Source organism: Podarcis gaigeae, assembly GCF_964106915.1.
Source record: "Podarcis gaigeae genome assembly, chromosome: 17".
In the NCBI taxonomy this organism is placed as follows: domain Eukaryota; kingdom Metazoa; phylum Chordata; class Lepidosauria; order Squamata; family Lacertidae; genus Podarcis; species Podarcis gaigeae.
In genome coordinates this window covers 13,781,350-13,853,438 of record NC_139694.1, presented here as the reverse complement: position 1 = coordinate 13,853,438, position 72,089 = coordinate 13,781,350, and the positions used below count along the sequence as shown (strand labels likewise).

Here is a 72,089-nt window from a genome sequence, read left to right as displayed (position 1 = left end):
AAAAAAGGGACTAAAAACAGTTTTAAGATAAAAACCATAATCTTTTCATTTGCAGAACTCTGTTTTTCAGTAGAACAACATGGGGAAATTTTGGGGGGGTTGTGGAAAGCATTATGAGCTAGGCAAAATCATATTCCAAATGAGGCCATTGTGAGTCTTGATAACAGCACTGCTTCCGAGACCTTGTCCCAGTGTGGTGTAGTAGTTAAGAGGAGTAGTCTCGTAATCTGGTGAACCGGGTTTGCGTCTCCTCTCCTCCACATGCAGCTGCTGGGTGACCTTGGGCCAGTCACACTTCTTTGAAGTCTCTCAGCCCCACTCACCTCACAGAGTGTTTGTTGTGGAGAAGGAAGGGAAAGGAGAATGTTAGCCGCTTTGAGTCTCCTTCAGGTAGTGATAAAGTGGGCTATCAAATCCAAACTACTCCTCCTCCTCCTCCTCCTCCTCCTCCTCCTCCTCCTCCTCCTCCTCCTCCTCTTCTTCTTCTTCTTCTTCTTCTTCTTCTTCTTCTTCTAAGATTTCCAGTATCCAGCACAACAATCTTTCCCTCCCAGCTCCTCCTGACTCAATGCTTGCGCAATTTCCTCCCCCCTGAGAAAACAAACTAGTTGTTTCAGCAAAATGCTGTAATGTCAAGAACATCCATTCCCCCAGCAGATTCAGTTCTGCAATGTTTCATCAATTAATCAAACTGACCACAAATTCTGCCAGACAATTTGGTCTCTGTCGTTGGTATTTCAACCATTCTTCTCCCTTCTCAACTGATTTCTGCCACTTCGCTTCCCGCACACCCACTTGGGGAGTGGGACAGAGAGAAAGATGCAGCTGCAATCAGGGGCGTAGGAAGGGGGGCGGTGGGAGCAGTCCGCCCCGGGTGCCCTCACTGAGGGGGGTGACATTCGGTGCGCCACCTGCCCACAACTCCCAAGCCTAACCTGAGCCATCAGGGTAAGGGAGGAGCTGTGCCACTTTGCCGGCGGCATTACCCATTTCCCCCTTCATTTTGACAATTTGGGGGAGGCTTGGAACAGGGTGTGCACGCTGCTCCAGACACCTAAGAGGCTATCCCACACCTGGGAGGGCACCCTCTGTGCCATGTGTCCCTCGGGAGTGCACCACATCCCCTTTGGGAGCGTGCCCACCCTAGTCAGAACCGGCATATGCTCCACCGCTGGCTGCAATGCCTTGGAATTCTCTCCTGTGCTGAAATCATTGCTGGTCCTTGTCTTGCTTCTTGGAGAGCAGTTGGTTCAGCAAGGGTGGATATGACCTTCAGCCTGTCTGAGCCTCCATACAAATGAGCTGTAATGGCTACTTCTCCGGCCGTATCTTTGGAACCCCATCCAGGCTCTTCTCCGATGGTTATTAACGTCCTAAGCCTTTGAATGAGACTTCAGGCACGCTCTTCATTGCACAGAATACTCAGACAGCAGCAAAGGAGCCAGAAATATGTGCTACATTGCTACTTTATTTCTAACTACACAAGACAGAAAAGAATATGTGTCTGCTCTCTGTGAGAGACAGAAAACAACAGGACACAGAAACAGGAAACCAGTAACTTCAACATCTGTCTCCCATGAGACTTCCAACAGTCTGGAATGTCAACAGAGTCTTGTAACTCCAAGAACTGCACAGAGGCATAACAGAAACCTAACACAGCCACTATACCACGTAGGCAAGACATCAAACCAAGTGCATCTGAGCAGGCTGTAAAGGCTGCAGTTGTGCAGATTTGGGAGAAATCTCATGGGAGTCAGTGGAGCGTACTTCATTGAAGCCAGTGAAATCTGAAGCCAGTCCAACTGGGAAAATTTCTTTCTTCAGAGCAATTAACTTTATGTATATGCAGATTTAATCAACTAAAACCCATACAGTTCAAGCAGCTAAACATCTTATCAGATGACACCCCCCATCTCATCAACATTATACAGAATTGCAACTCAGCCAAGGGATAACAGGGACTTCCTCCACCACCCGCATCCTCTTGATCTCCAATATGTTTACGTGACCGATGCCAAAGAACATCCAGTGAAGAAAGCCTAAATGAAAAAATTAACAGCTTGAGCCTCACCCTGTTGGACTCCTATTGCAATTTTGCAAAGTGGGGTTGTGTTATTCCTGCTTTGGCTGAAGTAGCCTCAACAAAAATGGCATATATGGCTGCTCTTGAATTGCACATTCTCAAGTATCCCAAGCCCGATAATGAATCTGGGAGTCTCTCTGTAGACTAATGGGGTTTTAGAATAAGAGTATAGCTGTTTCAGTGGGAAATGGTTCATGAATTGCAAATCAATTAGAGGAAGTAGCAACGCAGCTCTTCTGCCTCTTAGCCTATGGCTGTGTATGTTATTATTTCAGTGATGCGGTGAGGAAATCAGGGTTACAATGCCCAGTAGTCAACTCCTCCACAAGCGAAACCTGCGTCCCATTATAGGCCATGAACAGGATTTGCAAACTCTTTCCTCATGATGCTAATAAAAACCAGGCTCCCGATTTCAATCTATTGCTTTTAAGATCAAATTGTCTCCCTGAGACATTTCCCGTTTGGGGTTTTGACTGCAAGGGTGTCCAAAGCTATATCAGCAGATGCATGTTATGGTTGACTCTCGCTGCGGTTTGAGAAACCCCTCTAGTGGAAATCTTTAAGCTTCAGAAGTTTTCATCTCTACCCTATCATATTCGCTTATTAGCAGGGCCCCAGTTCATCACCTCCACAAATTCTGATAGCTGAGGAGGCAAACTTATTTTCTGAATTAAAAGTAAAGGTACACTTCACTCATACACTCCGGAAAGGTTGTTTTGTTTTGTTTTGTTTTAACTTTAAAAAGTTAGAGTGGTCAGTTTCAGCAACATCTCAACTGGATTAATACCAACCAGAGGACTCTACTGTATTGTTATTTTCTGTTAATAAAGAGCTAATTGCATTCTGTGCCTCCCGTGTGTGTGTGTGTGTGTGTCTGCCCTGTGGTTGACCTGGCTCCTTGACAACTCCTTGACAAGTCACCAGCATCTCTAGATTGGGATAGGAAAACCTCCTTCTGAAACCATGAAGAATGGCTGCCAGTCAATACTGAGCTAGATGCAACAATTGTCTGACAGCTTCCTGTGTTCCTACATAGTCAAGGACCACAGTGTCACTCAGCCATATTCTGAATACTAAACAAAGGCTATGCTGTTGTTTCTGTTGTGGAACATCCATCCAAAAAGATCACGCACACAGCCATCCTCCTTCACGGTTCACCACCCACTTAGTCTTCCTTGGCCTTGAAGCCTTTTATAAAGTCTATTACACTGAAGGAATCTAGGGCTGCCTGCAATCCTAACCTCATTTACTTGGAACTAAATCCCACTGAATTCAATAGGGATTACATCTGAATATATATGCTTATGATTACAGGCTAAAACTGCAATCCTATGCACACTATCCCAGCAGTAAACTCCACTGAAGACAGTGAGGCTTAGTTCTGAATAAACACCAGATTGTGCTATAACGAATTGATATGATGCTCAATATACAGTGGGCTTTCTGAGGAGAAATGAAGCTTCCATTGAATATTGGCCCCTGTTTTCAAAGTCCCAAACTGACTTGGCATAATTTCCAGTACTTTTGTGCTTACATATGCCAGCAACTCAAATTACTATTGTGATGGATATAATTCATTTCATGGGTATCCTCCTCATCCTACATTTCAGTCAAGAGCTCACTTTTGTATTTTAGGTACACTTGATTTGCCTCACCACAAAAACCACAGTTTCCATTTCATTTTGCATAACACTTCACCTTAAATTATATAACAAAACATACCTCAATTTATTTCCCTTTGGCCATCATTAGTTCATAAATTGTGACCACCGAGGCCCATGCTAAATTTGCTTAAGTCAGACAAATGTATTTTAAAGTCCTTCCACATAGATTTGGTGTTATGTTTGAGTTATATTTACCATATAACTTGGTTTGTGAAGTCAATTACTTTCAAGGAAGAATGCTAACTTTGTTTTAAATGGATGTAACTTTGGAATTCAAATGAGAGATGTCTGTCAAAACAATGCATAGTCATAAAGTCTCACTGGATTTTGGTTGCGGTCATGTAATCAAACATCTAATTTTAAAGGAAGGTTATCCAAATGTTACCTTTGCTTAAACTGCTGTTAAAGTATGACGTTCTAAATCCCACTTCTTTATGCGATAAAGATTGCAACATTCAACATCTTTGAGGTCAGAGTTAACCTTTCAACCATTCCTCCAAAGCATCACAGTGATGATAAGACTGGTCCTCAGCTGCATTAATAAATCATTTCCTCCTTTCTTATCTGGTTTCCCAAATGTCAAACCAGTGAGATTCAGCTTCTTATGGCGCACATATATTATTTCTCTTCCATTGTAGACATATTTGTAGCTCTGTTCACCAACAAGTCCTGGTTCCCTATGGGACTTGTAAGCCAGCCAAGTGTGAATACATGATGAACCACTTGACCCACATACACACAAGCACAGCTGCTGCTTTTCAATATTTTCCTGAACATGTGAATCACAACAGCCACAGCTCCATGCATAACATGGAAGAACTGGCTTCACATAATCTAATTCATGGTGCTGTGGGTAACAGAGGTTTCTTATCTCAAGATTTTAGATCAGGCATAGGCAAACTCGGCCCTCCAGATGTTTTGGGACTATAACTCACATCATCCCTGACCACTGGTCCTGTTAGCCTGTTTTAGATCCTTGCATTGTTCTTTAATTAAATCCCTACAATCTGTGGTTTGCAACGGAGAACAAGCACACCCAAGTATTTGACTGCCATTTTACAAAGAGAAAATCCACTAGTAGACAAAAGTCTGTTCTTTATGTGTTTAGGAGCAAGAATCATAGAGTTGGGAGGGACTGTGAGAGTCATCTTAGTCCAACCCTCTGCAATGCAGGAATCTTTTGCCCGACATGCAGCTTGAACCCATGACTAAGAGTCTCATGTCTTCTCTCTCTCTATGATGCAGTTGAAGAACCAAGAAGACACACAGCAACATCAAATTCTAAAATTATACCTAGAATGGCATTTTGCCCAGAGTTGCATTGTCCATATTCAGGGAACACACCTGTTACTGAAAGTTCAAGGTGATTCAAATGTTTCCTTCCTAAACTAGCATTTTGGTCGTATAGTTCTTGTAGATTTGCCATATACATCAGTGCAATATTTCAGATGCCAGACCTCCTCATATACATTGGCTTCTCTTTTAAATTCCTAGCGCTCACAGAGGATGCTGTGTATTCTGTATGCTCCTACAATGACCTCTATGTACATCATTTAAAAGATTCTGTTTTATTTGGACGACGGTTGTTGCCTAAGCATGTAACATTATTTTTCTTGAATTTGAGAAAAAATCATCTTGCTGAGATTGAAATAAACCAGTCTCTCCTGGGTTCATCCAAGCAACTCATTAGCATCTTCACATTTACACTTTACTTGGTCTCATGCCTTATACTGTACTTCTGCATTCTTATAGCATGTTTTCCAGACATATATGGTGATTTAAATCTTCCTATATACATAAAAATGTAAGGCTGTCCTCTTTCAGGCCCCACTGCACGATTTATAGTGCCACATCACAATCCCAGAGTACAGTGAGAACTCTTCAGGTTACAGACTCCACTAACCCAGAAATAGTACCTCAGGTTAAGAACTTTGCTTCAGGATAAGAACAGAAATTGTGCTCCGGCGGTGCAGCAGCAGCGGCAGGCCCCATTAGCTAAAGTGGTCTTCAGGTTAAGAAAGAGTTTCAGGTTAAGAACGGACCTCCGGAACGAATTAAGTACTTAACCCGAGGTACCACTGTACTGTTTGTGAGATCAGGTACCATTCAGAATGACTGCTCCCCAGGTTCCAAACATGGAGTAAGGGCACTAGTTAAACCAGTTGAAGCTTGTAGTATAGAAATACCCTCCATCTAAACACAACCTACCTCAGCAGGTTGTTGCAAAGATAATGGATTAAAGTATGTTTTGTGCATTTAGATGCAACAAAGAATTGATAGAAACACAATGCTGATCTAGCCGGGGGAGGGTGGAATCCCACTTTGTAACTGCCTTAACATTCACCTTACATTCGGCAATATTTCAAGAAAGATCCTCATCTTTGCTAATGTTTCAATATCTCAGCCAAAAGCAATATATTTTGCTACGGATAAAACTTTCTCTCTTTGTGTTGATTGGATTCAACTCTCTCCTAATGTATCTTACCTGATACCCTCCAGGACATAATTAGATATATATCTCAAGAGTTTAATGTTCTTTAATAAATTATTCTAAATTTTAAAAAGTGATTTGTACCGCTTTGTAAGATTGTTGGACCAATATTTGTTCATTAGTCAAGAAACAAATCTCTGGGGTAATTTAAGCCAATTGGCTCTTCTCAGTAGAAATCTACATCAAACAAGTGCAGATAATAAAAGCAATCACGTTGGACTCTGCAAATTGTCACACTATCTTGTTACACGAAAAAGAAAAACAAGTTTCATATATATTAGAAAAAGGCCATTATAATCTCTACAACAAAGAGATTTTTTTAAAAAATAAAACAGCTTGTTGAACACGTGTGCTTTCTGCAATACCCCAAAGCAGATAGCTATGACAGATGTTCAGGACAATCTATAGAATGTTTACTGAGAAGTTCGACCTGAGTTCAATGGGATATGCTCATAAGAAACAAAGCAGCTAGATTCACTACTAGCTGCTGTAAAATAATTAAATATATGGCCCTGCCATACAATCTAAGAATTGACGAGACACATTAGGAGAAAATGAAGGAGACTCAATCAGAAAAAGCCAAAAAGTTAAGAGGAAGCTCTACAGATGTGCAGTTGTGCAGGCGAGAAGTTAATCCTGTTTAATTAAAGGATTTATTGCCTGCTTTTTGGGAGCTACACATCACATAGTGGCTCGCAGCACACGTACATATACATATATATAAACCGCTAAATTATAAAAATATATCAAAGTGGTTTACAACATTAAAAGACAAAAACCAAACAGTATAAGTGTAGTAATTTTAAACACAATTTAAAATCAAAGAAGTTAAAAACAAGCATCAATAAACCACTTGGAACTCTTAATTGCCTGCATAGGCCCAGTGGAATAGACAAGTTTTCATCAGGTGTTTAACATCAGACACCATTCAATTCAAAATATAATAAAATAAAAAATATTAAAAACATTTGAACCCCGGTCTCCCAGTTCCTAGTCTGACACCCTTAACAACCACACAAGTCCTTGCACAGGGTTTCCACTGATGGGGCTCGTTAGGTAAATCCCACCTACAGGGTTGCATTCAACGAAGTTTTAATCAGAGTACTCCCACCGAAATTAATTTCTGGCTAAATTTACACTGAATAAAACCCATACGAAACAACTGTCTCCAATTACAGCTGTAGGAATCTTTGACAACATGCTAGCAGCAGAAACACCATCATCCTTTCCCATCAAAAGCAGGGAATTTTTGTTGTTGTTGTTGTCTATCTAGCACTGAAAAGAGGTCATCCAAGGTGCCTCACTAGGTAGAGCATTCCACAGGCAGGGCCACAACTGAAAAGGAAGTAATAACTTCTTATTGCCTAAGAAATGCAAGTGGTGTTTCTGCTCTCTGCAATAGAAGCACCTGATTCATGTGTAGGTTGTCACCTGCTATGACTGGGGTGGGGAATCTCGGGCCTGGAGGCTGAACACAGCCTTTGGGATTCTAAATAGGCAATGCCCCCTTGCCAGCCTTGACCTCTGTGAGTGCTTTTACCTGTCAGGCTTAATAATGATAATGATGATGATAATATTTATTATTTATTATTTATACCCCGCCCATCTGGCTGGGCTTCCCCAGCCACTCTGGGCGGCTTCCAAAAGAATATTAAAATACTGTGATACATCAAACATTAAAAGCTTCCCTAAACAGGGCTGACTTCAGATGTCTTCTAAAAGTCTGGTAGTTGTTGTTCTCTTTGACATCTGGTGGGAGGGCATTCCACAGGTAATCCGATCCCTCCCACGATGGGCAACCAATAATTAGATAAATAAGAAGAGTTTCATGCTTCATATATCTTATTTATCTCCTTTTAGTCTAAGTGATTTTATTAAAAAAATTACGTAAATGAATTCTAATACAGTGGTACCTCGGGTTACATACGCTTCAGGTTACACACTCCACTAACCCAGAAATAGTGCTTCAGGTTAAGAACTTTGCTTCAGGATAAGAACAGAAATCGGGCTCCGGCGGTGCGGCAGCAGCAGGAGGCCCCATTAGATAAAGTGGTGCTTCAGGTTAAGAACAGTTTCAGGTTAAGAATGCACCCCTGGAACGAATTAAGTACTTAACCCGAGGTACCACTGTATAATCCATAGAATTTTGGGGTGGGGGAATCTGATAGTAGAAATGAAATCCAGAAATACTACTCCCTTTGTTTAAATGCTCTTTGTTTAAATGCCTTGAATTCAATGAGCGCTTGCACGGGGTTGACGTGCTTTTTCTGGGAGGCATGCTTGATTTCGGTCTGTGTTTCATCCTGTTTCTCTCACTTGATGAGTGGTTTCTTCTCTGGGGCTTTCATTTTCCAGGACACGGCTGGCAGGTTCAAAGAAGCCATCCCTTGAGACCTCTGGTATTTTGTGGGTGCCACGTAGGAGGCCTTCACTGTTTGCACCACAGCATTCATCAGGTTCTTTGCAGCTTTAATCAGCAACATGGCACTGTCTACCCCAGACACAACGAGTTCTCCTCCCAGGTTTTGAACTTCTGCCTTTACTTTGTGGCAGATGTTTAGCTGGTGGCAGTATAAAGCAATACGTTGCAGATAGGCTAGCAAATCCTGTTTGCAAGCAGAATCTGGGCAAGAGAAGAGTTCTTACCAAGTCTCTTATTCAATATTCACAGAGAGAAATGGTGCCTTTCACTTCAGTAATGGTGTTGCTCTGAGTAAAAACCCACCCCCTCCATCTCTCCTATTATACGTCATCCCTATGTTGGCTGATCTGTGCTTTCTGCCTCTGAGTTCTCTGCTCTCCTACTTTCAATGCCCACCAGGTTCTGGGAGAGCGGAGGTATCTGGAATGCTTTCCAAAGACACTGAATCTGTCGGCTGTCTCTCCCCTGGTGCTTCTTCTTCTTCCTGCTCCTCTCCCAATATTTCCCAGCTTCTCCCCTCTGCAGCCTCTGAGCTGTGACCTTCCATAAACCCCTATTGTAAATCTATACTGTCTCTCCCTCCTCTGCCCAGTCCCAGACGTTACCCTAACTAGAATGTGGTTTTGAACTGTGATAATCCCTCTTGACCGGCTATAGGAGATAAGGATGAGCTGGTGCAGAAATATCTGAATTCTGCATAGATAAAATATAGTCTACCACACAAAGAAGAAGAAGAGTTTGGATTTGATATCCCGCTTTATCACTACCCGAAGGAGTCTCAAAGCGGCTAACATTCTCCTTTCCCTTCCTCCCCCACAACAAACACTCTGTGAGGTGAGTGGGGCTGAGAGACTTCAAGGGAGTGTGACTAGCCCAAGATCACCCAGCAGCTGCATGTGGAGGAGCGGAGACACGAACCCGGTTCACCAGATTATAAGTCTACCGCTCTTAACCACTACACCACACTGGCTCTGAGCACCACACTGGTAAGAGCCACATCCATTGATCCACCCATCTTGATGTCTGGCTCCAACAACCACCAGCATGCAACCCCTGCAAGTTTGACCATGAGGATTTAAAAAGAGCGTTCACTTTTTATCTGAAGAAATGTGCATGCACACAAAAGCTCGTACCAATAACAAACTTAGTTGGTCTCTAGGGTGCTACTGGAAGGATTTTTTTATTATTATTTTGGTTCTGACACCTGTTTTTCTCATACCTTTCACAGCAGCCTTTGCCCAAGATGATTATGACCAGCTTTAAGGATGTGAATTACAAAAATAAATCTATTTCAGTCGCCAACATCCATCTGTCATACTGTTTCAAGGTGTACGTGACAGTCCAGAGGATCATCACAGGACGTCCACTTCTAAGAGAGAAGCAATTATAACAACTATAATTACCATTTTCCTGGTATTATCATTATTATAACAAAACTGGGAGGTGTAACTGACAGGCTGCCAAAAGAAGATGTACAATTAGATGTGAAATATCTATGGAACCTGCAGCAAGTTGCCACATCACAGAGGGTAATGTAAGGACAATGCTGATTGAGACAAGCTCATATTTGAGGTTACTTTGATCAGCGATCACCAAATAAATGACTTAAGGGAAACTAACGAAAACGCAAAAATAAGTAGGGCTGTCAAACAATTAAAGAATTATTAAATCACTTACCTTTTAACCAGATCAATTTATTTTATGTAAATAATTTTGCATATTAGCTTTGAAGTGACTTTGAGATACTGAAGCCAGAAGGAAATAATGCATCACTTGAAGTCACCATTCACACAATTAGAAGAAAAGTCTATGCCCCCCCATTTCCTATTAAAGTAATGAGGCTTAAGAAGGAAAAAACTTGCTCCCTTAACACCCAGCATCCCTGATTAAAATTGCCTCCCATTTATAAATTAGCTGAAGCTTGCACCAATTAAGCTACCAATTTCTCACAGGAGAGTTCTGGTCAGTGATCACACAGTTAAAATATGGACTTAGCTATTTATTACCAAAAACATGACCACCACAGACTTGGTTGAGTGTCATGCGTAATGAGCAGAGCAGCTCATTCCCAGTGGTCTTCTTCCATGAAAATCAGTTGACAAGACAGAAGAAGAAGAAGAAGAAGAAGAAGAAGAAGAAGAGGAGGAGGAGTAGTAGTTTGGATTTGATATCCCGCTTTATCACTACCCGAAGGAGTCTCAAAGCGGCTAACATTCTCCTTTCCCTTCCTCCCCCACAACAAACACTCTGTGAGGTGAGTGAGGCTGAGAGACTTCTAAGAAGTGTGACTAGCCCAAAGTCACCCAGCAGCTGCATGTGGAGGAGCGGAGACGCGAACCCGGTTCACCAGATTACAGTGGTACCTCAGGTTAAGTACTTAATTCGTTCCGGAGGTCCATTTTTAATCTGAAACTGTTCTTAACCTGAAGCACCACTTTAGCTAATGGGGCCTCCTGCTGCCACCACGCCACCGGAGCACAATTTCTGTTCTCATCCTGAAGCAAAGTTCTTAACCTGAAGCACTATTTCTGGGTTAGCGGAGTCTGTGACCTGAAGCGTATGTAACCTGAAGTGTATGTAACCCGAGGTACCACTGTATGAGTCTACTGCTCTTAACCACTACACCACACTGGAAAGTTCTCGCCTCTGCATCAGGGCTTTCCCCTGGTAATTGGAGACTGTGCCTGCATGCCACCAACCTATTCTCTCCCCTTTTTATACCTCTTCCAGTTCTGGGAGACAAGGGGGGGGGGGAGAGACCTTGTCACAGCAGGAAGAGGAGACATCCGTGTCTTTTCGCCAGCCTGACTCATCTCTACCTCTTGGCCTCTCTCTTCTCCTTCAGCTTCTGCCTCTGATTCTGGACTGCTCTCTGCCACAGACTCTCCCTGCTCACTAAGCCCTGTTACCCCTTCAGCTTCCAAAACCTCATTTTCCCAGTCTTCTTCCTCTTCTCCTTCTGCCCAATCATCATCATCGTCCCACCACCCCTCCCCGGGCCCTGAGCCTTCTTCCCTTGGGGTTTCCCCAGCTGGTTCTTCCCATCATTCCTCTGCATCCAACCAGTCCATGACAAATTAAACCCTTTAAAATCCGAAGCCTTAAAACACAGTATTGTCAGATGGAGCATGTGGAAGGGATGACAGCTGTTTCGGTAATTCTCAAATGTTACTTAAATATACAATATATGGAATCAAATACTAATGATGGACAAGATCAACTCCATTGTGTTCTAAAGAAAAAGAAGGGGGAATGTGTTTTCCAGTTGCAAACATCTGTGCCTATTCCAGATATCCATTTTTTAAAAATGCTTTATTGAACTTAGAAAAAAAATAACACAAAATCAAAATTATCCATATCCCATGTGATCTTAGATGAGTTAGGATGGGCATATAATTAAGCCAAGTGGCCACATGCATCAGTTTGGATACTGGCTACTGAAGTAAAGTGAAGCTACCCAATTTTCACTTCTCAAACCAATATATGAAGCCAAACACAGCTGCCTTTGAAATTTGCATTTTTCTGAATTTTGTAGTGCAGTTCTTGAATCAGACCATGTGTAGGAAAATGCACGTTTTAGAGGAAAGTGTGCATAAAAATGCATGCATTTAGTAAAAATAACATACCAAAATGCTTTGTATTAGAGGAAATCAATTGCAAAATGTTCATGCAAGTCAAAGCTGCATTCAAAAATATGTATATTAGGAAAAAATTGCACAAAAATGCTGACTCCTTGTTTCTGGTTTCCCTGGGTATTTTTTAGTTTGTGGAACAAATTGCAAGAGACTTGTATTTATTTTGCTGTTGTAGTTGCTGTTTAGATTGTACAAAATTCAAGAAAATACTTTTTTAAAAAATGCAGAATGCTGAAGAACCATGGAGAACTGAATTTGAGATTGGAAAACATGAGAAACTGAAATCGGGAAGTTTGTATTCCCCTAACTATACAGTACTAACAACATAAGACATGTATTGCCTGTGGGGATCATGTATAGAAAGAAAACAAAGCAATTCATAATAGAAATATTTTTGCAACAAAATCACTATAGAACAAGAATTCAGATCAGTAAAACATGTAGCAAGCTATGTCTCTGAAAGTGCAGACATATTTCTTTTAGGGACCCTGTAAGTGGTATATAGTTGATGAATTACTGGTCAACATGTCTGTCTCAAGGAATCTTCACCAGAAGCCAAATTCCACACAAAACCTCAGCAACCAACATCAAAAGCCAAATGTCATATAATGCATCAAAGATACATACATATTAAATTTCATGTGCTGATATGTATCAGCACCCGCTCTGCAGTGTCCTGACACAATTTATTGGCGAGTAACCAAACAACATCTCTGTGATTTCACTCTATATGTAAACCTTTTTTAAAAAAAAAAAACTGTTTGAGAGCCCCAAGAGCACAGCTTCTTCAAGAAACAACAGCAAAAAAAAAGGCAGCTAGCATCCAAAGTCAATAACCACAATCCCTGCTCCATGCCTCTCCATAAAGCAAGTTTTAGGGGTGGAGCAGGAATGCCGACTTGACAGTGTTTCTGGCAAGCTCTCGGCATTTTAGCACTTTTGCAAAGGCATCTGGTAAACAAACAATAAGCCGTCAACGGCTGTGAGATGTAAAGCGCTGGGAGTGCAAAGGAGGCAGAATCCCACTTGAGTGATGCCTCCGAAGATTGTCCAAATATAACTCTCCGCAGTTGAAGTCTAATGTAAGCAAGAGCATTAGAGAACATTTGCTTTTGTAGTTGGGGGACCCACTTTTGGAGTCATTGTAGTGTTATCACTCAGCTGTTTTGGATTACAATAAAATGGAGCAGTACCCGGTGCCAGGCCCAGCTAACAGGTGGGGCATATTTATTATTCCTTCCTTAAAAGAGAAATCCTGTTTGGAATGGGAATGCAAACTTCGCTCAAGCCTTTCACCCACAGTGACTTAAATAGTTTGATTTGGAAATGAGCCCCTCTCGAGTGTTTATAAAGATCTACATGGAAAAAGAACAGCTCTGTCATTGGGAATTATCAGTTTAGGCAGGTCTACAACGTTAAGCTGATGAATCAGGCAAGTTTCGTGGTTTCAAAAGCTAGTGCTGTCTTAAAAAAAAATGGTGTGCATTTCCCCAAAGCCATTCACTACCAATTAACGAGAGGCAAAACTGCATTTCAAAATCATCAAAGTGTGGTTTGGGCATGCTTAATTTATCTTTTTGAGGTGATTGAGGTGTGTTTGTGAGTGTCCTTCCCTTCATTCTACAAATGATCTCGCCGATGGTTAAGGATCCCCCCCCATGACACAAATTAAATAGGGTGATCGCCCCAGGTTGCCATTTTAGGGTGTTCTATGGCCCATTAGTTCCTGTCTGGGCTTTTGGACATATCCCTACTCCTGGACTCATTTATCGAGTTACTCTGAATTTGATCCCACCCACCCCTAGCTTAAACTAGGGATCCAACCCAGTGCCCTTTTTCCACCCAAATTTGGGACAATTGCTATGAGGAAGGACAAAAATGCCTGGCAGGCCAAATTCACCTGCTGGCAAATTCCTCCCTGGCTCTATATATGGTACCCAATTAATTCCACAGCTATACAAATGCACTGTCTGCTTAGCTCCAGTCAGGGCCAACAACATAAAGGGTGAGAAGGTCCAATTTCCGCTGTGCCACATGCCTGCAGTGCAGGAAACTTTTATGGTGTGGCAGCAGGCCTGATGGAAAACTGGCTGCAACAGGTCCGCTGCCAGAACACTTCTCCCCCCCCCCCAAGGCCATGATTGCCCTGCTTGAATTTTACAATTTTGGTGGGCAATCCCACCATCCCCTGTGACCAGCTGAGGCCGACAGTGATGTCAACTGGACATGTGGGTAAGACTTTCTCCACACAGACCCGGTTCCCCCACATTTTTGCCGGGCCACAATTGCCGCCTGCAAATGAGAAACAGTCTTTAGCAGTTCTTGCAGAATGTTATTAGATCTCATAAGGCCTGATTAACATAGTCAGGAAAGTACAAAGCACCACCTTCCTATAAGTGCACCTGAGGAACACAGACAATAAAGTGCCAAATATTGATTACAGTCAACTATCAAACATTGATAAAATGCATAGTTATAGCTGATTGTATGGAGATAGATATTGTATCTGCAATGAAGAATTTGCAGAGGGTTTAGGGAGGCAACTCTGTTTCGGTTCTCCCCTGAAACAGCACAATTTGATCCAAGAATCTAATCTTTCTCCAGCTTCATTGTGATTCAATACTTGGCACAAAATAAGAAAAATAGAGCCAAACCAGTTTGGGGTCTTTGCAATTTCGGGAGGGAAATGATTATTTATTCAGATGAAAAGTTCTTTTCTCCAAAAACTCTATGATTTGATAAAAAGAATAACTATACCTAGTAATAATTCAGGACTGCTCTAATTCAGCCTCAAGAACCTAAACCTGTCAGTCTTTAGCATTTGGTACTTGGATCACCATTCTTCCAACAATAATGTCATTAGGAATTACGCTAGGAATGTGATTAGGTACATTGCTCTCCTCCTTTGAGGAACAACTTGACCTTTTTACTTAAGTAATAGGTCTTCAAATCAGAACAACATGCTCAAAGTTTAAACAAAAGCTGGATTTCATCCAGGGTTATCTTCCAGTTGTCTCAGCATTGCATCTTTTTCTTGGAAACCCAATTCTGTGAAGAATATAATGAATACTTTCACACCATGAAAGATGGGATTGGGAATGGCATGGAACAGAGGCTCCCAAGGCTGATTTCTTACTGTTAATTCTATTAACATGGGGCATGATGGCTGAGTAGCAGGTGGACAACAAAATAGGGAGACCTGTGTCCCTCCAGATAGACCACAACTCCCATCATTCCCAACCATTGGCCATGCTTGTCTGGGGCTGATTGGAATTGAAGTTCAAAAACAGCTAGACGGTCATATGTTTTTCACTACAGGTATGTAAATAAGTCCAGATTCCCTTCTTACTTCAACTTTCCATAGAATAATAGAATTGAAGAGTTGGAGAGAACCCCAAGAATAATCTAGTCCAACCCACTGCAATGCAGGAATCTTTTGCCCAACATGGGGCTCAAACCCATGGCCCCGAAATCAAGTCTTATGCTCTACTGATTGAGCTATCCCAGAAATCCCCTTACCAACTCAGGTACTTTCTGATATTAGCACAAATCTGCCTGAGACAGCAATAGCACAGGGGCTGTCAAATGCAAGCCTGTGTTGGGTCAGGTCACAGATTGTGTAGACTTGCTTTAGCATTTTCAGTGTCCAGGATTGAAAGGGAGAGTGGAAGAAGGGCAGTAATTTGAGTCCACTCCATATTCTGTTTGTAAAATGAATCAGGCTTTCCTATACCATTTCTCTGAAGATAGGGCGCTGCAACCACATTTTACGTGAGAACAAAGATTCAAAACTTGCGTAGAAAGTTCTTTGATTGCGTGGACAGGCGGAGTCCCCAGATCCCGAGTGGTCCCCCCGTCATGTGGAATAACGACTCTAGACAACGTGCTATGGGATTAAATTGGCCACAACTTTATTAAATTTCAAATGTGGGTAGACCTTGGCTCAGGCATTGGGCGTTCTCCCTCCCTAGTCCCCAACCGGGGACCTAGGGAGCATCAGGGTTATCCAGTGTGTGTGGGGGGGATGGGCCAGCTCTGGAGAACATATGTTCAAGCAGAGATAGCCGCCCCCGTTACGCCGCCGCAGGGGAGAGCAATGACGACCTTTCGGCGTACGGCCAAAGCCTCCCTTCAAAAACCCCTTTAACGGGGAACCCTGGTATCGCCGCCGCAAAGAGGAAGATGGACTAAAGGATTCCGCCCAAGGCCTGATACCGCCAAAGTTGTGACGTTTTGCTACAGGAAAGGCGAAACCTGCCAATGCAGGGAAATTCCTTTCCGGCCCTTTAACAGCGACCTTATCATAGCAGCGCCCGCATACCTGTGGAGACAGGTTAACCTGCAAAACCTATGAAGAAAAGTTAACCTGCAAAAGAAGACATTAACTGAGGGTGGGTAGGGTGGGAGAAGCTCTGGAGCCAAGTGAGGATTACCAGTTAAGATCCACCCTCTATTGTGTGGGCAGGTAATCCCTCCCCTTACCTGGCCTGGTTTCCCTGGCAACGCTTCCCCCAGGTGGGATTGGACAACTCACTGGGGTAGAAGGGGACCTCCAGGTATCCCACCTGAGGGAAGGCAAAGCCTATGCTGATGGGGCCACTCCAGATCCAGGGCTGCACGCGTCCACACAAAAGGCGCCCCCCGTTTTAAGTGGGGAGCGGTCATTCATGACTATTTGTGTTTCCTAAAAGTAAATAAGTGTTGCCCCTTCCCCATCTCAGCTCACAAAAAGTACAAGGAGGTAATTTGTATTACTGGCTTATGGGGGGGGGGGTTGAATGTATGTCAATATCAAGGAGCCAATATTCATCTGCCATATTTCTTTACAAGTTTACAGCTGAGTTTAGCAGTTAGCAGAGTGCAGATAAAAGGGGAAAGATGAGTGATGGGGACCACATGGCCTTTAAAGACTGGAATATATGGTTCTTGGCTCTACACAACATGGCATTTACACAGACTCTTCACATGAGTTTTGATTCAGAGACATTTCAACAAGTTGGTTTTCTCAGTACAGGTCAGGTTGGCAAGGAAGAATCCAATTTATAATTTATACACACCCATTAGAATGTGACAGCTTGTGAGGAGCAAAACATGATTTTACCACCTAATTTATGGGGGTACCATAAGAACCTTCTTTCACTAATGAGTTACTAATGAATTGTTTTCGATTTGTATGGTTTTTTATGTTTTAAGCCGTATTGTGTGTCGCCTAGAGACTCATTACATGATTACATATAACAAACACAACTCTTGTTCTTCACTTGGTTTACTGTACAGTGGTACCTCGGGTTAAGAACTTAATTTGTTCCGGAGGTCCGTTCTTAACCTGAAACTGTTCTTAGCCTTAGGTACCACTTTAGCTAATGGGGCCTCCTGCTGCCGCCGCACCACCGCTGTGCGATTTCTGTTCTCATCCTGAAGCAAAGTTCTTAACCCGAGGTACTGTTTCTGGGTTAGCAGAGTCTGTAACCTGAAGAGTCTGTAACCTGAAGCGTCTGTAACCCGAGGTACCGCTGTATGTCCCTTTGCTCTACACAGCCCACCCTGAACTGCCTGCCTCCAAGAAGCTCAGACCATCTCTCATATGATTTCAAGCAGTTCCCATCCATGGAACCTAGGGAGCTAGGCCTGTCTGATCAGCCGCAGCTGCATCAAACTACAGTGGGACCTGCGGTATACGGTGCTCTCACCAGCCCATCATATCCTTTTCTAGGATATTCCATTCCATTCCACCTTAGTGGCATAGCATGGACAGGGTGGGCACAGGGGTGGTTGCCCTGGATGCCAAATTGATAGAGGCACAAAAGCTCAACACTTGGTGCTGTCTCAGTACAGCTGTTCACTTCCTTTGCTGGGCTCTGTTGAAAACAGCTTCTCCATGTGAACCAGGAAGTGGCCTCTCCAGACAACAGAACGACTCTTCTTTTCTTATCTCTGAGGCTGTGATCGACCATCTCTCTACTCCCTTCCTCTGAGATGGATGTCTGTCAACCTTCCAAGTTCTGATGGATATCTCCTTCAGACCACAGAAGAGAGACACCCATTATCAGGAGATGACCACGTACGCATTGATGGAACATCACATTGATCAACCAGAAGAACTGACTAACGGATTAACATCTGCATGATAAAGGAATGATTGTCCAGCAGCCATGATAATATCTAAAATTATCATTTATTTAATCATTTTATGTTATTATTTTTTGCTTCAGACATCTTTTTGAATTCATCTGTTCAGCAGCATGGTGACAGGAGATCATACCCTTTAAAAAACACACTGTGACAGAAATTTCTCTCCAACCATGTTGTTCCAGGTATGGGAAACCTGTGGCCCTCAGATGCTATTAAATTCCAAGTCCCATGAGCCCCAGAGAGCTTGGCCAATGGGTTAGGGATGATGGTAGCTGCTGCATCTGGAGAGCTGCAGGTTCCCCATCCCTGCTGTATTCTGAGATCAGTTGACCACACACTTGAATGGGTATTACATCTGCCATGACTTCATCTGTTTGGCCAGTCACTGCCCATTCCTTAGTTTACAATATTCCTTAAATAATAATAATAAAAACCCAACCCTCTTAAGGAACACCAAAACGCTGGGATAATACAGTAGAGAGCTTTGTGAGTGTTTCATACACCATCAAATTCAAATCTTATTGCCTTCCTTTGTTTGTTTTTATAGTATTCTACTATTTCAGAAATACTCATAAATTGTCCTATGTTATTGCGCCAGGAATGAGCCTCCCCCTTTAAAAAAAAACAACCATGTGGCTTCATCCAACCACAAAACAGAAAAAGACACTTCCCAAAACACACAAACAAGATATAGGATTTTCTTTTTAGGAACACTTCTGATTTTTATGAGATTAGAGGGTAGCACAGAATGGTTTGGAGGGGAAAGAGAGGCCATTTATCATAGGAAAGTGGACTGAAAATATTGGGGGGAAATTCATAATAGTGACGCCACATGTCCTTCCCGATTTATCACTAACATAATATCCTACTCTTACTTTTGAATTTAAGATTTAAAGATCTTAAGCACAGGCTAGTCTAGCTTGCTCTGAATGCGCGCTGATCAATGAGACTTACTCCTAAGACTGCAATTCCATGCAGATTTAATTTTGAGTCTTCTTCTTTGGCGATCACTCGTAGCCGAGTAAGATTGTCTTCCATAAACACAGTTTTAACAATGAGTCTGTAAGCGACTGTGGAGGCCAATTCTGGACCCACACATCCTTCCACAGTGGGGACATTGGTTCCCGGGCAGGAGTTGATCGCGGTGTGGATTTGCCAAGCGTGCCTTCCTCTTAGCACATTTCTCCGTTGTGTCCTGAATCCAAGTGTTTTCAAAGCTCATGACACCTTTGGTAAAGGCTGTTTTCCAATTCAAGTACTCGCAGGCAAGTGTCTTTAAACCTCTTTTGTTGACTACCAGCACTATGCTTTCCATTTTTAAGTTTGGAATAGAGTAGTTGCTTTGGAAGATGATAATCAGGCATCCACACAACATAACCAGTCCAACAAAGTTGATGTTGAAGAATCATTGCTTTGACAATGGTGATCTTTGCTTCTTCCAGTACACTGGTATTAGTTCGCCTGTCTTCCGAAGTGATGTGTAAATTTTTTTGGAGTCACCGTTGATGGAATCTTTTGAGGAGTTGGGGATGGCGTTTATAAGTGGTCCATGTTTCACAAGAATACAGTAAGGTGAGTAAGCCCCAGTCAAAGCTGTGAGACCTACAGCTAACTCACATGGCTTGGTGCAGAAGCAAATCCCAGCTGAGTTCAATTATGCTTACTCCCAAGTAAGCATGCTGGCTGGGGCTAATTAGAGATATGGTCGAAAACACACGGAGAGCACCGGGTTGTGGAAGGCTGAACTAAGTAGTAGTAGCATCAAGAACAGCTTTACATCTGTTACAAAGGTACTTTTGAAATTTGTGTTATCTGGAGGGCTGGTTCAGGCATGAACATTCATCACTTGATGGCTGCTTCATCATCAAGTGATGACTTGCCTATGGCGAACAAATAATTTTTATATCAACCACTGTAATCTTAAGCCCTTTGTTTCCAACAGAGTTTATCTTTAATAGAGTTACCGTATTTTTCGCCCTATAGGACACACTTTTTCCCCTCCAAAAATGAAGGGGAAATGTGTGTGTCCTATGGGGCGAATACAGGCTTTCGCTGAAGCCTGGAGAGCGAGAGGGGTCGGTGCGCACCGACCCCTCTCACTCTCCAGGCTTCAGGAAGCTCTGCGCAACCCTCGGGAGCCCGGCGTGAAGCCGCGCCGGGCTCCCGAAGGTTGCGCAGAGCTGCCTGCATTCCCGGGCTCCGTGCAGCTCTGCGCAACCCTCCGGAGCCTGGCACGGCTCCGGCACCGCTCTGGCACCCGTTCTGGGGGCTGGGGTCGGGGGAAGCTCGGGCTTCCCCCGCCCCAACCCCGCACCTGTGGGGGGGATAATTTTTTTCCCTTTATCCCCCCCCCCCCCGCAAAATCTAGGTGCATCCAATAGGGCGAAAAATACGGTAATTCAGTTCAGTTTATGAAATGTATAGTAATCATGGGCAGAGCAGTCAGGCACATTCATAATACAGACAGTCCTGAGGAAAAGGAGACGAAGACAAAATGAACAAACAAACATGGGACATCAACAGCTTTGGGGTTCATATATAAAATTCCATTTAAATGAGGTTCTGTTTAAATGAGAGTTCAGAAATTAGAATGTTTTGGCCTTTGAATGCCTCGGCAGTGCTCATTAACCCTCTTCTGAATGCTCAGTTTGTTTGCCTCCTGTTGACCTCAGTTATTTAAATCATCTCTGTGTGTCTAAAATTATAAAACATGATCGCCGTGACATACGGTTCAGTGGGAGCCACATGTCTGCAGTTCAAGGCCTCTTTGTTGTTAAAACTTTCAGCACATGCATTTTCTGAATCAGAGAGAGCAAAAAAGCAGTATAAAACCGCAGAACCTACACAAACCTATTCTGAGTTTCCACAAGGACCTTTAATTCAATATTACATATAAAGAAATGGCTAGGCTCATACGGTCTCAGAACTGCAGAACAAAAACCCTGCTAAATTTCCCCACTTTCTCATCAAACCATAAAGCAGCTTAGTGAAAATAAGCGTTTCCATAAGACTGGTTGTCAATATACACACACATACATATATAATATACATCTACATGGAGTCTTGTAGCTAATGTGCTGCCCTTTGGCGCAGAATCAAAATAAACTTTGCAGCAGTTTTGCCTGCTGTGCTTGATTTTCTCCAGTGCTGAAAATACTGTACTTGTATTCTTTTTCACTCAGTTGTGGTCTGAGCTTCCTTTGCCCAATTAAATCAAACATTCAGCGATTCAAGCATTCTAGAACACATTGAAGCCTGACTTGTGGTGGCTTAGATTACACCAATTTAATTATCCACATTGGTTCATCTAGCATGGAAAACAACAGTATTGGAGAAGAACAATCAAATGTGAAACCCAAGGTAGAACTGAAACCCAAGAGGTGAGAGGGGGTTGTACAGTCCTAAATTGGTCAAAGACGAAGTTGTGTGTGCAATCTGTTTATGAAAAATATGGGCATAAAGGTTTTATTTCATTTGTCAAAGGAGGTTTCATTACCCAAAGGAGCGCTTCTCCTCTTTCTTCTTTGACTTAGGCTGTGTGCACACTAAAATACACGCTATGTATTTTTTCTCAGTCTGGAAACAGCCAATGCAATTCTGGGCTGCATCAATAGGAGTATAGCATCTAGATCAAGGGAAGTAATAGTGCCACTGTATTCTGCTCTGGTCAGACCTCACCTGGAGTACTGTGTCCAGTTCTGGGCACCACAGTTCAAGAAGGACACTGACAAACTGGAACGTGTCCAGAGGAGGGCAACCAAAATGGTCAAAGGCCTGGAAACGATGCCTTATGAGGAACGGCTAAGGGAGCTCGGCATGTTTAGCCTGGAGAAGAGGAGGTTAAGGGGTGATATGATAGCCATGTTCAAATATATAAAAGGATGTCACATAGAGGAGGGAGAAAGGTTGTTTTCTGCTGCTCCAGAGAAGCGGACACGGAGCAATGGTTCCAAACTACACGAAAGAAAATTCCACCTAAACATTAGGAAGAACTTCCTGACAGTAAGAGCTGTTTGACAGTGGAATTTGCTGCCAAGGAGTGTGGTGGAGTCTCCTTCTTTGGAGGTCTTTAAGCAGAGGCTTGACAACCATATGTCAGGAGTGCTCTGATGGTGCTTGGCAGGGGGTTGGACTCGATGGCCCTTGTGGTCTCTTCCAACTCTATGATTCTATGATTCTATGATTCTATGATTCTATGAACATTTATGCTTGTCCTCAAAATGCTGCTTTCAATCTAGATTGATTCTGGAACCTTCTGTCCACAAGAGAGGGGTTGGGTAATTAATTGGGTTAGCCATATCTTTTCCTCCCTGCAAATGCTCCAGGTGAATGAAGAAGTAAGTTGTGATTGCCATATTGATGTACGCCCATGCACAACATCTCTGAACAAGCATGGATACCCATTCCGTGGACTGTGTACATCTGTCTAGAAAAGGAGATACTGCAAGGTAATGCAAAACCAATAGGGAATGAGCTTATATTTTCAGAATGAAAACAGTAGATGACACTTAATCCATATAATTGATGGTGTGGAGATCTGCTAGAGGGTCTGGATCCCCTTGATACTCATCTGAGGAGACCTCGGGTTTGTGATCTGGGAAGAGTTGAACTCTGATACAGGCATAATCTGCTGGCTCACTGAAGTAATTAACGTAACTATTAATAATGATTTCCAAACATTCCATTTGCAGCCCTGAACTCAAGGCGAGTTACATCTTACGCTTTTCTATCCATCAAATTCCCTTTGTTGCATTGTCCATCCTGCATGGTATTTACGTTTTTTCACCCTGGGGTTCAGAGTTATAGCTTGGTGTTTGCAACTGTTAGGCTGTATGGATATTGATTTCTTTAAAATAAGTGATAAGGTGCTTTCAAACTGCCATGGCGAAGCACTTTCTCCTTAGGGTCAAATCCCTATGGCCACTTACAGAGCTCTAAAAGCTTTTAGACGGCTGAGAAATTGGCAGCTTTTTCCATGGACTATTCCACCATTTTCAGCTAATGGCATACAAGGTTTTGGATTCCTCTCTCCTCTCAGTAGTCACATAATGGTGCTTTTCTTTACTTCACCAGACTTTCTCTTTCTCGGCCTTCTATTAAAAACAAACAAATTTATAATTTTCATTTAGATATATCCCATAAATTTGACTTTAAAAGGTGGTGCAAAACAGATCTAAAAATGTCGGTCCATGCATTAGGGGTGGGGGTGGGGATATGTTGATTGCAATTCCAAATATGCTTACCTGGAAGAAGACCTCATTGGAGACAGTCAGACCTACTTCAGAGTAAACATGCACAGGATTCTCTGCTAGCATTCAACTTTAACACACCCTCAAAGTGTCCCTATTTATATATATTTTTAAATCATTTTTTAAAAATATAATGAATTTATATTAAATTCAGAAATTTTAAGAAAGCAACTTTAATGCATATTCCCCTTAATAGTTGGACTCCCCACCCTTACCTCTATGATGTTTTTATTCCCACCTTTTTTTCTGCTGCATTATGTAGCATATTTATATCTTGTATTCATTTCCTCTATTACAATTGCTGTCATTTCCCTTCTGCTGCTGAAATTTTGATGCATATTCCTTTTTCATCTCTTCACTGGATAAACAAATCCCATTCAAAAGAAGAGAGGATAAATTTATCTGAAATTTTCAAGGAGGGCACACTATTTACTTTATGAATAATTGAAAAATAAATGTTGTGGCTGAGGGTTCACTATGTTTCGCTCACTTTTATGGAAAATGTCCCATGCCAGTAGCTATGGCACACAGCTCTCTCCACAGTTTCCTGCTGTATTCATTTCCTGGAATGGCTTTGGCATGATGCCACATCACATCAGATCACTCCCAAGGCATTCTAGGAAGTATAGTCGTGTGGGAAGTGGCATAAGACTCTCACCACAGTTTCCCACTAGCTGCATTTCTCAAAAGGCCTTCAGAATGACATATCCCATCTAAGGTGCTCCAGGAAGCACAGCCAGTGGGAAGCTGGGGAGAGAGCTTTATAGCAAGTTAAGTACCGTATTTTTCTGTGTATAAGATGAGGAATTTGTTGTTGTTTAGTCGTGTCCGACTCTTCGTGACCCCATGGACCAGAGCACGCCAGACACTCCTGTCTTCCACTGCCTCCCACAGTTTGGTAAAACTCATTCTGGTAGCTTCGAGAACACTATCCAACCGTCTCGTCCTCTGTCTTCCCCCTCTCCTTGTGCCCTCCATCTTTCCCAACATCAGGGTCTTTTCCAGGGAGTCTTCTCTTCTCATGAGGTGGCCAAAGTACTGGAGCCTCAGCTTCAGGATCTGTCTTTCCAGTGAGCACTCAGGGCTGATTTCCTTCAGAATGGAGAGATTTGATCTTCTTGCAGTCCATGGGACTCTCAAGAGTCTCCTCCAGCACCATAATTCAAAAGCATCAATTCTTCGGTGATCAGCCTTCTTTATGGTCCAGCTTTCACTTCCATACATCACTACTGGGAAAATTTATACTGCGGAATTTATACTGAGGAATTTATACTATAGAAAAATGATAAAAATTGGGGGTCTTCTTATACACAGATAGTACAGAGGGGGGAGGGCAATTGGTGTCAGCAGGAGATTGTCAGCAGTGATTGGGCTGGTGATTGGTGTCTGAGGCAAGGACTGTCATGGATTGGCTACTGCTGCGGCTATTGGGTGGGCAAATGGCGGCTGCTGGTGGTGAGAAGGCAGACGACTGGTGTCATCGGCGAGGCATGCAATTGTCGACAATTCCCCCCCTCCCGAAGAAGCTTTAGAACTCTGGGCAATCCCCCCAAAGCTGAACAACTTGGGGCAATCCCCCCCATTTCTTTAATTTCGAGTCCCCCAAAATAGGGGTTGTCTTACACATGGGGGCATGTTATACACGGAAAACTATGGTAAGTGCCAATGCCTTGCTCAAAAAAGCCAGAGAAATGTATTCCTCCTTTTAGGAAAGCAACATAAACTTGCCTCCCCTCTCCATTTTCACAGAAGTTGTTTCTTTTTTCCTCCTGAAATCTGGGAGGGGCGAATTTCTGGCCCAGCTTCAGTAATTTCTACAGTCACTGTGGAAGCCCAGCTTCAGTAATTTCTACAGTCACTGCTGTTCAGTGCCATCTTCTCCTCACCAGCTCAGAGACCCGAAGGCACCTTCTGTATACAGTGGTACCTTGGTTCCTGAATGGCTTAGTCACCAAACAAATCAGCTCTTGAACGCCGCAAGCCTGGAAGTATGTGTTCCACTTTGCGAATGTTTTTCGGAAGCCGAACATCCAACGTGGCTTCCGCTAGAGTGCAGGAAGCTCCTGCAGCCAATCAGAAGCCGCACCTTGGTTTCCAAACGGTTTTGGGAGTTGAGTGGACTAAGAACGGATTAAGTCCGAGAACCAAGGTACCGCTGTATCTCTCTCCATATTGTGTCACTGTAGAGATACCATGGTCACAGCCACACCACACATTCAAAGCAAATTTAAAGTACATAGCTTCCCCTAAAGAATACTGGGAACTGTAGTTCATTAAGGATGCTGTAAATCAGATGTCTGTGAGAGGAAAACTGTAGTTCTCAGGATTCTTTGTGAGGAAGCCATGTTTTCAATGTCTTTTAAATACCTGATGTGGCTGTGACTCATAAGGACATACAGAAGAATCCTACAGTTTTGTTATATCCTTTTAAACTGGCATTCTGTATAGATTTCGAGGCGTTTAAATTCTGTTTCCTTCATTTCCCCTAGAAGTCATGAGCAAAATGTGTGCCTGAGTGGCACATAATTGTCTATTGCCTTGTTTTGTACATATCTTCTGAACTAGAAAAGAGATGCTTGGAATTGTGCAACTTTCTCTAACACTGGAGTACTCTTATGATACAAACATCCCATGCTGAAATCTCTCACCGTGTACCCAGGAAACATTTTGGTCCAGGAGACGCCAGGACTATTAGTTAGCTTGTTTGTCCTAGAAGACAAGCAGCCACAGAGTAAGTTTGTCCACTGTGACCACAGGTTCAGTTCAGATTTTTACTTGTGAGTAACTCAGCCATGTGTCATATCCTTCTGTTTAATTTGAAACATAAGAATATGAACCAGCCACAGTTAAGCATTTTATGGACCATTTTACAGCATGGATAGCTTCAACTCTCCTTTTTCTGGAGTTTACAGGGGACCTGTAAACATAGCTGGACCAACGAGGGAGCAAGCACTGAGGCATTGGAAACCAAGCTGGGAACAGTATATGAAAAGTGGGCATAGATGAGGGTTGTTGGGAAATTCAGGTGAAAAAGGAACTGGAAGCAGAACTGATATTCACATATTCATTCCATGTCTGGAAGGGAAATCAATCCAGTGAGTGCCATCAGTATTTTAGCCCACAAACAGTATGTAATTGGTAACATTCCCCTCCCTCGTTCGCAATGAAATGAATGCAATGGAATGACATGATGACCTTTATAGGATTTACACCAGTGCTTTTTTTCCTTTAAAAATGTTTAGGGGTACTCTCATTTTGACTGAAGAAAATCACTATTTTATTGTTCAAATCGGGAAAAATAAATACAGTAAATGGACAAATGGACAAAGTTTCACAAAATGTTTAGGGATATATGTACCACTGCGTACCCCCGGGGGGGGGGGGGAAGCACTGATTTACACAGTTAATGAGATAAATTATGAAAGTTACATAATTTCACCACAGCAGAACTAATAACATAGTTTTGGGTGGAAGATGAACTGCAGTGGAACAGAAACCACGCTGCTTGCAGCAAATGCAAGGCAGAATAGAAAGTGATGCCTTCTTACATCTTTAGTCTACATCCCATTATTTTCCGTGGTAGAGTTTTAAGCACATAAGTCACTTTTCTACTGAAAACTGTTCTTAACTTTATTTTATGTTAACAATTTGTATACCACTCAATCATAGTGTCTCTAAGCAAGGAGCAGGAGACTAAATATAAGAAGGCTAAAAATTATTCATTATAGCTGGACTGTGCTGAGTGACCTGGGAAAACAAGCCTTTCAACTCACAATGTACCTCCAATCATTCAAAGGATATATTGAGCACAAAAGGCATTGGACACTGTAGACATTACTTGCCACATTAATCTGTCTTTATGGATCAAATGCTACAGCTGTGAGGAGCAAGGCATACAAGAAGGGAAAATGTAACACAGAGATATGGTTCACTGCTTTGTTTTATAAGCACAAGTTGGTAGAGGTTGGCGGGGAGCAGAGAAGGGAAGAGGAAGAACAAAAGGCAAATATGTACAGTACCGTATCTACACACACAAAAAAATCATCCAGCGGGATATAAAATTCCTCCATGGTATGTGACTAGGGTGAGGCCAGAATCAATATTGACATTAAAAAGGAACTGAATTAGCAGTCCACAGAAATGTATTTTAATCAGTTTTGGTACTGACAAATGGCACAGAGAGTCTATGAAACACATTGATGGTACTATGTAAGTTCTCTCCTTCCTGCCTTAAAATTGCAGCCGCTTTCCTAGAAGGTTATACATGGCACACACAGAAAGGTTAGACGATTTGCCCTTCTCAGTCCTCCTTCTGCCCACAATGAGTGAAGGGCTTTATACAAATTTAATTAATAGGAATAATAAGCAAGCACAATTTGTGATTTGTGCTTGCACAACATCATTACTGATCACAGAACATGTATGTTAAAGCATCAGCCTTGGGTTCTGTCAGGGAACTGCCATCAGTGCCGGAGGGAGAGAGCAAAAGCGAATTAAGCCATTTCCACATAAATAATAAGATCTAAAATAAAGATACAAAAAATTATCAAAAACAGCAACAATTCCCCCCTCAACAAAACCCCCTAAACAATGTCCCAACCGAAGAGTCTGTTCAGCAGCCTCATGCAGCCTTTTGTAGCTGGAGTCAGTCCGAGCCCTGCCTCTCCAGGCCAGGTGGGAAAAGACCTGCAAGTCAGGAAGCAGGTCTTTCAGGACTCACAACCAAAATGTTCTTTTCTCTGTTTTCATAAATTTCCCCAAGAGAATGTGCATTCCCATTTAAACAGAATGAAACAGGTGCAGTAAACTGTGTGACTGAAGTGGGGAGGCCAGGCATAAAATATACAATCTGTAATTGTATCTGTAAATCTGTATCACATGCCCAGGTCGCTTTCCAAATTCTCACGATCAAAGTAGGGGAAGCAAAGTAAGACGGCTGACTTGAGCTCCTTGCCTAAATGGAAAGAAACAACATATACTCCTCAAAGCAATCCTACGCTCACTGAGCTCAACTTACTTAGGAGCTGTGCATAAGATTGCACTGTCAATTTCAGCAATTTCACACAATTAAAATTACAGCACTGTAAGCATGTGAAAAAGAAAACAATAAGCAAGAGGTTATCAGTCGGTGTTACTAAAATGTTACTTCCCTCAAGGCTTTGAACACCTTTCTTGATGCTTTGATATTTTTTCTCTTCCATTGCTGCCTCTAAGCTCCTGTTAACATTGATTCATTCACATGAATATTTCATAAGAAGCAATAAAGCTTTTCCAAGCCTCACCAGAAATGGATATTTGCTTTTTTTTATTTCTTAAAGAACATCCATTATTTCTGAACTTGGGTGATCTATTGAACAGCTTTTAAATTACATCTCTCACTCTCTCGCTTCATGTTTGTTCGATCTCCCGCGCCCTTCGTTCTTTGGGAAAGTTTAGAAGCCTTTAGTAACGGTTCGAGCAGAACAGGTTTGCTCACAAAACTTAATTCTATTCCTGTTTAAACTCTGAGTAACTCCTATGATAGAGGTGGTGATAATCTGTCTAACTCTATTGTTTTGCTCATTGCCCGAGTTAAAAATGCCCCAGATGTTCAAACAAATATACATGCCAAGCTTCATAGCTGGGGGGGGGGGGGAGAGATCTTATCACATATGCCACAAATGTTTAAGTAGTAAGTCAACATAAATAGATTCCTTGTTTTCTCAAACTTGTTTTTCACAGCTTCTGGCCCCTTCTGTAGCAGAGTGCAAACAGAAAGCCTATTTGCTCGCTGTAGCTTATCATAATATACTCATTCATGGGAGAAACCATTTATAACAACTGTTGAAAGTACATGAAATAGCCTTTTATTATTGAATGCATCCATGGGGATACATGCCTCTCACTACCAAAAATATCCATTGGGCAGAGCTATGTGTTGACGGCAGCGGTATAGGTGCCTTCGACTTACCAATGAACTCTTGGTAAGGAATCTTCTATCGACTTGAATGGGGAGGGAGGGGGGTAACTAAGGAAGGCAACCACAATTTCCTGCTCCTGCTTTTTTGGTAGGATGAAGGGGGGGGAGGGATGGCAAAAAAATGGAAATGTGCATGTCTCGAGGATCAGAGAAAGTGGAAAAATAACTGCTTCATATATAGCAGTTAACCTTTATCACACCTTTTTAACCATGCTAACATGATAGTTAAAAACATGGCATTCACTTTATACAGAAATCCTATCATTGCCCCTATATTTGAGATAGCATCTATATGTAAACATTGTGAATTATCTCTAGTTTATGACAGGCAGGGAAATTATCTTGTGGAATTAGATAACAATTCCCCAGCCTGTCACCTCCATTCCACAGTGTAATTAAACAGCCCGTGGCCACACCCCTCCAGCAGCAGATTGGTTGGGGATGTCCCCAGTACTGATGATGCAGCCGGCAGTGACGCAAGAAGGAAGGCAAGTGCCTTGCTTTACACTGGAAGGCTGTTGAGGCTCAGCTGATTGGCTGCAACTCTGTACACCAGGTAAAAGGTGAATGGTCAATGGCAAACTCAGGCACTGAGTGCTGAGGGAATAGCCCCAATCAAGCCAATAGAAATCAAGAGGGATATATTGTCATGACCAGTAAATTTGAAGTTTGCAGAAGTGCCAAACAAATCTTAAACAGAAAAATAATAATAATTGAAGGCGGCAAGTCTCCCAGAAAACGAGAAAGAAAACACAGATCAATGAGAGGTGTAGCCACCGAATGTAGAGTGACAGCTGAAAAAGAAAAGCATAACTTGGATATGACAGGGAAGATGACCCTGTCTGGAGTGAACAGTTGGATGGAATCCTGCAAAACAGCACTCCTTTTAGGAAGAAGGATACACTGCAATATTTTGGTCCAGGTCCACTGTTACCATAAGGCCCATTTGTTTGTAGCTATCTTGCTTTTAAGCAGCTGCTTATAATATTAGAAACCCCTTTACTATTAATGCTTCAGCACTCTTTTCAAGCAAATAGCTGGGTGCAGCTTCCATCAGTAATTGTTATTTCCAATGTGTGTGCGCTCTCTCTCTCTCTCTCTCACACACACACACACACACACACACACACTTACTTTCTGCAGCGACCTTAGATTTATCCACAACCATGGTAAAAACCCATCCACTTTGCATCCTAACTTCTTATTTGACCATCCAAGTATGGGGTGGGGGCTAAAAATAAGACAATGGCAGCACCACAGCTGTAACATGCATGCTATATCAGGTCATAAGCCATTGTTTGAAGAAGACCAATGGTAAATAAAGAGATTCCGTAGATCACAGTGTTGGGTCATTGTTAAACATTGAACTGTTTCCTGGGTAGCTTTAAGCAGGTTCTGGACAGTGTCAAGAGGCCCTGTTTATTTTTTAAAACATTTGTTTTCGTGAACGTATGAAAAAGGTGAAGATGTTAGTGTTTCTCCCTTTGCATCCAAAATGGAAATGTATAGTACTTAGGGCCTTGATTCAGTGTTGCTGATTTATACCAGGTATTTTTAAGACCAAAGGTTGACTGAGGTTGGTGTAGTTAAGGCCCACTGATTATCTAACCGGGGATTTGGCTCAATAAAACACATTGCACTCAGTTTTTTCCTATCCAAGTGTGATTAAGGAATGAGTCAACCATGCCAGGACTTGGATTGTGGTTCTATGGAATCTCAGTATTTTGACTGCGATGGGAGACCACTAAGCTGGTCTTTCTTCCTAATGGCTTCTTAAATTTCATTTTATTAAAAATGTGGCTTATGCACTCTAGTAAACAATTCTGTGCTAGAAGGAAGAATTCTAGCACAGCCCATGTTGCTGTAGTTATCACTGATGACACTTTATAGCGAGTAGAGAGGGCAAGACTGCGGTACAAACTGTAGCTCTTAAGCCCCAGAGAAAACACATAATCAGTAAATGTTCCCCTTCAAGCAACTTTATACTAGCATATAAGTCTCCAAAAATAGGGAGATGTATAAGACAGATGTTGATAGTAGGCTTCTGGGACCAACAATTCTGAACATAGGCTTCATTTTGCTAACATGTCAGCTTCGTTAAGAAGAGGGGAAATACTGATGCAATTTATATAGGGATAATAACTAGGATAGATGGGTACTGGGAATGAAGATTGGGAAATATTGCACAATGCAAATTCTTGTTATTGAAAACAGTGTTTCATTTGCAGCCTAATAATTTGTGACACATAATAGGTACATGGTCTTACGCCTTCTGAGATATCGTTCTATTATTGTCAACTGTATTAATCGCAAGTGCTATGTTTTAATATTTAGGGCAGATGCAGCAGGTCATAGAATCATCAAATTGTAGAGATGGAAGGGACCCCAAGGGTCATCAAGTCCAACCCCCTGCAATGCAGGAAACTCAGCTGAAGCATCCATGACAGATAGCCACCCAACCTCCAAGAAGTAATAAATAATAAATAAATTTTTATTTATACCCTGCCCTTCCCAGTTCAGAAAACCGGGCTCACGGTGGCTAACAACAAATTTAAAACACTTAATTGATGCAACAAAAAAACAGCATAAAATACAGTATAAAACGTGAATAACAATAAATTCAGAATTCAAAAATCAATTTAGGGGGGAAATCCATCCAATAAACATTAGATGATCACCAGGGCTAGCTGGCTAAATTAATCCTATTTGGGCCAGCGAGGAGACCAGGGGAGAATTAGCTGTGGGATCCCAGAGCGGGTAATCTTCATAAAAAGGGGAGGGGAGTGGAAGGAAAGGAAGGGGAATAAAAGATCAGCTAAGTTCAAATTGAAAGCCAGGCGGAATAGCTCTGTCTTATAGGCCCTGTGGAAGGAAGTTAAATCCTGGAAGGAGAGGCCACAACCTCCTGAGGGAGACCATTCCACTGTCAGAAAGTTTTTCCTGATGCTTAGTCAGAATCTCCTTTCTTGTAACTTTTGTGAAGTACAAAATATGAAGAAGTACAAAATCATAGCCTCAGTAGAACCAATTTTTGTTAATGGTGACAGGCTAGGAATTAACAATAATAGTAAATCTAGAGATGCTACAACATTCAGATATATTGCTGCCTTTACTAGACCCCCAACGAAAGACATTCAAAAGGGTCTCTTGACCAAGAAACAGCCTCATAAGGAGATCAATTATCCATCCACCAACCATTTGATAAACTGTACAGTAGAAAAACACATGAAATGCTGTTTCCAGCTCTAAATGCTTACCAGGACAGCACTTGTCCTTCAAGGGAACTCTGGCAAATCTGCTGTCAAGGAACCTAGAGGGTAAAACATGAAAGCATGCCAAGAAAACTGCTCTCTTGTCCTTCAGTATTGCTAATGAACATAGATATGACATTCATTTGTTGGAGGCAGATCAAATCATGTAGGGTGCATGACTCTAACTTGGGTGAGCCTTTAAGCAAGCAACCTCCCTGACATGAAATCTAAGGTGAGGCAGTAGTGCGAGAGCTTAGAATAGCTACTAGAAGCTCAGAATGTCCAGCGTGTTGTTTTTGAAATGTTACTTCTTCATATGTCGGGCCAACTAGACAGGCAGTGTTACTACGAGGTAGTGGGAGGAAGAGGCAGAGATGGAGAATACAGGTATTCTCAGGGTCCATTTCCCACTGGAGAGTATGTGTATCCTATTCCCACAGTTTTGTTTCCTCACTGGGTAGGATAGGAACCAGCACGATGCCTGTGGCCACAAGTATGCCAACCAATATTTGCTATGGCACCTGCAAAGGGTCTCAGTAAATCCAGTATTCTCAAAAATCCATTTCATTCGATGCCAGGTCTGGACACTCATTCCACCTTCCCTTGTGGACTCACATACAGAAAGCTTCCCTCTCTGAGCAGGCATAGCTGTGGCCGATGTAAGAGCCTTTTCCCCACTAATGGGAGGCTGGTGAGCATGCCCACATTACTTTGTCCCCTTAGCCTTTTTTTCTGCTCTTTTAAAAATGGCGGCCATTTTGTATTCTGACATGTTCCACAGAAGCCATTTGTGACTGGCAGCCGTGGCACTTGGTCAAAATTCCATGTGCATCTGTTGGCCCCAAAAGTTTAGGAACATGTAGAATGCTGTGTACACAGTGCCCACTGAGATACAATCATAGGGGCACTGAAGCTACAACTGCTGCCTCAGTCTCCTTCCTCTCTCAAGGAAAATTGCCAGGGAGCCTTGGAAGCAGGGAAATGGCAGCAACTAACAGGATTGCAGTGAACATAGCTCTATACAATGGTACTTCAGGTTACAGACGTTTCAGGTTACAGACTCCACGAACCCAGAAATAGTACCTCGGGTTAAGAACTTTGCTTCAGGATGAGAACAGAAATCGTGCAGCAGTGGTGCAGCGGCGGTGGGAGGCCTCATTAGCTAAAGTGGTACCTAAGGTTAAGAACAGTTTCAGGTTAAGAAAGGACCTCCAGAATGAATTAAGTTCTTAACCCAAGGTACCACTGTATACTGTATCGGCCTGAATATCAGCCACACATTGTTGTTTTTTCCAAATTCTGATTGTGAAAAGTGAAAGTGCGGCTTATATTCATGACCTTATGGTATCGCTGCTGAAATAGCTGCCCACGAGGGCTGCTGGGGGTGCGGGACAATGGAGCCTGTGCTGACCGCAGCTCCCAAGCCTCCCCCGAGCCACTGGAAAGAAGGGGGGAGGGGAGAGGCCGTCGGAAAAGTGGCGTGGTTTCCTGCCTCCAGGAAGCAGGCTGGGAGCGCAGGGCAATGGCACGCAGCCCACTCGCCACTCCCAAGTCTCCCCTGAGCCATTGTAAGGAAGGGGGGAAGCCACAGGCAAAGTACAGCTCCCCCTCCCCAGAGGCAAAGCAGCACGGCTCCCCCCCCCCAGGAAGCAGCCCAGGTATTGTCTTTTTTTTCTTTTGCCCCCTTTAATTTCAAAGGTGCCGCTTATATTTGGGTCAATACAGTACAGTGGTACCTCGGGTTACATACGCTTCAGGTTACAGACTCTGCTAAGCCAGAAATAGTGCTTCAGGTTAAGAACTTTGCTTCAGGATAAGAACAGAAATCGGGCTCCGGTCGGCGTGGCGGCAGCAGGAGGCCCCATTTGCTAAAGTGGTCTTCAGGTTAAGAACAGTTTCAGGTTAAGAACGGACCTCTGGAACAAATTAAGTACTTAACCTGAGGTACCACTGTACTCTGTTCAGAGCAGGCTGTGACTAGGGCCCACAGCCTAGCCATGGGTGTGCATTTGCCTTTTGGAGCACCTCTTTTCGAATGCCTACAACAATCTTATTTCTAAGAGTAGCTAGCCATATGTATCTAGGAAGCCCACAGTGAGGCATTAGACAAACATTTATTTCCTTCAGGACAGTAGCTGCAGGCACTTCATGTCTCGTCGAGCAGCTTCCACAATGCTCATGACCCCCCCCCCCCCGATGCTTTGCACAAATTTGCTTGAAATGTGCACAAAGCCACACACCCCTTTGGGGCCAGGTAGGAACTGGAAACTTGACTAGATGTGGGTCCAGGTTCTGACCCAGCAGGGCTCATCTTCTGCTTTCATTCCAGACTAAAATGCCCAGTGTAAAACTTCCCCTAAAAAAACACACACACAAAATAACACAAGAAGCATATGGTAGCTTTTTAACATAGCCAGAGACAGTCTTTGCTGTCATCACATCAATCTTTTCCATCATCGGTAAACACCAAGTCCCCCCCAAACACACATAAAATTCATCTCATATTGCAGATAGGCTTCCTGTGCACATATCCTTTTCCAAACCAAACATGCAATTATGGTTGCAGAACTTTAAATATTGCTGCTTTCATCTCCTCGTGCAAGCGATTGAGGGAGAGTGTTCTGACAGAAGCATGCAAGGGCTGGATGCTATTCAAAGAGGCCCTCTTATTGATTTTATCTCATCTCCATTAAGATAGAATAAGGGGGAGCAGGGAAACCTGAGGTAACCACTGGATTTTTTAGCAGCTCCCTTGCTTAGCCTCACGTCCAACAAGCAGCTGTGGCAAAGCAACCTTCCGTTAACAAGTTATGGCTTAAGATTGACATACATGCAGGCAATTTCTTGAGACTCCAGATGAAGGAGCTCTGAAAACCATCATAAGAAACTGATTGAGCCCTTGTTGGGGTTGGGGAACCACTTGCCTTCTAGATCAGGGTTTCCCTAACTGTTTTTGGACTGCAACTCCCATTATCCCTAGCTAGTAGGACCAGTGATCAGGGATGATGGGAACTGTAGTCCAAAAAGAGCTTGAGACCCAAGTTTGGGAAACCCTGCTCTAGATGGTTCTGAACTACAACTTCCATTATTTCCAGCAAGTATGGCCAATACTCACCATGAAGTTGTTACAGCAGGCATAGGCAAACCTGGCCCTCCAGATGTTTTTTGAGACTACAATTCCCATCATCCCTGACCACTGGTCCTGCTAGCTAGGGATGATGGGAGTTGTAGTCCCAAAACATCTGGAGGGCCGAGTTTGCCTATGCCAGTGTTACAGTAAGTGCCGCACTCTGTATCAACAAAAAAGAGGTGCCAGTACTGCATACTCTTGAATAGCCCCTGAAAAATAAAAGGTTGTAGTTCATCAAAATCTGGAGAGCCAAAAATTCCTCCCACCAGCTATAAAGGAAAGCTTTATTTAGGGTTCCCTGGAGCATCTCTATTCAACAACTTTCTTAGGACCACAATACCTCAAGGACCGCCTCTTTCCATATCAACCTCCCCAGAATTTGAGATCATCTTCTGAGGCCCTTCCTCGTGTGCCTCCTCCTTGGGAGGTCTGGAGGGTGGCAACATGAGAACGGGGTCTTCTCTACAGTGGCTCCCCGTCTGTGGAATGCTCTCCCCACGGACGTTCACCAGGTGTCTTCATTATACCACCTCCATCGTTCTGCCCAGACACTGAGGTCCAGCACCGAGGGCCTTCTGGCGGTTCCCTCACTGCGAGAAGCAAAGCTACAGGGAACCAGGCAGAGGGCCTTCTCGGTAGTGGTGCCCGCCCTGTGGAACGCCCTCCCATCAGATGTCAAAGAGATAAACAACTACCTGACATTTAGAAGACATCTGAAGGCAGCCCTGTTCAGGGAAGTTTTTAATGTGTGACATTTTAATGTATTTTAGTCTTCGTTGGAGGCTGCCTAGAGTGGCTGGAGAGGCCCGGCCAGATGGGCGGGGTACAAATGGTAGATGATGATGATGATGATTATTATTATTCACCTTTAGGCACCAGGCAAAAATGTTCCTTTTTAACTAGGACTTTGGTTTATTTGATTGACCTCCTATGCCCTTTTAAAATGTGGGGTTTTGAGGGGGTGGGGGTGATTGAGTTGTATTTATGATGAGTATGTATTTTGTGGTTTTGTGTTTTGATTTTGTTCTGTGAGCTGCCCTGAGACCTCTGGGTATAGGGCGGTATATAAATTTAATTAATAAATAAATACTATGGTATTAAAATATTCCAGAAGAAAGATCAACATCAGAAATGGGCAGATCAGCTTCTCTCCAGTCCCTGTAAGTTTCATGTATGCATTCATAAGTCCATTCCACCCACTTTTGACATTAATTACATTGCAAAATTAAGCCTGTAAATGTCTATAGCCTCCTCTCAAGGACACTGCCCGCCCCTGCTCCCTGTGACCTTTTCCCTTCTCCAAAAACATACCTCGCAAGGGGTAAAGAGTAAGAAAGCCTGTTCAGGGGTGTTGAGATAGAGACAGCTTCCAATAGGTGCTAGAATGCTGAAGCTATATAATCTCTAACCTGGAACGTCTGAGCTAATAACTGCAGAGATTTGTACTTTGAATTCCCCAGTCCCAAAATTCAACAGCGTCTCTTAGATACTAAGAGCTGAAATGTTGGGAAGAGGTCAAGCATCCAATTTCACCCCTTTTCCCCTGCCTTACAGGTATGGAACATGCATTTCTGTTAGGAACAGTTTATTCTGCCTGTTTGTGAGTCACCGAGAGGCAAAGAAAATATGTGTGGAGTCATCGTTACTCTTAGTTCTTAGCATCAGATTTGTCATCAGTCAATCAGCCCCTCAACATTTTTTTTAAAATAAGTTTTGTTTAGTCATGGATGAGGCTCAAAATGTGCAGTGATTCATTCTGAACAATTATCCCAAAGATCAAATGCATAAGTTGGCCTAAAACCACAGTCTTCCCTGGCACATTTCAGAGCGTGTGGCATTAAGGAGCCATGCGTAAAGTGTGTCGCACTTTAAGGTTTTTTTTCTTTTTTAAAAAGTTGTGTCAACTTTAACCTTTCTAAACAATACAAAATCTGTTCTTTCTCATAACTTTGCTCTCTTGGTGAATCAGATAGGGATGCTTCTATGGTGTGAGTACGGCCTTTGTTGGTGGTTCTTAAAAAGCCCAAATGTGTGGCTCTTACCCAATGCTTTTTTTGGGGGGGGGGTACTTGAGGATATGCAGTCCTGGAACCATTTTTTCTAGAAGAAAAGCATTGCTTCTACAGAGGCCATGCATTCAATATTGTGGGCCTGACTTTGTGGAACTCCTTCCCGGCTGAGATTCACGCCCCACTGACTGAACTTCAAGCAGCTGACACAGACTGCAAGCATTTTAAGCAAGCTGCGCTATGCCTATTTATTGAGCTCATTTTTTTAAAACCTTTGTTTTTAGCTTGTTTGAAACACGATTTTTTATTGATTGTTTTATTGATAGCTGTGTAACCCACTTTGTGATACTCTACAGTCTATAAAAAATGGCAATAAATATATACCATATTGGCCCGAATATTGGCTTTTGTACGATATCGCTGCTGAAACAGGCATACGGTAAAATGGAACAGGTGTGAGTGCCTGTGGAATTTTAAGGGAGCGGCTCATATTCGGGTATTCTCTCTCCCCCCCCCCCAGTAAATTTTAAAGGTGCGGCTTATATTTGGGCCAATACGGTACTTTAAAAGGGGGGGTGGTCCTCCATTGAGCTTTTTTCTTAAAAAAACAAACCTAAAATGAAGTTAACGCAAGTTTGGAGGGAAAAACAGATGAAAGGACTTAGAGGGAGACTGTAATGCTGTACACTTTCTGGCCAGACTGAGTACTGTTTCTTTCCAGACAACAGCTAGAGATCAAGGCTTGTGCTCCTGGTTTTCAGCAGAACTGAGGGGGTTTGTGCTTCTGCCATTGCTACTGCTACTGATCTTACAGAAGTGTTGCAAAATTGCAGCAGTCAGATATCTGGCACAAAGACAGACCAACATCCTTTGATTGAATATTTTTCAGAAAGAGAGAATTATATTTCTGCTCTATGCTGGGGTGATGCAGCAGCAACAAAAATAAAAAAATGGGAGGGGTTGGGGGGTAACCCATTGTTTTGGGGATTTCATTCTCCAAAATGAAAAAAAAAAGATTGTCCCCTGCTACGTCACATGCTCTTCTTTTCAGCACACAACACCAAGCCTTTCCCCTTTTCCATTTAACTTTGAGAGAGGAAACATCTTGGCAGAATATGTTCATACTGGATGTCGGAAGACATTCTTTATCATTCCTATGAAAAGTGCCTCTCCATGGCAGCCACAGATTGTTTGATTTGGCCGCCGACTTTACCCACATAAACCAGCCCACAGGGGAATTTCAACATGCGCGCAACACTGCTCACAGTGAATATAATAAAAATCTGCAGCACAGAAGACTTTGCCAGATAGAGGATGATAAAGGAACATCTGTTTTGTTAGATGTTGCTGCATGGAACACCTTGAAAGTGGAGTTTCAAATATACTCCAGCATTGATGAATGAGACAAAGAGGAAATGCTTTGCGATGAAGATACGGGGAGAAATGCTAGGGACTTGGGTGGCTAAGAGGAATGGCACCATGCAGCATTCATGTATGTACAGTTGAAATGTGAGCTAAAATTTGTACATGTTTATGTGGGATGGGTGGGAGGGGAAGGGGAAGGGGAAGGGGAAGACACATCCGCCCCTTGATAAATCATGTGATGATGCGCCCAAGATGTTGGTTGTTTACTCTCAGTGGTTGTACAGACATTCTTTTAATCTTCTGATAATGAGATGGTGGTTTGCCACCAAGGCTGTTTCCAACCACAGAAGTGTTCCTGGAGGGTATTTGAGAACGCAATTGGGCAGTCGCCCAAGGATACCCATGTGTTTTGGCAGGTCTCGCCATTTCTCCGTGATGACTTGGGAGGACGAGACATTAGAAGTGTGGCCAAAAAACAAGCACACAGAGACATGTGCTAGTGTTCACTATGTAGCTGCAAAGAGAGATGCGTGCTTCTTTCAAATATTGATTTGTCAACCCATCTGCAAAGAAATTCCCCTGGTCTTACCAAAGCTTTCTTCTCCTCCTCTTTCTTCTCTCAGTTACATTGCATATTTTCCCAAAGTGTGACAGTGAATGCTACATTAGGATCAATATTAAAGATACACAAGTGGATCTCCCTGATATCTTTTACTGGAAAACAGTTGGGGGGGGGGCTTTGAACTGGGACTGTGGCAGAGGGATCTATCTGTGTTCTCCATCCTCTGTGCTAATTCCCTGACCCAGTCCAATCCTGGCCTCTTTTAGCATGCAAAAATGTGGCCTGGAGATCAAATCTCCTGAACTTCTGTATTTCATAGTCCTGCCTTGAATTCCATGTTGTATGAATAACTCCTTAATTTTGCCCTGAATTTACTGTTTCAGGGTGACCCTGAATTCCATGCGAGAAGAAGGGGGACGACGATGACCTTCTCACCATTAATAACATTATAGCTTTCATCAGACCCCAGTCTTTTTGTTATAACTTGTTCAGTTCCATATGCCCCAAGTCTTTTATTTCAGAACAGCTTTTCTTCATCTCAGTATCTCTTATTTCAATTTTTGAAACTCTATTGCCATTGTTCCAAACATTCCAGAGTGGACAGGTGAAATCAGGGCTCCTGTAGCTCTAATGCTGTGGAGCAGCCTCTGAAAATCCATATTCTACCCAGATGTTAAAGATGCAGGAGGCCTGTCCTGTTTTTCACCCAACTACCCTACTTATACGATATTGGGCTTGCTATGGTAGCAGCAACAAGGAATTCTGCATTCCAGTTGCAAGAACATGAATTATATCATGTTGAATAGTCAAAAGCTACCTGATACCGGAGCCACAGGTCGGGCTGTTACACTAAACTATTTCGAACAGATTGGCTTACTTGTTTTTAATGCTAATTAATTTATAGTTTAAGATTTTCAAGACTGGAGTACAATAATTGACAGCTCAAAACAACAACAACAACAACAACACACAGCCAAATGCTTTTGGCAGAAAATGAACTTGAAACCAAGAAATTGTGCAGACTGTTTACAACCATGTCATTGGCACAAGGAGCAGTTTTAATTAAAATTTACTTACTAATTAGTGGCTTTGAGAAACAGCAGGTTGGAGCCAGAGGTTTGCTTCTGTATGCAAGAAGTGTCTTCTGCTTACAGAAAGAGGTTTGTTTGTTTTTTGAAAAAAAATTTGCACTACAAGAAAAGTGAAACTAAGTCCAGGGGTGTGCTTTTACTTGAACAAGAATTTATTTTGCCTCTGACTGAAGCATGAGAACTAACTTATTATAGCACTCCACAACTCCTGCTGTTGTCTCATCAACAAAGCAGCATCTTCTGTTTCCTGCACTTTAAGCTCTAGCTTATCCAACTCCCAATTAAGCCACTTAGTTCTGTGATCTTGAACTGGAGACACACATGAACCAACCTAGATTAGGGTCCATCCATCTAGAGGCCCAGCTTGGCTCTGAGCAGTGAAAGGTTTTATGGTTTCCACATGCTGCAGATGACTAGACTTTTGACCTCTCCCCAGTATGGCTGTAGGAAATGCAGTGCATGCAAAACCCAGAGCAAATATTTTGATGAATGTGCTTATTCAGTGCTTCCAGTGCTATATTTTCAGGAACTATCAGCTGGTACCCAATGTACATAATTCAGTAGGCCAGATTGTCACTGGAAGCTTGAATCCAATAAAAATAATCACTGTACTGTAGCCCTTCTCCATTGACAATTTGTAGTCTTACTTCTATCTACAATCAGAGGTAGATGAGCTATTTTTTCTTGACAGTCATAGTTGTTCAGTTGTTATATTAATACAACAGGCACTCACGTGTAACAAAACATTTGCAGATTGTATACATACAGTAAGGGGAAAATCCATGAATCTTTGTGCCTTACTTGCTTCATTATTGAGGTCTCAGCCCTGCTTTTAATATCAATGTTAATACAGTGGTACCTTAATATCTTAATATCCAATGTTAATACAGTGGTACCTCAGTTTTTGAACGTCTTGGAAGTCGAACGTTTCGGTTTCTGAATGCTGAAAACCTGGAAGTAATTGCTTTGGTTTTTGAACGGTTTTCGGAAGTGGAATGTGCCACACAGCTTCCGTTTTGAATTTTCCATAAGTAAAGGCTTCCGGAAATGCATGCTTCAGTTTTGAACATTTCGGAAGTCAAACAGTCTTCTGGAATGGATTACGTTTGAAAACCAAGGTACCACTGTTCCTAATTGAACACACCACAAATTGAGCCATGGCTCTGCCTCATCACTAGTCCAGTGTAAAGATGAGGTGCAGAGTTCACTAGAAGTTATTTACTTAATGTAGCAATGGGGGCAGAAGAAAAACTCAAATCAAATGTTATCCAACAAAACAGTTACAGAAGGTGAACATTGCACCAATTGTGAACATTGCATTAATTGAAGATCACCAAGACCTCAAAACACTTTATGTATGTCACTGTGTGTGCATGAATAACTGGAGTATGTACTTCATTTGTCATAGTTTGTGGCAACACAACATCAAATGGCTTTAGGAGTTGATAGCCTAAACAGAGGGCTTCTCAACGCCTTCATGGTCCTTGCTCCGTAATGCAAAAAAGAAATAAAAATAAATTTAAAAATGCAGGTCATTTGTGGGACACTGCAGTGAAAGGAAAGTTTAGCACACATACTAAACTCAATTCCTAAGTGCGGCCAAAGTTCTGCAGCTATGCTGAATATTTGTCCTGAGATCATCATTATAGTAAACAGAGTGTAAAAGCTGAACAGCCAAAGGGCATCATTCCTTTCCTATTCAATAGGCAATTAATCCTTGCCAGTGAATGTGTTCTATCTCTCATAACCATCACTGTTCACTACCCTGGAAATTTTATGTTTACTTCTTCTTTTTTAAGCATGACAATTATAAATCAGCTACTTCCAAAAGCTGGGGTAAATTAGAGGGAATTCACAGCCTCATGGCTGAATGCAAAAAGGTCTTTGCGGCGTCACCTTCTGAATCATTATTTCAGAGCTGGACTATGCAGACAGCAGGTCATGTGGCACCACTGTTTCTGTATTATACATCAGACAGTAGGGGGAGTCATGTATTCAAAGCCCATCTCCCCCTGCTCAATCCTTGCAAAGGGTAAATTAGGTAGGTTGTTTAGATATGCACAGGGAAATGGTTTGGAGTCTGATATGACACAGTTCACAGACCAGTTTTTACCGTGTGCAAACTGCAGTCATATGACCTGCTGTGTATAGAGACTAGCTCCGAGAATTTCGAACCAGTGAGAATATTATGGGAATGCATTAGCTGGCACATGTTATATCCCTCCCACACCATAAGCCTTTTGCACAAATGAGATCAGATGCAATTATCAACACAACATCGCTGAGCGTTCAGTATTTCTCAAGTGAAAACAAGGTAATTTGTACTTGTTTATCTAAAAGCTGCTCCTCGTGATAGGGAAAGATTTGGTAATGACAAGATGCTTGACAGCTGAAGTGCCCTGCAAAAAGAGTTGAATCGTTTAGTTGCATCCAACACGGTTCCTACTCAGAATACTTCCACTGACATTAATAGACGTGAATAACTTAGACCCATTACCTTCAGTGGGTTTGCACTGAGTAAAACTTAGCTATAACTTATTATCTTCAAAACATGCATCTGCTACCTCCTAGAAAGCTTTCATGTTTAGCTTCATAAAGATGTAGATGTTTATTTTTATCATACTCAGTTATGGCTGTGATCTAAAGGCGAGAAATAGCAGGGCTTCTGATCCACCATTTCAATAGCAGCCAAGGAAGGTCATTGTGTCATTTGGATCTCTGATGGGCTCAGCTGCTAACTGCCCTTAATCCTCTAGACTGGACTTGTAAGCTTCCAGATCAATTTGTCTTGGACCTCTCATCCTGGCATTCACCAGTGATGGCCAAACTTGGTCCTCCAGCTGTTTTGGGACTACAGTTCCCATCATCCTTGACCACTGATCCTGTTAGCTAGGAATGATGGGAGTTGTAGTCCAAAAACAGCTGGAGGGCCAAGTTTGGCCTTCACTGATTGGTCCTTCTGTCTTCACAGATACATTCACCCCTCTGCCTGTAGGCAGTTCTTGCAGCTAGTTTCCAATTTTGTGGTCTCTTGCCTAAGCAGAAAGCTAAGCAACCCCTGTTACTATTTAATCAAGCTTGTTATTTGATTGAAATAAAAGGTATACTTGTGATAAGAGATGAGAGAGAAATGTGATTCAGTTTGAAATAAAGGTGAACCTACCTAATCCAAGCTTTCTGAAATATTAACAATTCGAATCGGTGATCCTTCAAATTTCACACTCCTCTGAATTTTTTCCAAAGCAGTTCTCCTATATGGAAAAGGCAAATTTTGCATATAAATGCACATATTAATGAAAATAATATTTTAAATGCATTATATAAGGGGAAATTAAGCAAAACTACATTAAATGGGCACATTTAGCAGATGTTAAATAAATAAAAGCTAACTATTGTGGAAACATGGAGTACTGAATTTAGAATAGGAAAAAAATGAGAAACCAAAATGGCATATTCAGCCATTCCCTATCTGTAATCTATTATTTGGAAACCCTGGTAATGAGAACCCCAGATAGAATCACCTGGCTATTTGTCTCTCACAGGTTCCATACTTGGGCAGTAGTAAACTGCAAGTCTCAGGTTTTTGCTTTTCTGTTCTTATTAATATTATTCATAGTAATAAATTGCTCCCTGTGGATCATCTCAAAGTCATTATACAATACAACATATATGAAACAACTGCAAAAAATAAAAACAGATTTTTAAAAAAATTACATATATAAAGCCAAAGCCAACTAAAACTCGGAGTTTTAATTGGTTTTCAATGACACCATGTCTGTGTTAACCTTCGGTCCATTTCAGAATCTCTGGAGTTGTGCAGAAAATGAGAACTTGCCAGAAAAGAGTAAAATGCAGAAGTATTCTCAATTGCTCTTCTTGACTAAAATAATCGGAAGATTCTGGAGAGAGAGAACTGGTCGTGACAACTGAAACAGAGTTCCTCCAACAATAAGGGGCACTGATCAGTTTAATATGGCAAAACCTCTCTTTTATATGTCAGGGAGGAAGAAAAGAGACTCAGATAACTAGACGCAAATGCATAAGAAATCTTTCCCGTGGCATTGCAAAGGTTAGGCCACACACCACTTCCTTCTCTTTTGAAAGTACAATTAGAGAAATAAATTAAGAACGCAGCAACCCACATCTGACTACAATTTGACTCACAAATTATTACCTTTGCTGACTTGTCATTATACTTGGACAAATGTCAGGTGAAGAGGCCAAATGGGCCTAATGCTGTTTCAGTTCAGGGTTTAAAGGCAACATAAAATGTCAACGTATGATGGGGAAATCCTGGGATTTTTGCTACAAGTCCCTTGGTTTGAGGCTTAGTAGTATCAAGAGATGCCAAGCACAAAAGGTCTTCACATATTTAGGCAGTGCTTCATCCATTGGAACTTGTGGTTACATAAATAATTTTTCTTATTATGCCTCTGTTTATCGTCAGTTTCTCTAATTTTCTCCAGAAACTTCAGTCCCTCTTCTTTCTCCTCCTCTATTTTAATGTGTGTTGTAATCTTCTTGGGGCAGGGAATTCTCTTTTTTTGGCTTAAGGCATTGTGTAAAAGCCATGTAAGAAAAAGAAAATGACAAAAAATATTTCACCCTAAGCAGAACTAACTTGTGTTTGCATTTATGCCAAGAAATGCCCAGCCATCACTCATACAGGTGCATGAATAAGAATAAATACATAAATAGCCACGCAAAGAAGTGCCTGTGCAATATATTTATATTACAATTTCTCACATGCTTCAGCACAACAACTAGGGAGAGTGTACAGTGGTACCTTGGGTTACAGACTCCGCTAACCCAGAAATAGCACCTCTGGTTAAGAACTTTGCTTCAGGTTGAGGACAGAAATTGTGCTCCGGCGGCACAGCAGCAGCAGGAGGCCCCATTAGCTAAAGTGGTGCTTCGGGTTAAGAACAGTTTCAGGTTAAGAACGGACCTCCAGAATGAAATAAGTTCTTAACCTGAGGTACCACTGTAATATATTTATTTTTGAGTCACATCACATATCACATTTGTAGGTGTATACCCAAGCTGTTTTAAAAGGTACATCTTAAAAAAGTGTGAGTGTCACACATAAACTTGCAATCACAGACCCTCCAAGGTCCTTATTTCCCAGGGACACCCCTGATTTAGAGAAGACATTCTGGTTTCTGATTTGATCCTGGAATGTCCTGCTTTTCCTTAAGATGTCCCTATTTTCATTGCAGAAATGTTGGAGTGTATGGAGTTATCTGACCCCCAAGCTGTCTGAAGGGAATCCTGTATAGAGGAGTTGTTTAATGTTTAATGTTGGAAGCTGCCCAGAGTGGCTGGGGCATCCCAGTAAGATGTGTGGGGTATAAATAATAAAATTATCATTATGGAATGGGACGTCCCAATTTTCACTGGAGAAATGTTAGAGGGTATGCAATCACTTTGATTGAACAAGTAATTATTTGTGATTGACTGCAGTCTCTCGTTTGGCAGACCTGGGCTTCTGTTTAATGTGTGAAATTGTGCTTCGACTGGGTGCTGCATTGCTTCAACATGGAGAGAAGGAACACACAAAGAGAAAACCTTTGCAAAGCCCTCCCTCTCACTCACTCAGTTCCCAATGGTCAGTGGCGTAGAGATTTTCCACTGTCCGACCTTGTCTAAGTCCCAATCTCTTTATTTATTTTGCATTCATCACAGCAGACAAGTCTTGGAAAGCTCTTATGATGTGATCATTTTTCATTGTTTGCAGTAATAAACGGCAAAATATTAATCTGGTCATAAGATAAATATTTTTGAAGGGTCTCAGCTGAGCTGCTAAAAGGACCTCCACGTGTAATGAAAATGTTCTTGAACAGCGCCATGTGTTCGGTTTTAACTGCCTTGTCTGCTCGACCCGAAACCTGGGACATTTTGTGTAAGTGGGCTCTCCCCGTTTTTCCTGATGACAATCATCAGATGTAACCGAGGCCGCTAGGGAGGGACACGTGCTAACCTTCTCTAAACACAGGGAGTTTAATTCCATATTACATTTGTTTAACCTCTGGCATTCAATGACACGCTTGTTTGGCTGAGCAAAGCATGGAATCTTCAAAGATAGCTTTATGACCTGGATCTTCTGCTCACGTGAATTGGTCCTTCTTTGGGCTAACAGTGACCTTCATGTGGCATGTCTGTATGTAGGAGTGGATGATTTCTGCAAATTTTCCCAGCTGTGCTGCATTTGATATTGTTGGCACAGTGGGAGGGTACAAGCAATCCTACTTCTTCACCACCACAGGCATAGAGGAGCAGATTTTATAAAACATATAGTCACTGCCCAATTCCATTGTCAAATTGGGACAATTATCAGTTACTTCCCAACATTTATTAAGGATTTTGCCACACCAGAGCAAAATGTGGATTTGCACCGGCCTCTCTCCTTATTAGGGACGCAGGTGGCACTGTGGGTTAAAGCCTCAGCGCCTAGGACTTGCCGATCGAAAGGTCGGCGGTTCGAATCCCTGCGGCGGGGTGCGCTCCCGCTGCTCGGTCCCAGCGCCTGCCAACCTAGCAGTTCGAAAGCACCTCCGGGTGCAAGTAGATAAATAGGGACCGCTTACCAGCGGGAAGGTAAACGGCGTTTCCGTGTGCGGTTCTGGCTCGCCAGAGCAGCAATGTCACGCTGGCCACGTGACCCGGAAGTGTCTCCGGACAGCGCTGGCCCCTGGCCTCTTGAGTGAGATGGGCGCACAACCCCAGAGTCTGTCAAGACTGGCCCGTACGGGCAGGGGTACCTTTACCTTTACCTTTACCTCTCCTTATTAATGTGGAGGAATCAACATGACTTCCTCCCCATCCCAGTGTTGCCCAGGGCCATCCTGGGATGGTGTCTACTTTTTGCTCCAGTGAGGACAGGCCTAAAGACACCTGAAACTAGTGTTGTGCACAAACGGCCTCTCAAAATTTTCCACTTTTATTTTTGGGGCAGAGAAACTGAGGGTGGGAAGAAGGAATCATTTCATCCAACTTCTCCAGGGAGGTGATAAATTCTCCAGCAGTTTCTCAGCTGTGGGGTTTACCATTAGCAGTGGCAGTAGAACAGCTTCTTTCTTTTCCACAAAGGTCCCAACTGTGCTTGTAGTCTGGCCGCCATCTTGAAGCTTCCACAATGCCTCTGACCTAGAGTCATTCCAGGGCATTCAGGTGTGGTGTGAGGAGAGGAACGACCTGTAAAAATGGATAAGGAATATTTGAAGATACATCTGCGAAGTTGTCATCTTTATGATGGAGGCTTGAGAAAAAGAAAAGCATGTCAGAATTTTATTTATATACAGTGGTACCTCAGGTTACAAACACTTCAGGTTACAGACTCCACTAACCCGGAAGTAGTACCTTGAGTGAAGAACTTTACCTCAGGATGAGAACAGAAATCATGCACTGGCGGTGCGGCGCTAGCTAGCGGGAGGCCCCATTAGCTAAAGTGGTATCTCAGGTTAAGAATGGCTTCGGGTTAAGAACCGACCACTGGAATGAATTACGTTTGTAACCAGAGGTACCACTGTATTTTCAAGCATGATGCCTCTTAAGAGATTCTAGTTCAGCTTTACCTAGCATCTCATTGTGAGAAACCATTATTATTTTCACTCTCCAGGAAATGTTCAAGAAGCCAAAGGAAGGCAGCCTGCAAACAGATGCTACGCCCATTGACTAGGCTCTTGCATCTTTAATACATAAACTCACCAAACAGGCTTTTGACATTATTCATGATGCATTTCTGAAGGTGTCATAATTTTATTTTATTTTATTTAAATAATAATAATAATCTCAAAGTATAAAATGGTTCCAGAAGCACTGCCAATGGCAGGAATGGCAGAAACCAGGAACTGGCAATCTGTGAGAGCAGCTCTCCCCCCTCCCTCCAAAAATTATTTTTATTAATTTTCCAATTTAATACAAATCAAACCAAATTACTTTAATTTAATACAATTTCTTAAAATCAGATTTCCTGTTCCTGTTGCAAGCATATGTCGATCATTTCCTTCCATAGCTGCATCATCTCCTATTTAATATCCAATTATCATTCTTGACTTGCTGTTAGTCCATCTGAGAGCTGCTCTTTTTTCCAGTAGGCAGGCAGTTCCATGATCACCTGTAGGGAAGTGGGGTTTGTTGCTTCAGTTCTAAAAACAGAAACTTATTTTTCAAACCGAGACAAAACCTCTTGGCAGTTGTCACCTCAACACCGTTCACAAAGAGAAAAGTTTTTTTGGCGAGCGCCACACTTGGCTCTGTGTGGATGCTCTGGCCCACCAAGAAAGTCAGCTTGTTGGCATACTGGCATGGTGCTGGCACTCTGATTAGGCCGTCCAGTTGCAGTACAGGTGGCACACCTCGTATGTAAGATGCTATATATGGTCTGGCTTGAATTCATTATCAGCATAAACCACATTGTAGTATGTGGGATTGACAGTGCCCTGGTAGGCAAGTTGGCTACTTAAGAAGAAGTCGTACCATTCAGGTTGAGTAGCCTCTGTGTCAATAACTGTCCCAACGGGTGGGTTTTGCAAACTTCTGTTGAGAAATGATAAAGGCATTTCTTCCTGACCACAACCACTGATAGTTTGCCTCTTCTTCTGCCACCACTGCACTCACCGTGGGCACTTAGTATCTGTGGGATTTCAAAGTTCACTACCATCTTCACGTGTCCATCTCCAACGCTGTCACGGTACACTATTATGCGTGCAGGCAGCTGCCCATTACATGCTTGCAATTAACTTACAGAATCTTTCATGCAGACCTTTAAACAAACTGCGATGTTTGATGCTGAATTTTGCAGCGTGCAACGAGAATACCGCCTAGTCAGTTGGAAATTAGAGCTGGCCACAAAGCCAATAACCAAGCTTCCTTTGGTCAAAGCATCTTTGTTGACATCAATGCCAACCACCATGACAGATTTCAGTGGTATCTCAACTGCCCACAGTGCCCCTCCAAGCTTAAAGTATTAAAGCCTGGCGCCTCCTTCCCAAAACTTCTGCTCACCTTATGGAGGGGGCACAATGCTCGGACAGGGTCCAAGAGCCCTCCTTCCCAAAGCCCACCTGGCTTTGGGAAGGAGGAAGCAGACCTGGTGCTTCTTCCCCAAAGCCTGAGAAGCTTCTGCCCGGCTTAGGCAATGGAGAAGAAAGCAATAGGAAGGTAAAGGGAAATGACTGGTGTGCATCACTGAACACTCTTGCAGTGAAAAGAGCAGCTCAGACTGCAAAACAAATGAGCAACAGAAAATATGAAATGCTGGGATAATACAAATTATTATCGAACAGCTCCTTCCAGAATTTATATGAAACACAGATGCATCCAGCATTTCCTCTGGGTATTTCCACTCCCGCGTTAAGCACTGGGCTTAATCCAACCTGCCTCCCCTTTGTACCTGTTGCAATCAAACCACAAAGTAGCAGGCAAAGCCTATTAGGCAGCTTCAAACAGCAGTCAGGGAGGACTTATCAGCTTCTGTGTAATGATAGTCTGGCAGTATCGTATTCCAAACTTCTCCGTGAACCATGACACCAAAACATAAACAAGGTCGAACAATCGGTTTAAGCTCTTTGTGCAGTGATGCAGCAATGCATCAATGCCTGAAATGGCTGGTATCCATATTCTAGCTTAGGGATTGCCAACATGGTGCTCATGGGCTCCAGGTTGGTGGCTCCTGCAAATTTTGTGGAGAGGTGAAAGAATATGATATTTTTTTAAAAAAAAAAAAAACACACCACAGCAACTGTGCAAACTTCCTTCACCTAGAAGCTGCCCAGAGTAACTAGGGAAACCCAGCCAGATGAGAGGTGTATAAATTGTTGTTGTTGAATAGGATGTCCCTACTTTCATTGGAGAAATGTGGGAGGGTGTGCCATCTTGATTTGAATCAAGTGTGCAGGAGCTTTCCCCAATTCCCCAATTAACATGCATTGGCAATGGTTACATGTAACCCCAAGCAGAAGGTTCCCTTGTTTTTTCAAACACAAGGTAACAGGGGGCAGTAGACAGGCATATGCTGCCCTGCAGCCTGATTCTTAATATGCAGTTAACTTTACATCTGCACAGGCCACAATCTCCCTGGAAGCAATGTCGGAAGTTTCTTCTTCCCTCGAGGCAGAACATTCTGCTAAGAGGAACCATCGAGTTAAAGCTACGGCTGTCAGGAGGCATGGCCACAATATTTTCCATCTGCCTCATCTGTAAGCAACTGTCCTTAAAACAAAAAAGGAAACAAACAGATTTATAGAGGACTAATAAAAACGATTGCATTATGCATTCTCTCACTCCATCTTGAATCAGCAGTTCCAGAAGGTCCTCTGGGAGGAGAGTAAATAACAGCATACTCACAATGTTCCTTTTTCTCTCTCCCTGAGCTTGGCAAAACCAATGCATATAAACACAAATTAGAAGGGAAACAGAAAACAAATCTAATGCATGGTAGCCAGGCAAACTCTGGTGTGGAATGATAGCCTGAAGTGTGACAGCAACAGATGCACATTTAGACATCTGTGGTGAGGATCATCTGCGTACTTATCACCCCGTTACGTGCTTGTGCAAATGTACAAACTCAGAGAACATGATACAAACTCTACTAAACACATCTACTTGAAATGCATTATTTTTCTGGTTGTTTTTGGTGCAGTGTGTGCTTTTGCTGATGAGACTGAATTAAGTATCTCATGATACATGACGCCTGTGAACACAGAAGAAAAATGCACCCACTTTAAGCCTGTGAATAAATATGAATAGGGTGAATAATCTGCTTCAACAACAATTAGACATGGAATCAACAGGTACCTCTCAGCAATACGTTGTTCAGTGTCTCCCAAGATATTATAATTCAGACCTGCACACCTTGTGGCGTACCAAACTGACCAAACAGGTTCCTAGAGACGTCCCACCTCCTTCCCAAAGCCTAATTAGTTCTTTCCCAGCTTTGGGAAGGAAATGGGATGTAGACCCTGTCAGCAGGTGACTGTAATCTGTTAAAAACTACCTGGACAGGAGCTTTCCTCACAGTACTCAGAAGGGAAATTCCATGGTAGTTGTTACAGTAAGATCTTTAGATATCTAAAGAACATTATCACTCCCCACACTTCCTTCCCTTTTGCAGACCAAATATGCTCAATACTTTAAACTGTCCCTGATTGCAGATGGGTGAATCTGTCAGTTCTGCTTTCCCCCAGTTTCTTATTTTTCCAAACTTAAGTTCAGTCTTCTACATTTCCACGTGAATTTGAGATTTCCTTTTTTAAAGCCCTCATTAAAAACCACCAGCATCTTAATGCAAATTTCTGCTGATATACACATTTGTATGCCATTTTGTATCATATAGACTCCAAAAAAAAGCTGTTTTATTGAAAATAATGCACCTTGTATGTTATTTTCACTAGTATTGACATTTTTAATTGATATTTTACTCCAGAATATGCATTTTTGTACACATCACTTGACTTTAGAGCTCTACTGCAAAATTCAGAAAAATGTGAATTTCAAAGGATGGCTGTGTTTCAGTTCTTGCGCTGTTTTAAAAAGTTTGAGTTAGTTCAGTTCACCTTTAGATGTGAACTGAATTGAATTTCTCCTGTCTCCATATTCCTTATCAACGTAAATCATAACTGACAGTGTGCTGCCTTTGGATTCTCTGAAAATCCAAGACATAGACATCTTAAAATAACACAATTATGATCCTGGAAAACACCTACATAACTGTGACCTCAACAAACAACAACTACTTATTTATAATCCAAGACACAACAAGCCTGCAGTTAAATACCATCCTTTTCATTGTTAAGATGCTCAGAGCACTATTAAATTGAGATGCTAGCTAGAGGCTTGCATTAGTGTTTAGATTAGAAGGGGGGAATAATAAGCGTCAGGATAATTACTGCCTATAATAATAGAAGTGGAACCTGAATCTTAATCGCTATGGCATGACTTCACTGACAAAGCATCCACACAAGCCCACAATCAGCAAAATAAAGACATTAATTAGTTATTGGCCCACTACAGTTAATCTTGTGGTTCTTTTGAAAAACGATTGGATTTTAAAATTCCAGGAGTGTCTTGGCAGATGCAAGTCAGCAATGCTTCAGTGAGAGCCTTTTGTTTTATATTTACCAAAAATCTTGGCTCTGTTTAATTAAGAAGAACAAAGAAGTGAGAAGGGAAGCATATTGGGATTCAAGATGCCATCTGTTTGTAAAATAGCTGAGAGTAGAGTTGTTTTCCCGGTTTAGAACTGCATTTGTGAACTGGCAAATATATATATAGAGAGAGAGTTCTACTCATTCAACGCATTCTGTTTAAAGCTGGTTTATGCACACTGTAAATTAATTCATGTGGTTTTAAACCGATCAGAAGGATGGCATCCACTGTTAAGCACTATTACGGAGTCTACAGTAAAGTGAAACAAATATTACTGTGGTGGCGAAGTTTTACAACTGGGATATTTGTCAATGGAAGGAAATGCTAAAAAATGAAAATCAGATAGATTTTAGCATCGACCCTATCTGCCTGTGGACTGTCTCGCCAGAGTGGTGCATGCTCTGGTTATCTCCCGCTTGGTCTACTGCAATGCGCTCTATGTGGGGCTACCTTTGAAGGTGACCCGGAAACTACAACTAATCCAGAATGCGGCAGCTAGACTGCTGACTGGGAGCGGCCGCTGAGACCACATAACACTGGTCTTGAAAGACCTACACTGGCTCCCGGTATGTTTCCGAGCACAATTCAAAGTGTTGGTGCTGACCTTTTAAGCCCTAACGGCCTCAAAGGCCCATAGACCTGAAGGAGCATCTCTATCCCCATCTTTCTGCCCGGACACTGAGGTCCAGCGCCAAGGGCCTTCTGGCGGTTCCCTCAATGCGAGAAGCCAAGTTACAGGGAACCAGGCAGAGGGCCTTCACGGTAGTGGCACCCGCCCTGTGGAATGCCCTCCCACCAGATGTCAAAGAGAAAAACAACTACCAGACTTTTAGAAGACATCTGAAGGCAGCCCTGTTTAGGGAAGCTTTCAATGTTTAACAGACTGTTTTATTTTAATATTCTGTTGGAAGCCGCCCTGAGTGGCTGGGGAAACCCAGCCAGATGGGCAGGGTATAGATAATAAATAATAATAATAATAATAATAATAATAATAATAATAATAATAATAATTTGGAAGTATTCCAAACAGACTAGGAAGTGAATAAGCAGCCAAGAGGGTGAGTGGGAATAGACTGTCAGAAGGCCAAAAATACCTGTTATATCAGATAATCTGAATTATTATTATTAATCAATCACCTTCTACACAATCATCTCAAAGCAATGTATAATAAATTATGATAAATGTTAGATATGTTTAAAACCAAATTAAAACAAATACATAATAAATATTCACAGAAATACAAAATAAGCACCTATTTGTCCTGCTGGGAAAACCTATCAGAACAAAACTGTCTTCAGTTGTTTTTGGAAACTGCAGCTAAGGGGTGCCTGTTGTGTATTGGCAGGAATGCTGTACCACAGAACAGGGGCAACCACATGAAAAGCCCTGCTCCAAGTGACTGCAGAGTGGGTTTCTCAGATCAGCTGTGGCCATGAATCCCTCATTGTGCATCAGCGCCCAACTAAACTGCATAGCTGAGGTTTGTGTGGTCTTAGGCCTAACCTAAGGGTGGCGCTGTGGGTAAAACCTCAGCGCCTAGGACTTGCCGATCGCATGGTCGGCGGTTCGAATCCCCGCGGCGGGGTGCGCTCCCGTTGTTCGGTCCCAGCGCCTGCCAACCTAGCAGTTCGAAAGCAACCCCGGGTGTAAGTAGATAAATAGGGACCGCTTACCAGCGGGAAGGTAAACGGCGTTCCGTGTGCTGCGCTGGCTCGCCAGATGCAGCTTGTCACACTGGCCACGTGACCCGGAAGTGTCTGCAGACAGCGCTGGCTCCCGGCCTCTTAAGTGAGATGAGCGCACATCCCTAGAGTCTGGCAAGACTGGCCCGTAGGGGCAGGGGTACCTTTACCTTTACCTTTTTAGGCCTAACCAACGCATTCACTGCACAATCAGAAACTTTATTGGACTAAGGGAGCAATCCTAAGTATGGGAAGCCAGCATAATTTCCCCCAGTTTAAGTTAAGGAACCATAAGGTATGTCAGATCCAAATTCTGTTCAAGAGCAGAGCTAAAGCAGACTGAGATACCTTAAGCCAGCAGAGAGAAAACAATAGAGTTCGACACCACCCTAAGTTCCACAAGACGCGGGTGGCGCTGTGGGTTAAACCACAGAGCCTAGGGCTTGCCGATCAGAAGGTCGGCAGTTTGAATCCCCGCAAGGGGGTGAGCTCCCATTGATCGGTTCCTGCTCCTGCCAACCCAGCAGATCGAAAGCACGTCAAAGTGCAAGTAGATAAATAGGTACCATTGCGGCAGGAAGGTAAACTGCATTTCCGTGCGCTGCTCTGGTTCGTCAGAAGCGGCTTAGTCATGCTGGCCACATGACCCGGAAGCTGTATGCCGGCTCCCTCGGCCAATAAAGCGAGATGAGCGCCACAACCCCAGAGTCGGTCACGACTGGACCTAATGGTCAGGGGTCCCTTTACCTTTACCTTAAGTTCCACAAGGCTGCCAGGTCAACGTAATAAAGCTGAACCGAGTTAGGATCCAGCATAAGCCCTGCCATCCACACAAACACCAGTCCTGCCCCCACAACATATTGAGCAACATTCACATTGAGCAACTCTGACAAGCTCTGTACTATCACACAAGTGGATGATAACAAAAGCAGCAGAGCGATCAGGTGTTTCAGCCCAATTTCCAGCATCTCAGAACGTGACTGGAAGTATTTAAAGAGGCACATTAAAGTGTTGGTACAGACACAGAAGTATCATTAAAATTTCTCAAATGCCACAGGATCAAAGGCCTTGTGGATGACTGCAAGTGATTTATTAGGCAGCAGAGGTATTTTAATCAATGTACTCCATTGGGAAGCTAGAGAAACTGCAATCCTATCATGGGAGGAGAGAAGAGTTTCCTAACTTATCTGCAAACTTTGCTGGGGGCCTATCAGTGTCAAACTCTCTACCTCTTTTCTTCTGCTCTGTTTGCTGCTCCTTCTGGTCTGGAGAAAGAAGCCACAACCACCCACCTATGTTTAACAGATACTGTAGTCGTCCGAAGTCCACAGAACTGAGGCAATGGAAACTTCGCCATTGCAAAGGCACTGGGTTGCATCTGGCTGGTCATTCAACCATGGCAGTTCCATTCCCAATTGCAGTCAGATGGATCAGCACTTCAGCTTAATGTAGCCATTTAGGTAATGATGAGTGCAGGAGGAAAATAAGGTCTCCAAGTAGTTTGTTCCATAGAAAGGTGGCAGACATACTCTTGCCATTCAAAGTGCTGCTTTGAAATAGGCACTAGGAATGAGCCATTTGCCTTTTATCTCTTTTCCTCTGTCTTTACGTACTCAAAGGTCCCTTTCTGCTAAGTAGTTAGGGTGCCCCCCCAAAAAAACAAAAGAGAGGAAACACACCATCAAAGCAGAGACCAAAAGTGGACACTGATCCACATAAAATGTATAGCTGCAAATTTAGAAAGAATGACTCTAATTGAAATAGGAATGCTCTACATATCATCACAGTGGGGAGGACTGCTGTGGTGGCTGCACTTACCTGTTCACTACTGGGAACAGGTGTGCAGCCAATGCAGGGTTTAACTCTATCCTCCCACTCATCAGCTGTCATCATGAGTGATATGAGTTGATGAACAGGTGGGTGTAGTTTAAGGAAAATTACCTGGTGAGCCAAATTGTACCCCTGGCATGCCAAGACTGGCCCACCAGCCAGACGTTTCCTGCTAAGTTATGCTTAGGGTAGACATGCTGAAATTAAAGGTTCTAAGTTAGTTATATCCATTGATTTCAATAGGTCAGTGTTGAGTGGAGCCAACAATGGATACAACCATGTTGCTGTTTCCATCTGTTTCAAGAGACAATGGAGTGCACCCCTGGGGTGAAGTCTAACTGCTGCATTACCAGAACTAAAGTGACCTTTCTGGGGTACAAGCCTGGGAAGCATGTATGGAGGTCCTAGGCTCAGTAGGCGACAAGGCCCCTTTCCTGGCCTTGCTGATGTGGTCCAAAAGAAAGCAGAGCAATACGTTTGGCACCAGCTTGACTCCACTCTGGATTTGTTTAGGGTTTACTCCTTAGTCCTTTCTTCACCCAATAATAATAATAATAATTTATTATTTATACCCCGCCCATCTGGCTGGGCCTCCCCAGCCACTCTGGGCGGCTTCCATAAAAACCAGAAATACACTAAAATATCACACGTTAAAAACTTCCCTGAACAGGGCTGCCTTAAGATGTCTTCTGAATGTCAGGTAGTTGTTTATCGCTTTGACATCTGCTGGAAGGGCGTTCCACAGGGTGGGCGCCACTACCGAGAAGGCCCTCTGCCTGGTTCCCTGTAGCTTTGCTTCTCGCAATGAGGGAACCGCCAGAAGGCCCTCGGCACTGGACCTCAGCGTCTGGGCAGAGTGATGGGGGTGGAGACGCTCCTTCAGGTATACTGGACCGAGACCGTTTAGGGCTTTAAAGGTCAGCACCAACACTTTGAATTGTGCTCGGAAACATACTGGGAGCCAATGTAGGTCTTTCAAGACCGGTGTTATATGGTCTCGGCGGCCGCTCCCAGTCACCAGTCTAGCTGCCGCATTCTGGATATGTTGCAAGGCAGCAGAGGTTTAGGATCAGAGTTTTCCTTCTAGATGGGCTTCCTTCCCAGGTAGACAAACCCATCTGCCCCTCACTTGCCTTTATAGCATGTGCAGAAACCAAAGGTGGACAAACATGTCCCCCACCAGAGGTACTACCCCTCCCCTAACACTCCATGCAACCATAAGCTTATTGTTATCACAATAGCTGTGCAAAACATTTCTAGGATACAATTTCCCAGTGAGATTTGTGCAAGCAATTTGCCAGGCATGTGTAGGCACAGTCAAAATCACCTGAGATGGCATGCTATAGCTTGTAAAATGGAGTATTAGGTAGACCTCAGATTTAATCAGTGCCTACACCACTACCAGCTTCAAACATCAGAAGAAACACAGCAACTGAGAGGCCCACAAGCCCACAGGAGGCCAGCCTGTGCCACTGGAAGCACAGGCAATGGTAGTTTGTGGCATAGAAAAACAGGTGCGAAAGAGCCTTAAAGCTGGTTATAACAATGAGCCAGACCTACACTCCTGCCAGCCTGGTGTTGCTCCTACTCACTGGTTCAGTAAACTAGAAGAAAACCACACCAGAACTGTTCAGCTTGAATTGTGGAACATTGGGCAAAAGGGTTTGCCACCATTCAAACAACTCATTACATAGTCCAACAGCCTGAACATGTTCAGTCTTGTCTGATCTCAGAAGCTAAGCAAGGTTGGGCATGATTGGTTTATGGTCAAACTGTTCCCATGCTGCAGGGATGAAGAACCTTTTTTGCTTGAGGACCACACTCACTTCTGAGTGGCCAACATGCCAGTGGCAAATGGGGCCAGAGTCAAAAGTGAGCAGAACAACAGGTGCATATTTTAGGCTAGTTTCTTCATACACATCACTGTCTATCCTCCATCCAGAGAATGGAGTTTAAAGGCACATTCCACCAAGGCAAAAACATTCAAGGAAGATGAGAAACAAGATTGGTGAGGGGTAAGCTTTGGGGAGAGGGGCCATACTGTTGAATATAAGGATAGCAAAAACACAGCTAAGAAGCTCAAATCATATATATGACTGAAACCCTTCTTTGGAAATTAAACCCACGTCCAGACCTTAAAAAACTTTACTTGCAGAAACTTATAGTTATAGAAGAATTAAAATATGATATTTACAGTCACATGCTTCTCCAAGCATGGGCCTACAGTCTCTTATTCTAACTTCCAAACAACTGTATTTTCCTTTCTTTCCAGAGCTCAGCACGTCCAGTCTTCTGTATCTCAGTTAGGCCATGCCTTGCAGCTCCTTTGAGGGATTTCCACTTTAACCTTCTCCTGAAGCTTTTTTTCTTTCTTTCAAGCAGAGAAGCACTCCAAACACTCTATTTAACTTAGCAGTGTTCACAGTGGATTCAAAAACACACTCATCTTGCTTCATATAAAATGGAGCCTATCCTTTACTAGATACCCCCATGTGACCAATCGTTAGCCAATCACATGAGAACTACTAGAGAATTCTCTATAATTCCAGTTACCAACCAAGCAAATTTCAACACATAGGAATGCATGCCAGCATTTACAATTTCAGTGAATTAAATTACTATACTTAACAGTAGCTGGGTATGAGCCTGAGCTGTATCTCAAGGGACAAGTAGAGAGCTCTGGAGAGATGTACTTGGCCCCCAAGTCTGAGGCCCGTCCGTCCCCACCATATTGTATCAGTTCCGAAAGGTGTGAGACTATATACTTCAAAACACAAACATACACACATCAAACAAGTCTATGAGGAGAAGGCATGGTGGCATCTAGTTCTCTATAATCAGGGTGATGATTGAATGTTCCACCCCACACACTGATCTTGAAGGTTCTCCCCCTCACGGTCTGGCACAACACCTTCTATGAACAGCCTGAGCAAATGATGAAACTATCTATCACTCCCGAAAAGCTCTTAGTGGAGGACTAATACCGAATAGAAGTTTTTTGAGTGCAGAAAAAGAATGAAAATATATCACTGCTTAACCAGTAAAATGTGTTCTGCAGAACACTCAGTTGCAATCCAATACCAATGGGACTGTAAATGCTTTGCCTTGAAGTGAAGCACTCTGGCATGAAATAAAATTGCTATTATGGAAGAGTTATTTCATTGCATGACAATTGAAACGCATGTTGTGGAAGCATTTACATATGTTCTTTTGGATGCTACAATTCGCTTCACTTTGATAGAACACAGATAACATTTTTTGCAATCTTAAAAATTGCTTTTCACTTATTTTTTAATACTCCCCAAGAAAATTGAAAGTACACTCTCCACCCGAGAACATTTTTCCTACCAATACGTTCCTCTCCAGAGACAGAGTGTCGCCATTTGAGAATCACGCATCGTCCTAGTTCTCCCAAACAGGGGATGAAGTGGTAAATCTGCTTCTGTCTGGATTCCTAAGAGTCAGTGTTTCTGCCTCACAACTATATACCATGAAAAGAGGAATTAGCATGTCGGGGAGACAGCAAAGTTAGACATGGTGGTAACTACTGATTTCAATGGTTTTAAAGGAGGATTAAACTAATTCATGGTCAGTCAACAGGGGACAGGACAGGACGTTCTGTTGTGATAGTGACACTAGCCCATTACTTTTTATAAGTGTTAAAGGTACAGTATGAAAAGAAGAAGAAGAAGAAGAAGAAGAAGAAGAAGAAGAAGAAGAAGAAGAAGAAGAAGAAGAAGAAATGGCTATATCTATTCTGCTATTCACACTTTACTTCAGGTAGTCAGAGAAGAATACTCAACTCTTTCAGTCATGTCATTCACACACACACACACACACACACACAACACCATTTTGCTAGTGCCATCATAACTTGTTAACATTTGTATCATGCTCTTTTTACATTGAACTGGTGCTCAGTGCTCACTGATCCCCAGTGAGCTTATCAATCTAGCAAGACTAGGAACCTACAATTCTCAAGCTAAATACTCTAGCCAAAGCACTCCATTTCCAATCCTGGTACAATACCATTGCACAAACATTCAAAGTTGCCTCCGCCTAGCTTCCAATTATGGTAATATATTTCAAAACTGAAACAGTCATCTTCTCTAATTATTCATCTGGCCAGAATAAATTGTTCACAATAATGTTTGTGGAAAAACAGAAAAGGTCAGGATATCTTAAAAATCAAATCCCTGTCATTAAACAACTGTGCGCACATTGTTTTGCCGAGTAGCTGTTCTGTTCTGTTTACCTCGATCTGGGCGTAAGTTCTGGCCAATCCAAAGCAAACGGGCCAATTTAAATCAATGGGGAGACCTCCATTGACTTCACTTGAATATTGAACCAGAGCCTTAGGCATCTGGAGCTGGAAGAAGCCATCCGTCTTGCTTGCCAGTTCTGACAAAATCCATTTGAGTAAAGCACTTTTCATCCAAATGGATAGCACATATCTGATAGAGAGGGGCGGGGAAGTGGGTGGGGGGACTGTGTGTTTCCATTTAAACTGTATTGCTTAGGTCGTCTCTCTTGATTTACGTCGCAGAGCAGGATGCCAAGTTGGCATTCACATTATTGGAATGGAGAAAGCATTCAGTTGCAAGTTCCGAAAGAATTAGAAACAGACTGCTCTTGAAAAAAAAATATTTGGGAATTTGAAAAACCCAAAGACGTCACTGACCGAACATTTGATCTCCTTTTCTCTTACTTATTTAACAACAGTTGTAACATTTTGTTTGATGACAATAACTCTGGCATTATTATTTTTTGTCCTGCAGTGGCATGTGGGAACTTGAGACTGGCTCACAAGAAGAAATGGGTGGAATATTAAAATACATGTTCCAGGAGATCAATGCTATTTATTTTTATTTGCTGAGGGCCTTTAACGGAGAAATTCATCGTCCAGGGTTGGGACTGAGCTTAGTAAGCTGCTGAGGACTGTGTGTGCAGTCAGGCCTCAGAGACCTTTTCAGTGTGCAGAAAGAAATAGATGTGTTCAACAACAGTGCACCATATTGGCCATGCCTAATATGAATACCAGGAGTCCTGACTGGCTATACTGAAGAAAAATGCTAAGAGACTGAGCTTGTTTTATCAACTTCAGGTTTCAGCGACTGCCCTTGTGGATTCCAAGCTAACCACAGCTTCCAGGACCAAATTGGGGTATGACCATCCCCCACTCCAACAAGGCCTGTGCTTAGTTTTCCTGTAACAACAAATTATAATACTCACAAAAGAAAGGAATTGTGGTGCTATTTTGCTTTCAAGATTAAAGCAGGTGAAGAAAGTAGGTTTCATACAGTGCTGAGCTTAGTTTTAAGCAGAAAACAAACAACAAAAATGGCATACTAATCCCAACCTATATTTGCTGCTTGGATTTCAAATGTAAAAACTGGAAAGAATGAACATGGAAAAATTTGCTCTCACGAGGATGCAAAAACTTCCTGCTTTAGCTCGAGCCAGAAATAGTCTGAGGACAGAGTCACTCACAACAACTTTTGCGTCTTCTGAGCAAAATTCACTGAAAATATCTGGTTCATGTTCTGGGCACCAATTCAGAGAGAAAGAAGAAAGTTATGGGCTTGTTTGGTTTTTTTTTTAAAAAAGGATCCAAACTGAATTCTTCACACACACCCTCCCGAAAAAAAATTCTACAGGAATGTATGCTATTTAGGATTGTTAGTTCAAATTTAAACCTCAAAACTATATTAAAAAAACTCATGGGTTGCCAGCCTTGAAGAACTATAAAAATCTCATGAATTGCCAGCCTTGAAATTTTCAGGACACAAAGCAGCACTCTTGAAACATTCTGGCAACACAGCAATCCAACTTGGACACCTTTTCCTTTTCCAACATGTGACTGTAAATCAAACACAGTTCTTTTCAAACACTGAAACTGATCTTCCAATAAAACATGTAGTCAAATCTATCCTGGAGGTATTGAATAGATCTAGGGCACACTGACACCTCTTGCCATTGCTGACCAACCAAGTCAAAGGCAGTCTACCAACCTTATATGGCAGCCCAAAGGAGACTAAACAGCCCTCTTCTTTGTTTGCTGGTGCATGAGATTTCTGAGGACTGCACTGGATAATATTGCAAAAGTTCTATCTGTGCTGGTAGACGTACGGTGCTGGAACTTCCCCTAGTGGGAGCCATTGCTTGATGTTGCAGTCATCACGTAATGAACCACTTTCTGAAATTACATTTTCCTGTCTAAAACAGTTTCAGTCCTCTGATCTGAGAGGAAAGAGGCAGATTTAACTTTGGGCAGAGAGAAAAGTTGGGCAAATACTTTTGAGTATTAGAACCGTTTGGCAAGCAGCAGCCTTCTGGGCCTTCAGACATGACCTGTGGCTTTGGGAAGGTTTCTTCCTACTTTGGGAGTTAAGTTGTTCGTGCACTGGGTTTTCCACCTGCTCTAACAGTATATTAGTGGACAAATACCAGAAGTCTTCGGCAATCTTTCTGCACAACAAAATGATCTTGAAAATTCATCCAGATACTTCTAAATAGGGCTGAGTGAAAATGGCCTCCAATGCTATTTGTGCATAGCAAAATTGGGGAGGGGTTTCATGGGGGAGGGGCATAAGAAGGAATTTTTCCAGCAGATTTCCTCAAGAATTATCTTTGGAGGAATTTCAGCTCAGTGTTGAGTGGAACTCTGTTGTTGATATTGGTGGATGGAGGAAGTGTTGGGGCTAAAAGAGATGGGCTGGAAGGCGCAGTAGCCAAGCCCATTTCTACTTCAATCATATTAAAATAATATTAAATGATATCACAACTAGATATCATTTAACTTCTGCCCAACGTTCAGGATTGCTGAAATTGGGAAGGCAATTCCACTGAGCATGTACTCCAGGGAACAAAAGAAGTTGTCCTACACTTCAAGGGCAGCATGAAAGGCCATAAAATTACTTTTAGAAATTTATTTATTTTTTAAAAAGATTTTTTTAGGGTTTCAACAGATTTATAATAACAAACAAGACAAAATAACACAACAACAAATAAACAATAAAAAAACACATAAACCAAACAAAAATATATACGTTCAAATCTTAATTTCATATAGCTTACTTTCCTGACTTCCTCACATCTCCCTTTCCTGTATTCAAATTTCCAATTTAGTTTCAGCAAATTCTTCCTCTATTTTGACTGATTTTAATATTTCTTAATTTCTTTTAAATTAACCATTCCCACTGCTGTCCACTTATCTTCTAATCCCCCATCATTTGATTAATTTAACTGTGTTTCTTTACTTGTTGTTCATAAAACATCTTTGCACATTTCTTTCAGCTTTGTCACTAATTTCACACTGTCTCACTATCCTGCATCACTTTAACATTCAAATAATTTACAATGTTTTTGCAGATAATCTTTAAATTTCTTCCATTCTTCTTCTGTTTGTTCTTCTCCCATGTCTCAGATTCTGCCAGTCATTTCTGCCAATTCCATGTAGTCTATCAATTGCATCTGCCATTCTTCCAAGGTGGGCAAATCTTGTGTCTTCCAATACTTTGCGATAAGTATTCTTGCTGCTGTTGTTGCATACATAAAAAAGGTTCTGTCCTTCTTTAACACCTTCTGGCCAACAATGCCCAGGAGGAAGGCCTCTGGTTTCTTAAGGAAGGTATACTTAAATACCTTTTTCAGTTCATTATAGATCATTTCCCAGAAAGCCTTTACCTTTGGGCACGTCCACCAGAGGTGAAAGAATGTTCCCTCAGTTTCCTTACATTTCCAACACTTATTGTCAGGCAAATGATATATCTTTGCAAGCTTGACTGGTGTCATGTACCACCTATAAATCATTTTCATAATATTCTCTTTCAATGCATTACATGCCGTGAATTTCATACCAGTGGTCCATAACCGTTCCCAGTCAGCAAACATAATGTTATAACCAATGTCTTGTGCCCACTTAATCATAGCTGATTTGACCGTTTCATCCTGAGTATTCCATTTTAACAGCAAGTTGTACATTCTTGACAGTACCTTAGTTTTAGGTTCTAACAATTCCGTTTCTAATTTCAATTTTTCCACCTGGAAACCTATTTTCTTGTAAAATTACTTTTAGAAATTTCAGCACATATCTACTACCTACTTTGGGGTGAAGTGTGCAAATCTAATTTCTATAGGTAAGTGAAGGAGAAGAAAAATTGCAATTCAGAAAAGCTTTCCTTATGCCACTATCCTAGATTAGGGGTAGAGAACCTGTGGCCCTACAGATGTGTCTGGAATCAGAACTCAAATCATTGGCCACAACCATTGGTCATGCTGGCTGGGGCCAATGGGAGTTGGGGTCCAGGAATATCTGGAGACCCCCAGGTTCTCCACCCCAGTCCAAAGCAGATATGGGCTTGCAGGAGCTAAATCTGAACTCTTAAAATGCTGGAGGAACGGATATGGGTCCAAATGTACTGTGCTAACCATCTGTGTGGAACTTTGCATTTGTGAAGTCCCAGCAGATGAACTGCCACTGACATAGGAATGATATCATTAAAACTCCTTTGCTAAGTGTGATTCAAATTCTAGATCACATTGGACAGCTGAACTTTGGCATCTGAGTGACAGCTGGCATGAGGTCTCAGCATAAATAGGGGTGGCTAATTCTAACCATAAACACATGCAGGCTGCATTGCATGAATGAACAAGCGTTAAACAAGAATTTTTCTTTTCCATCACAGAAGCCAAAGCTAGCTCCACCTTCTTACCAAAGAGGGGAGTTTATGTTTCCTTGGCTAAGATGCATTTGTGTGGTAGTAAAAAGACTACCATCATCAGAAGGATGGTTGGCAGCTTTTCTCTCTAGTTTGTACTCCGTTCGGTTATGTCTACTGCTAGGGAGAGTCTGATGGCTGAGAGTAACCCGTGCTGGAAACGTATTCAGCAAATAGCAGGAATCTAATGAGCGTGATGGCATTAGCTGCTGTGAAACAGTGCGAGACAGCACGTTTCCTTCCATAGCATCAGCAGGAGAACTGCAAAATCTCCAAGGGTGAGCAGCAGCACAATTGATCTATCACGTCCCCATACTTTGAGCTTCTGCAGCCAATGAGATTAAGCATTACCCAGCTTGATTACTATAATGTGCTAAGTATGGAGCAATCCTTGGATACAGGTTGAAGAATGCAGTGGTCCGGGGATGCAAATGTCTAGCTATTGGCTAGGATTAATTGCAGAGAGCACATTATCGCTGTATCAAAGGTGCTTATCCAACAAGGTTCCTGCCAAACTGCATTGGCCTTTAGAACTCTGAAAGATCCAAGGCGCAAAGGAGCTCAGAGAATGCTCTCTTTCACGTGAACATTCACTTGTGCTGCCATCATCCAAGATGACATGAGATAACCCTTTAATATCCCACATGGAGAAAAGTCAATTTAGATATTCCAGGTCCTCTATGGGACCTGTTGCCCTGACTCTCTGAAAAGAACACAGGAGTGATAAATTCATACCTTTGGTGGTGAAAAAGAAATTGAGACTAAATTCAATTTGTACTAAATTGTGTTGTTTGATGGATGTGTTCTGCATCTTATTTATATGCTATCATGCTTTGGATACAATTATACTGATTGTTGGATAATTTTTAAAGTTGTTATTATTGTGAGATGCTGTGTCAAAGGAAGAATGGATAGAAAAACTTATGGAATACGCAGAAATGGCGAAACTTACTGGAAGAATAAGAAATCAAGATAACAAACTTTTAATAAAAGAATGGAAATGGTTTATTGAATATTTACAGATAAATTGCAAACAGATAAAAACATTGGGAGGATTATTGTAATAACTTGCAGTTTCATAAGAGTATGTATTTAAAGTACATAATTAAATGAGCAAATTTAATGAATTTGGATATACAGAAGATATTAAAAAATAAATTTAAGGGACCACAGAAAGAGGGGGAAGGAAGTCAAACCTTGAAATGTTAAAATGATTGTAAAATTAATGAAAAGTATAAATAAAAACTTTGCTTTGAGCTCAACAACAACAATCTAGAACCCCGACTGTGTTCTAGGACATCCCATAGCTGTTGCATGAGACTTTACTCTCTGTGATAGTAGCAATATGTGGGGAACAACTTACTGTTGGACTACAACTCCCATCATCATTAGCTAGCAGGATCAGTGGCCAGGGATGATGGGAACTGTAGTCTAAAAACAGCTGGAGACCCAAGTTTGGGAAATCCTGGTGTACACTGACTGAAAGCGGTTCCTCAGGGTTTCAGGTTGGAGTCTCTCCCAGCTGTACCTGGAAATACTGGGGACTGAACCTGGAACATCTTGCATGCAAAGCAGATCCTTTACCACTGAGCTATGACCCTGTCCCCTATTTTTTAAGCGAGAAATGCACACATTGAGGCAATAATAATAATAATAATAATAATAATAATAATAATAATAATAATTTATATCCCGCCCTCCCAGGCCAGAGCTCAGGGCAGCTAACACCAGTAAAATTACAATAAAAACATAATGGGGGGGGCAATATAAAATACAGGTTAAAAATACAATTTAAAATGCAGCCTCATTTTAATAGTAGCCCATAGATCATAACCATAAGGGGAGGGAAACATAAGGTTCAGACTGAGTCCAAACCAAAGGCCAGGCGGAACAGCTCTGTCTTGCAGGCCCTGCGGAAAGATGTCAAGTCCCACAGGGCCCTAGTCTCTCGTGACAGAGCGTTCCACCAAGTTGGGGCCAGTACTGAAAAGGCCCTGGCCCTAATTGAGACCAATCAACCTTGCGACTTCCAAAGTGTTATCATTTGTGGACCTTAAGGTCCTCCGCAGGGCATACCAGAAGAGGCAGTCCCATAGGTGCGTGGGTCCTAGGCTGCATTTAAAGGATAGGCCTCTAGGCCTGAGATCCAGTGAAAATAGCCTTCAGACCCAGTATCTTCTGGGGGTCCACTGAGAGCTCTGAATTATTTGGAGATGGGTCCTGAAGATCGTATGGGAGTTCCATGGAATCTAAAGCCATGTTGGGCTCAGTATGTGCTGGGCAGTTAGTGGTGGTGGCAGGCGATCAAATACCATCCATGCTTTCCAATGGCCCACCCTGCTGTCCCAAGTGCAATCGCACGGAAACAAAAAATGTGCACTGAACATCAAATAACAAGAATGTTGTAAAGCATCTGAGCCAAAACTGCACTAGATATTATCAGGAAATAGTCCCAGCTCCCATTTGGGTTGAATGTCACATACATCATTGCTTCTTTTCATGCCCCCATTCTCTCACATGTTCTCTCTCACATACACATCGGCTCTCTATGGCAAATGTGCCACAGGACAGCAACACAACTAAGGCTTAGGTTGGCCATGTAAAAATGCAATTCATAGAGAATTAGAGGGCTGGTGGGGGCGGGTGGTGGACAAGAAAGCCCAACATTTCTTGGAAAGTCCTGCCTCGGGTTGCCTAGAAACCTGCTTTGAAAACAAACACTGTATTTGTTTCTTTTTAAGCCGACAATGTAAAGTGAACCATACAGAAATGGCTATGAGACACGTCCCTTGGCCACTCACCAGGGTGAAATATTCCTTCTTGTGAAGCTGGAAATATTAATGCCAGGTGTTCCAAGTGCTGAAATACGAGAAAGTTAGCAAAGCATTTCACTTTTCTGCAGAGACGATGAAGGATAGCTCCCCATATTTCCTTGAAGCACCTTGAAGCTCCTCTTTCACACTATACACATCCACACTATATATTTAAAGCACTATTATACCACCATAACAGTCATGGCTTCTCTCAAAGAATGCTGGGATCTGTAGTTTGTTCATAATTTTTAGCTGTTTGGTTTGCTGAGTGTTGTGGTTCGAGGACCCGAACCCCGCGCAGTGGAATGAAACACAAGGACACGTGATATAAGGTTAATGGGCAAGAAAAGGCCACAACTTTATTGATTACAGCAAGTGAAAAGGTATTGGCTTAGGCACTGGATTATGTCAGCTGACTCCACCCACTCGGAGAGGGGTGAGTCTAAAAAACAAACAAACAAGCAAACAAAGAGGGTTTATTCACCAGTAGGTGGAGCCTGTTGATGCTAATCCAACTATAGGCTCTCCCCTGATGTCACCGAGGGTCGTGCCATGGCCTCCCGCCAAGCAGGCATCGGACAGAATACACGACTACCGGATTCCTTTAACGGAATACCCAAAAATTGAAGGCGCAGGCGATGGCCACACCTAGCCCTTTGACACACCACAGCACATTATTCCAATGCCTAACCTACCCACCAATACCACGAAAGTTGTGACGATTGCTACGAGGTAGGCGAAAAAACCAAAAAGCCTAATGCCAAATGGAAAAATTCTTACCAGGCCCCCCGGACAACCAGGGCGACCAACCTAAGGTCCATAGCAAGGCCAAAAGAAAACTGGAAACCCTGCTCTAAGGGAGTGGAGGGTGGGTGACTCGCGAAGGGACGACAAAAAGTGAGGGCTGGAGGCTGGCGCCGCAGCAAGTCAGGCTGCTGTACATGCCCCCTTGAAGGCACCTGGTTGGGTGCCTGGCTGAGGGCGTGGGTGCCAGCCAGATGAGTGGGAGACAGGGGGCAAACGCCCCCTGCTTGAGGCGGAGTCCGGCTCCCGGCCACAATCACTCCCCTCTCTTGCAGGGAGGAGAGTCTTTGTAAGAACCTCCTTTTCCACTCCTAGTGATACAATTCTCAGAGGTGTTTAAATGTCAGTCCCTTTTCCCAGGGAACTCTGGGAATTGTAGCTCCGTGAGGTCAATGGCGGTCTCCTAACAACCCTTAGCAAACCAAATATCGTGTCATGTCAGGCTCCAGTTTGGAAATACAAAAAAAGCCACAGCTAAAAGGTTATAGAGCGATACAGTTTACTAATACCAAATACTGCAGTATCATAGTTAGCAATCACCCACAAGGATTCATGATCAAAATTTCTACACATCCAAACATGGAAGGTTATTTATTTATTTATTTTGCAAAACTTTCAGACTAATTCCCCCCAGTGTTTAACAACACATAAAAATGAGTCAGGTCACTTAAGATAAAGAAAAGAAGGTATTCCCAATGAGACAAACTTTGACTGGTTGCAGACATAGGATCCTCGCTGGTAACTTTTACTCAATTGTTATTTTTGTTATTTTATTTCTTACCCTGTGTTTAAAATTTTATATTTGTATGCTTTTATCATTGCTAGTTGCTTTGAGACATTCAACAGGTGGAATGAGCAATAAGTGTGATCCAGTCATTTCAATAACCGTATTAAATAACCATGTTTGCCATTATACACAATGCATCTTGGCAATGATACTATAGAGCTGGAAAATATATCCAAAAAGAGGCAACTAAAATGACTAGGAGAAAGGTGAATATTTTTTGCATAATGACGTGTGTGTGTGTGTGTTATGGCTTATCCAGATTATTTAGCAAAATATGTCACAAAGGGTTACGGTGCTCTGCCTGTTCTGGTTGAAGGTATTCTGTTTAGTTTTCCACTGATGCAAAATAAACACATAAAAATTAAACTCTCGGTTATAGAACCATAGAATTGTTGAGTTGGAAGGAACCCTGACTTCATCTAGTCCAACCCTAAGCACTGCAGGAATCAAGCCTAAATTAAGATTTATGCCCTAATCCATGCATGCACATAGAAATTATCCCAATGATTTAGGGTTGCCATATTTTGAAGAGCAAAAAAGAGGGTACATTTGCCGACTTCTGCCTTTAACTATGCATCACTGTGACAACTCTACCCATGAAAAGGAGGACATGTCCTGGAAAAAGAGGACACATGGCAACCCATTCCTCCAGTGCAAGCATCTGACCCCTGTACATAAAATCCAAACCAGCAGCTCCCAGATTACCCCTTTTTAAACACACAGCAATGCAACTGGCAAAGACGGAGAGTGACTGTTTTAAGCCGAAGAAGAGCAGCACCCACACACAGAGCAACCGATTTAAAGCTGGAGAAGAGCAGCACACAGACACAGAGTAATTGATATAAAACCAGAGCAGAGCAGCACACAGACACAGTTTAATTAATTTAAATCCAGAGAAGAGCAGCACAGCACGCGCACACACACAGAGTGACTGCCTTGAGGTCGGAGAAGCGCAGCACGGGCACACACAGGGGCTCTATTGCTGTAAAGCAAAAGGCTCCAGAAACAGAAACGAAGCTAGGAACAATCAGGTAAGAAAAAGGGGGAAATTAGAAGGCGAAAGAAGGCAAGACTTCCCTTTCTCAGAAATCTTCCTCAAGGTCCACGTGGTCGCTTCTCGCTGCAAGAACACGGAAGGGAGGATAAACCGCTCAGCTGCTGGGGCGAGGGGAAAAGAGGGTGGTCCCTGGGCGTGCCTGGCCTTAAGTAGCCCAGGCCGCGCCTCCCCTCGCCCGCCGATTGGCGAGCGGGGTTGCAGGCACGCCCAGGGATTCCCCAATTCTCGCGGGGGCAAGGGAAGCCCCCACGAGTGTGGGAGGGTCCTGCCCGCAACACCCTCTCCTCTCCAGCCTCGGAAAGGGCTTTGCCATATTTTGAAGAGCAAAAAAGAGGGTACATTTGCCGACTTCTGCCTTTAACTATGCATCACTGTGACAACTCTACCCATGAAAAGGAGGACGTGTCCTGGAAAAAGAGGACACATGGCAACCCATTCCTCCAGTGCAAGCATCTGACCCCTGTGCAGACACCTAAGTGCAGAGAGAATGTATTTGGAGGAGAGGGAAAGGGCTTTGCAGTGGTTGTCTCTATTGCAGAAGTGAGGAAACTGACATTCTTTTGTGGGGAACCTTCTGGGAGGGGCATACAAATGGTAGGTGGAGTCAGAAGCAAGCATAGGTGCAGCAATAGATGTGGCTCTTCCTTTCTGCAGCAGGCAACTTTGAAGCCATGCAAAATCCCGTGGTTTCTATGCAGACAGACATTTCTCTCCATCCAGGCAACCAGAAGGCATTGTCACAGTTCAAGGACCCATTCCAGCCAGGAAAAAGCACTTTGGGAAGACACAGATCAGGGCCGGTGACAGATGGTTGCTCTGGGACAGCCCAACATTCCCCACCTCTACTCTAATCTAAGTCCATTAATGTCAGTATCCAGGGGCGCCGACTTATAAAAAATATTGGGGGGGGCCCATACCGGGGTCCTGCCCCGGGAAGTTTTCTAAGAGCCGCTCCCAGCCCGTTGCTGCTGCTGGTGCCCGCCTCATGGCCCCCTCGCCAGCTGAGGGAGGGAGAGAGACCGAGAAGGAGAGAGATGCGTGGTGGGCAAGGCAAGTGCCCGCCGCGCCTCGCCTCCCACCGCCCCTCGTGCAGGCCGCCCCCTCCCCTCCCTTCCCCCCGCACGCACGCGCGCGCTCTCGCTCGCTCGCCCTCCTCACCCCAGCTCTTGGCCGTTCGCCCCAGGAACTCGCCGCTGTTGGGGTTG

At 42.7% G+C, this 72,089-nt stretch overlaps 1 long non-coding RNA gene across 1 annotated transcript; it reads right to left on the bottom strand.

Annotated features, from left to right (window-relative positions):
* Positions 1-34,730: 34,730 nt before the first annotated feature.
* LOC310835361 lies at positions 34,731-61,082 on the bottom strand. Its single transcript, XR_014559598.1, has 3 exons — positions 60,959-61,082; positions 44,207-44,294; positions 34,731-35,242 (listed from the first exon to the last, which is right to left on the bottom strand). It is a non-coding gene; the product is annotated as an uncharacterized lncRNA (long non-coding RNA).
* Between the last annotated feature and the right edge of the window lie 11,007 nt (positions 61,083-72,089).